Here is a 72,089-nt window from a genome sequence, read left to right as displayed (position 1 = left end):
GAGTGAACGAATGGATAAATAAAAAAGCAGGATCTTTCAATACTCTGCATTCAAGAGACTCATATCAGATTCAAAGACAAATAAAGGCTCAAACTGAAAGGCTGGAACAAGGTGTTCCAATCCACTGATGGAAAGAAAGGGAAAGAAATGCCATTCTCATCCTAATAAAATAGATTTTCAACTAAAAATGTAATAATGACAAAGTTGGATATTAGATATACTTAAAGGGCCATTATTATCACGATCATGATCACGATCACCCTGTTGTTTGTCAATTGCCTCCAGTAGGCACCAGTAACGTCTCCTTCCTAGCCCTGAGATTTTAAAAGAGCCATATTCAATGCTCTTTCAGGGTTAGGAGAATCAGACCCATCATTGTTACTGGTATTTGGTATATTGAGTACGACATAGGAAGTTTGCCAGACTCTGCTGTGCAGGCAGGATACTTTCGGTAGCCTGCCGGGTTCTCCAAAGGAAAAAATGAGATAATAAGATGTCACACACTTCTGGGAGCTAGGTTTTATAGTCTCTGTGTCTTGACCATTGATGGGACCAACCTGGCGCTGGCGGCAGCTGGTGGGTGTGATGTCTACCTACTGGAAAATGGGGGATCTGGGTGGAGAAGGCCCAGTCCCAATCCGAGCAGGCTTGGAGATCTCAGCCCCAGGACCCGCATGCCTGGGTTCCTCTGCTGGTTCCTTTATGCATGAGGCTTGTTCGGACATGTGGAGAGTGGTCTCTGCATGGCTGTGACTGGTTCTGGAGGTCTTCGGCTGCTGGGGCTCTGCTTGGGGCGGGGGGAGGGGGGCGCGGGACTCAACCCGCCTCCCTCCAAGGGGTCTCAGTGAGGACAGCCACGTGTGGGGGCAGGAGACTCTGTTGGCCATTATTATGCCATTAAAAAATATAAAGTTGGGCCATTAGTTATGAAATGACTGTAACTTTAGGTGATTACTTCTTAAACACAGAAATAAAAGACAATTCCCCAGTGATTTAACTAATATGTATCCACGTAGTACCCTTTATAGTTGAAAGCACATATTTGGGGAGGGGAATACTGGGCCACACCAGTGTTGTGCAGGGCTAACTCCTGCCTCTGTCCTCAGGGATCCTCCCGGCACTACTCAGGGTTTAGAGTGCCAGGAACTGAACTGAGTTAGCCCCCACAAGGCTAGCAGAATATTCCCTGAGCTATCTCTTCAGCTATAAAAGTCTATTCTTAACAGATAACAGAGTAGTATTTCTGTCCTTCTCTCTGCATTATTAGATTTGAATATCTTGCTCCAGCCTTTTACTGAAAGCCTATGCTGTCTTAGTATTTAATGTGAGACTCTAGAATGCATAATATTAAAAAACAGTGCTTTGCTCTTTATCTACTCACTCTGTGTCCTCTCATTGGTGAGTTCAGATCATTCCTCTTCAGGATGATTGTTGATATAGGGAATTGAGCTTCTATCATTCTGTCCTCCTGTTTTGTTTCTTTCTTTTTGGAGAGGCCATACCCAATGGTTCTCAGGGCTTCCTTCTGACAGTTCAGGATTCACTCATAGTGGGACTTAAGGAACTATAGGAGATGCTGTGGATTGAACCTAGGTATGCTGCATGCAAGATAAGCAAGCATCTTTCTGGTTGTACTATCTGTTTTTTTCATTTTACCCCTCTTTTTCATTTTCGAGTATTTTACATTCCTGTTGTTTCTTTTTTCATTTGTTTCTATTGCCTTTTCTTTTGGATAGTTTTCCCTGCTGTGGAATGTTATACTTTTGGAAATAATATCAAATTGCCATGATGAAATGAAACAGACATTTAATAGGAAGATAAAAATCCCCAAAGAAAAAATTGTTGGCTCTTTTCACAAATTGCCCTAACCTCATCCCTATTTTGGCTTGCTCTCCTATAAATGGTATGCTTTCCTGGGAATTATGTTCTTGCTTCTGGCATGACTTTATCCTATGACCCACTGTGAGGAGACCAATGGTTGCCCACTCTCTGCTCCTCGTGTTTGGAGGGAATAACCACAAAATCATGTGGCACTCAATCTTTCCCAAGTCACAATGAAAAGTAAGAATTTATGAGAAGAGGGGGCTGGAGTCATAGTACAGCAGGAAGGGCATTTGCCTTGCACACCGCTGACCATGGTTTGATTCCCAGCATCCCATATGGTTCTCTGTGCTCTGCCAGGAGAAATTCCTGAGTGCAGAGCCAGGAGTAACCGCTGTGAATTTCTGGGTGTGACCCAAAAAGCAAAAAAATAAATAAAAAATAAAGAAATAAATGAAGAGGTCTAGATAGAATATTTCACTTAAAATTATATTGGGGTAGGGGTTGGAGTGGTAGCCTAGTGAGTAGGGCATTTGCCTTGCACACAGCCAACCTGGGTTTAATCCTCAGCATCCCATAGGGCCCTCCAAGCATCTCCAGGAGTAATTCCTGAGTACATGAGCCAGGAGTAACCCCTGTGCAATGCCAGGTATGACCCAAAAGGAAATATAAAATATTGGGTTAGTGACTGAGACTCTGGGTTCAAAGGGACCAGAAATGAAGAACCTCTGCCAGTATTCCCCCCGCCCTCCTCCTGGTCTCCAGCAACTCAACAGTCGTGCCCATAAACCACCTCTGGCTGGTGCTAGTAATCTTGTCATTGGGCACCATGCAGATTGCATGTCCTTCTCTTCCAGAAGGGAGCATAACATGATGCTCATTATGGATCCCATGACACGCTGTTTCACTTGGGGTGACCCAGAGCGGGGTGGGGGAGTGAGAGCCATTCCCACTCCAAGGAACCCATCCCAGCAGCCAAAAACCTCAAGAACTCAACTGCTGCCAGGCTCATAGCCACCCTCCACACATTCGGGCCAAGCCTCACCCAAGAGTGAACCTATTCCTGGACACTTCATACCACACACCCTCCAACCACTTGTTGGCTACTGAATAATTAGATGATCTGAAGTTAAAACTAGTTCCCACAAAGGGACCCAGTTCCTTAAGTCTTTTAGATTTCTTAAACATAGGTAAGTGTGGGATCTTTATTTTAAGTACATTTTTCTATGAGCAGCAGACAAGTTTCCTTCCATAGTTTCAAAGAAGTTTGTTTTTACATAAATCCTTGAGAAATGTTGAGGTTAGAAGGATGTCTAGGGTGGATTGACTAATTCAAGTTGCTCCAGCCTTATTAAGATAAAATTAAAGACATGGCATTGTACAACATGTTAATTTAATAAAATTTCAAGTTGTGAATACCACCATTATATCTATTTTATTGTTACATTTGCTTTGTGTTGTGTGTGTGGTTAAGAATATTTAAGTTTTACAGTCTTAACAGCATTCTCATCTATGATGTAGCATTATCTATTATGTAATCACTATGTTGTACTTACTTTTATTTAGATAAATGCCCACACTTTATAAGTCTGATCTCTTAAGTCCCTAAAACTGCTTCATATCTTAGGCAAATTCTGTAAGATAATTGATGAGATTGGTATTATCTACTGTGTTTATATTTGAGACACATGACCTTAGTCACCAGCTAAGGAAGATAATATTGTCTGCATCCACCTGCTGCTCTTTATAACAAGTGTTCAATAAATACCTGTTTAAGAAATGAATCAACCAAGAATATTTAAGTTTACGTTATTTTTATTTCTGGAGATATAACATTTTTGTTGCCTTTGTAATAGTAGTGGTAGAGAGATATTTTAAATCAATATCTGTCTGTCAATTAGAAGGATTAGTTGTGTGCTTGTTAGAAGGAAACTATCACAGAAGTGAATTGGACCTTGGAAATAAATAAACGTGTTTGTGTTAAAACAAAGTATGTGGAAGCATTACGAGAACTCCATTAAGATCAGATTATAGAATAGAAAGTTGGAAGTTATCTAGAACAGTGATAGGCACATATGAAATACTCAGATGATGTAATATGGTCAAAATGGCATCTTCATCATCATCACCATCATTCTGTTCCCTGTAGGACTAAAATAATTTTAAGGGCCATTCAGAAAATACATAAAAAAATCAAATTTCCACAGGTGAAGTTGTTTGCCTTGCATGAGGCAGACCAGAGGTAGAATTCAAACACTGCATACAGTCCCCTAAGTACTGCTAGGGGTCACACCTGAGCAAAGAGTCAAGAATAGTCCTTGAGGGGCTGGAGCAATAGCACAGCTGGTAGGGTGTTTGCCTTGCATGCAGCCAACCTAGGTTCGATTCCCAGCATCCCATATGGTCCCCCAAGCACCGCCAGAAGTAATTCCTGAGTGCATAAACCAGGAGTAACTCCTTGCATCACCAGGTATGACCCAAAAAGCAAAAAAAAAAAAAAAAAGTTGAAAAATAAAAAAAATAGTCTTTGATCACCTCCCATTGTGGCTCAAATGGAACCAAAAAAAAAAAAAATGAAAGAAATCTGCAAACTTTAGAGACTGGTGCTGTTGTGGAGATCCCCATAGCCCTCAGATCACCAGTAATCCACAGTTTATTCAGTGGTCAACACCTATTTGTTGAATCGTAGGCATGGGGTCACTATGGTGAATAAAACAGATGTAGTTTCTTCTCTCAGATGGAGTCACAGACTGCCCTGTCTCTGTGCATATAGGATTGCTGACCCCTCTTTTCTTCTATAGGCAGCAATCTTCACGAACCAATTCTAACCCCTTGAAAGACCATTGCTTCAGGGGTTAAAGGGAACCTGATCATTATCTCACCTGCCTGAGGGTCCTGTCCCTAATCACCTCATACAGATTCTCTCTCTCTCTCTCTCTCTCTCTCTCTCTCTCTCTCTCTCTCTCTCTCTCTCTGTGTTCTTTCTCTCCTGTGTGTCTGTGTTTGTGTGTAAAATCTCTCTATTCCTTCTTACTCATTTTACTAGGTTTTATAGTTGAAGAAACTAGTCCAGATGAAAACTAGTCAAGACAAAAGGAGAACGTTTCCTTTAGTACCATAACTCATCATGGAACAAAATTTCTTCTTTTATTTAGTAGCTTTAGTCTAAACACTGGAAAAATATTGATGAAGTTATATATGGCTAGAGTGCCAATTTACCTTGGTTTTCCTATTCTATCACCATCACTAGTGGTCTGTGTGACCTCAGGCTACTAAACATCCCCAAACCATCTTTCTCCAGCTGAAAATAAAGTTGGCTCATGTGACTGATGACTATCTTCCATTTGAACTGTGAAGTGCCAAGATACTAAAATTCTACTTCCTGGGGATTTAAAATTATACCAGATCATGATCACGACCATCCTGTTGTTCATCCATTGCCTCGAGCAGGCCCCAGTAAAGTCTCCTTCGTCCTAGCCCTGAGATTTTTTTAAAAAGTGCCCTATTCAAGGCTCTTTCAGGGGTAGGAGAATGAGACCCATCATTGTTACTGGTGTTCGGACTGTTGGGTATGCCACGGGGAGTTTGCCAGACTCTGCTGTGTGGGCAGGTTACATTCAGTAGCCTGCCAGTTTGTCCAAAGTAGGAATGGGATAATAAGATGTCACAATAAGATGTCGCGCGCTTCCGGGAGCTGGGTTTTACAGTCTCTGAGTCTTGGCCGTTGATGGGATTACATGGCACCAGGGGGCCAGTTGGTAGGTGTGACCCCTGCCTACTAGAATTTGGAGGATCTAGGTGGAGGATGCTCAGCCCCTATCCCAGCAGGCTTGGAGAGCTCAGCCCCAGGACCCGCATGCCTTTGTTCCTCAGCTGGTACCTTCATGCGTGTGGAGAGTGGTCTCAGCATGGTGATGGAACCAGCCACCTAAAATTATATAATATAATCTAATACCTTAGTAATTGGAAAATAAATATAATGCCTATCTAATTTTCATTGACATTCTTCAAAGATATAGGACAAATGTTATATAAGTTCATATGAAGCTACAAATCACTTCAAATATCTTAAGCCCTGGCAACCATCCCCACCTCCCCCAGCTACCACAATGTTGACTCACGCCCCAGCCCTGTTCTACTGCTTCCCTACTAAATCTTCCAAGACACACAGGTCACAAAGCTAAAATTAATGGAAAAACCAATCCTCATGGATGAAAACTCTGCGACCACACTTGGATGTGGCTCCATCGGCACCCCATCAGCTCTACTGCTTTACAAATATTCTCTGCAGAGATGCCAAACTCCAATAAAATAAAATAAAATAAAATAAAAAACACCAAAAAAATTCAGTTAAAAATAATTTCTAGCCTGGTGTCCAGGATAGAACTCTGGGTCTTTGTGGAGTTGGGGTGGTAGCCTCCCTCCATTCTTATATTTCTAGAAGCCCTGGCAGCCACACCAACCTCCCACAGTCACTGTCTCATTGGCCAAGGCCATATATACTAATGTCTCTGGGCGGTGCCAATTCCTTCTAACTAATTCATCAATACTGAAATTCCAGTAGGAGCACACCAAATTAGATGGGAAAGCAACATAGAAACCAGCTAAACTCAACCAACAACAAAAAAAAAGAATACAGAAGGCTCAACTAGCAACAAGCAACTTAATAAATTCTCAGCCAAGGACCTTGTGAACAGCTATGGATGAGAACTGAAAGTTGAAAGTAGGGAAAGGGATATACCTTCCCTACAGATAGCCTGTCAGTACCTGTATCGCATGCAAACTGTAATACCCAGAAGGGAGGGAGGGAGGGAGGGAGGGGGGGGGGGGAGAGAGAGAGAGAGAGAGAGAGAGAGAGAGAGAGAGAGAGAGAGAGAGAGAGAACCTGCCATAGAGACTTCCGGGTGGGGGTGGGGGATGGGTTTGGTGGCCAGAGGGAAACTGGGGACATTGGTGAGTAGGAAATATACACTGGTGGATAAATAGATATTAGAACAGTCTATGACTGAAACCCAATCATGAACAACTTAGCAACGATGTATCTCAAGGTTATTCAATAATAAAACATTTTAAAAGAACCCTGTGATGAGATATAATCATTTTCATATACGAATTTACTTTTTATACTTAACAATTTTAATATTGATGCTTTGTTCTCTGACCAATAGCAACTCTAGAATTGTATCAACAGTTGTGGCTTTTGTCTACATTAAATTAGGTCACAGTCCTCCCATTATTCATCGATTTGCTCGAGCGGGCCCAGTAACATCTCCACCGTGAGACTTGTTGTTACTGTGTCTGGCATATCGAATATGTCATGGGGAGCTTGCCAGGCTCTGCCGTGCGGGCGAGATACTCTCGGTAGCTTGCCGGGCTCTCCGAGAGGGGCGGAGGAATCGAACTCAGGTCGGCCATATTGGACGCTTGCAAGGCAAACGCCTTACCCACTGTGCTATCACTCCAGCCCTACATTAAATTAAAATATTTAAAACAGATTTTATGTAAATACTTTTTAAAAAGCATATCACCTTATGGAGGATGGGGTAGGAGACATTGGGACAGTGGTGGCGTGAAGCTGACACTCTGGTAATGGGTATGGTGATGGGATGTCAAATGCATAAAGTTCTGCCATTATAAATATTGTAAACAACAGCACCTAAAATAAAATTTAAAAATTCAGGCATATAAATGTGAATGATCACAACACTATGCAGCATCCTCCCGGGAACAGAGAGATTTGGGTATCATGACAAAGATCTGATAAAATTATAATCATCCTAAGAGATGAGAAGATGATTCTTTTTGTATTTCTTTGGCTTACAGCTAAAACAGTCTAGCAGACAACTAAAAAAATTAGGGTGATTTAGGTTACTGCTCTTGTTGTATGTCAAGATAGACTAATTCTGTCTGTAATGACAGAATTTGTGACACCCAACTCCTAATTTCTTGATAACTACTGTCATTCACTGCCCTCTAGTGTTAATCAAACTCATTTTACAAGTAATATTTTTCTAAATTCCTTTCCCAGCCCTATGTACTCAGAATAAATTGGAGAATTAGAGTATGCAAGTCCTATCTCTTGAACATGCAGCTTGATGTGGTGACACCTGAGTCCTGAAATGCCCAGTTGTGTTTCCTGCACACTCAGCCAGAACACAGAGCTCTGTTCATCAGCGCCATCTCTGTTCTGTAATTGCTACTCTCCTTTTTTCCCTGAACTTTTTCAAGGGCCATAACCTGGTAATTCTGCTGACAGAAAGTATGCAGATGAAAGAGAACATTTAAAACTTACAAATAAAGCGGGCAGATGACAAGGAAGAATATTTCTTCATTGCATATGAATATAAACTTTCACTTTAGTGGAATTTAAATCAAGAGAAACTTCAACTTTATATGAAATACTTAAGTTTCGGGACTAGAACGATAGCACAGCAGGTAGGACATTTGCCTTGCATGCTGCTGACCTGGGTTCGATCCCCAGCATCCTATATGGTCCCCGAGCACCACCAGGAGTAATTTCTGAGTGCAGAGCCAGGAGCATTCCCGGGTGTGACCTCCCCCACAAAAATTTTTCAACAGTTCTGAAAGATTTTCTAAGAACCAACTAAAAATTATTAAGGTAACAAGTATTCTTTTATGTTTGTCTTACAACTATAGAAATTTTACCTCTGGGCATGTACATAAACAATATATATATATATATATATATGTCTAGTTATACATGCAGGCTGTAAGTATATTTCTGGACCTTTACTTCATATGTATCCATGTATTTGTTCATATCTCCACTTAATCATATAAAACTCTGATTATAATTATTTTTATGAATTTGTTAAAAAGCAAAAAATATGCAACTGAATACTAAATAGACTATTCAGAAATAAAATGCAAAGAAGATGATTCATAATTTATATCATCTTCATTTATTAAAGACCATATTAAAGATTCTAATTTTATCAAGGTGTTTTTGATAAACACCTTGCAGGACTCTTAATGAAATGAAGATGAAGCAAGTTTCAAATCACATTTAACAAAGGATAAAATATATTGCAGGAGGATGAATTAATTTCCGTATGTAGTGATAGAAGAAGGAATTCAACATTTGGTAGAGAGGTTTGTCACATTGCTAAGGGAAACTCCCTAATCTGGTCACTTTATTCAATCATTCTTATCTTCCCACTTTCAGTTTCCTGGTGATGCTTATTTCTACTTTGCATCCAAACTCTTTTATGGCGAGGTTAGCATTTCTTTGAACTTCTGACATATCTGAAAGGCTGTTTTGAATCTAACTGCTTGAGAGTGGAATTTGATTTTGAACACTAGTGATAATATTTTATAAAGTTTTTTTTGAGGGGGAATGGTCTGCGGGGTGCAAATTGAACAATCCTCAAGTCTTAAAACTGGTCCTGTGCTCAGAGAATACCCCTGGTGGTGCTCTGGGGATCATACACCGTGATGGGGCTATAACTTTGAAAGGAATTTGCAAGACAAGTGCTCTACCCACTGTCCTCTCTCTCCTGCTCATCAATGATATTTTTAATGAAGAACCTAGCTAGCATACCACGTAAAGTTGCTGACAAGCAAAAACAAAGATACTGTACTTTGAGCTAAATAAAACACATGGGTTTTGGGAAATCATAATCTTAAAAATATAAAGAATAACACAAAAATGTTGAAAATACATATGAAAAAGAAGACTCAAACTCAACCAGTTTCATGAATCTGATTCTTCTACTTGGTGATGGAGAGTTTTCAAAAATTCTGCACGTCCTGCATCCCTTCACTTCGCTATTGTTGCCATTGTGGGTGTTGGTCAGGCTGCTTTTAGTGTTCTAACACTTTGATTGCAGGGATTACATACTGCTGTGGAGCTGAGAACTCCAAATGGAGGCATCACGAGGATCAACTTGGCATGTGGGGTGACTGACGGAACTCACTGCAGCTGCTTCATGCCCACTAAAGAGAAACTCTATTGTTATACCTGGGTTTGAGGTTTCCTTATGCAGAGAGCTCAGTTCCACACGAGAGAATGCAAAAGCAAAGGGATCTTGATTGCTAGCTCTAGCTAGGGTCCAAGTCTCATCCAACACAGTGGAGCAATGGAGTGATTTATTTATTTATTTATTTATTTTTTTATTTTTTTGCATTTTGGGTCACACCTGATGATGCACAGGGGTTACTCCTGGCTCTGCACTCAGGAATTACTCCTGGCAGTGCTCAGGGGACCATATGGGATTCTGGTGGCCACGTGCAAGGCAAACACCCTACCTGCTGAGCTATCCCTCCAGCCCCCACAGCAGAGTCTTGACAAGGACCCTGACTCTAATTCTCAGGCGGTTTATATATGTTTTGGTTACATGAACATTACAATGTCTGTTACAGCACAGTTTTTCCAATAACTAATAGTTTTTTCTTAATATGGCTGGGTGCTGGGTGCGGGGTGCTTGCTGATTAGTCCCAACCACCTACTAGGCTTGGAAACTTTCTATTTAGGTTGCAGTAGGTTGCCCCTGCCTGTGGTCTCAGGGTGTTACTTTCGTTTGTACCATGCCCATCCTCCAGGAAATGGAAACTTGGGCCTGGCTGGTTTCTTAGTTTAGCAAAGACCTGATCTGGCATTTCTCTTATCCTCACATCTATCACTGAGTTATTTCCACGTTAAAACTTACTCTTACGTTGTACCAGACTGATGATAGTACAACACTTGCCTTGCATAGCTGACCTGGATTCCATCTGAGGCAGCCCATATGCTCCCCCCATTCTGCCGGGAGTGATGACAAGGTGCAGAAACAGAAGCAGGCCCTAAGTACAGCCAAATGTGGCTGGGAAAGAACCAAAAATCAAAACAGATACCACCACCCTCCCATTTTTTGATTTGGGGGCCACCCTCTGTGGTCCTCAGGACTTACTTATGGTAGACTTGAGGAATCCCATGAGATGCACTCAAAGGTCACTCTCGATGGGCTCAGGGAGCCATATGCCGTGCCAGGGATTGACCCCTGCCCTGCCGTGTGCAAGGCAAGCGTCTTACCTGCTTTACTCTTGCTCCAGCCCACACCATCCCTTTGGGGCTGTGGAATCCTGGCTAGGAACTAGGGTTTTGCTGATAAATATTTGACAGCTAGCCGTCCAGGAGGGGGAAAACAACCTTGATGGGTGTTACATCCCCAAGCCCCAAGAAAAACACATTACAATACTTTGTTTCAACTAAGTTCTGGTTTCCTCATGTAGGATCTGCATCTGTTTTTCTCTTAGCTGTAACCCCAATCCCCAGGACAGGCCTAGAGAGGAGTAGGTGATCATAAACGTGTGTCAATTGAATCCAGAAGAATGCATATGACACAAACACGTGTGTTTATCATAGACTTCCACATTTATTTCACCTTTTCTTCCAAACTATCCCTTAACACTGATTAGTCAAGTTTTATCCCCAATGAATACATAGGTGAGGAAACAGAAATTCAAAAATGTGCTTCATTAAGGATCTGCTTTTCTTTATCTTAATAAGCCTATTTGCCCAGCATGTTAGCCCAAAATGTTTTTCTTAGATGGCAAATTCTGAAAGATGTTAATATTATGTGGCAAAAAAAAAATCCTTTGAAAAATGTATTGAAAGTAGTAAATATAATTTTTTAAAAAGTGAATTGACTTATTCACTATAGGCTTTATCAATATTCATCTAATGTGTGTATGTGTACCTGGAATGGTGGTAAAATTTTTAATATTTCTCATATTCGATCATCTTTTCCAAAATTATATATGCACGGGTAAAGTAGGTACAAACCAATGCTTGACTCTGAGCGGTGCTCACAGTTTGTAAAGTGCTTAAAATGCAGATTCTGCTCTAGTGAGGTCTAAGATGAGGTCTTAGATTTTGCAATTCTAATGAGTTCCCTGGAGGTACTTTACCACACTTAAACTAGAAAGATCTTAGATCATCCTAGAGTCGAGAAGAAATAGTTGGCATGGCAGCCAGAGAGTTAATGAAAGCACTGAAGCATATCCTGGTCACCACTGGGGCCAGTTGTTGAAACTGTTTAAAATGTGCCTCTTGGAAGGTGTTTGGTAAAGTATGTTGAAACAGCTTAAACAGAGAGGGTCTTGGAGATAAGACACAGAGACAGTTCAATAGCTCTTCGGCTGCTAAGGAAGCTTCATTTTGTTATTAAGCTCCAGATAAAAGAGGAAGGAAGGAAGTCAGGCCAGTATTTTTTTTTCAGGATACAGAACACCTTTATTACTAAAAAGAAACATTACTATAATTTATCAGGAGATGTTTGATATTAGTTTTATTCAGTAACCAAATTGCTTTGTATATCAAAATGTCAGTTCTTGTTACATATAAGTAACATTCTTCTACCCTGGTACAATTTACATTTCTTTTTTTTTAATTTATTTTAATTTTTATTAGTGAGACACCATGAGGTACAGTTGTAGACTTACAAATTTTTGTGTTTGGGTTTCAATTATACAATGACTTAGTACCCATCCCTCCACCAGTGCCCATTTTCCACCACCACTGATCCCAGTATCCCTCCCACCCATCCCCCCCACACCACCCTGCCTCTGTGGCAGGGCATTCCCTTTTGTTCTCTCTCTCCTTTTGGGTGCTGTGGTTTGCAAAAGAGGCATTGAGTGGCAATCATGTTCAGTCTATAGTCCACTTTCAGCATGCTTCTCCCATCCTGGGAGGATCCTTCCAGCAGCCTTTATTTGGTGTTCCCTTCTCTATCTGAGCTGTCAGGCCAGTATTTATTTCGATTAATCTTCTGTTTTCTCCCTCCACCTCACAAACTCAAATTCCATGGGTTAGGAATTTTAAAAAATTGTTAATTAACACAAATTGGACAGAAATATAAAAAATTGAATGGGAAAAAGGTGGACTGATATTTGAAAAAAACAAAACAAAGAGGTTAGTCGTGTGCCAGATGAGGCAGTTACACTGCAATCAATATTTTAAAGGTGTTATAATGCCCTCATCTCACAAAGACTCAGTTTCTGATCAAGACCTGCTCTATTTGAGAGCTTTATTTTAGCACCTGTGAGACTGGCAGCTACTATCTCTACTGGCTGACCTGGGTCACAGACTCTTCTCTCCTGGCAACTGTTTAATGACCTTTGTGGGTCACACGATTCATAAATGTAGGGCAGGGATTAGGCTAATGGAGGTCTGATAAGATTCTCTTGCAATATTTCTATCAATAATTCATTTCTACCAATTATAGCTTGACACATTTAGATAACTTATTTGAAACAAAAAGGGTTTGTAATACGTGACTTCCTCGTAGATCAAAACCTTATCAGTGCAAGGCAATAGTTTTACTCAATTTTTTAATTTTTCTTTGAGACTTTTATGTTCATTTTGTCACTTGTTTATATTTTTAGATTTATTTCTGCTCATCTTTGTGTTAGTTTAGACTCCCTAGTAATGCCTTTTTAAATCCAAATGAAATTAGTTTGCCTTTTTTGGATATTTAGACTTTCTATTAAAGTTGCGTGGTTTTATATTATTTTTAGTCTTGTTTGTCTTTATTTTTCTCTCTTTCTTGTGCTTACTTATATTGCTTTCTTATGAAGAGTATTGATTTAATTCATTCTCCTTAATTTGCAGTTAATTTTCATTTACTTATTTATTTTAAATTTATTTATTTTTCTTTTTTGGGGGGAACCATAACCACCATGCTCAGGGCTTACTCTTGGTTCTCTGCTGAGGGATCACTTCTGGAGACCCAAGAGGATACATGGGGTTCTGAGGATCAAACCAGGGTCAACATTTGTGCAAGGCAAGAAGAGCCTTTCTTGATCTGCTATCTTGCTGGCCCTAAGTGTAAATTTTAAGAAAAAATATGTAACCTTAATCATTTAAATAATTTTTAAGAAGATACTTTCAAATATTATATACAAAATAGTTTTTTTTAATTTGGACCACACTGAGTAGCACTTGGCTTATTCCTGCCTCTGTGCTCAGGAATCACTCCTGGTAGTACTATATGGGATGCCATGGATCAACCCAGATCGGCCATGAGCAATGCAACTGTCCTACCAGCTGTACTGTCACTCTGACCCCAAGAGAGTTGACTTATTAGAGTGCTTGCATGAAAAGGTAGAGCTGAAATCATATTTTTACTTCTGTTGCCTTACACATTGTTCTTTGAAGGTAATAATGCTATGTCCCGGGAAGGGAGGTTCACACTGACCAGACCAGACGTGAGGATGCAAATGCAAGGCCCCTTTATTGCTAACTCCAACTAGAGTCCAAGCTCATCCAGAGCAGTGGAGTCTTGGCAAGAACCCCTACTCTGAATTCTGAGTGGCTTATATAGATTTTGGTTACATAACAGGAACTGACAATATGTTTCCAATTTTGGTCCCAGTCCTGTCCTGTGACTCGTCTTCATTGTCTGCCTCCACCTGGCTGGGCACCACTGCCCATTCCCTCTATTCTGATAGGCTGTTGCCAAGGGTCGATTTATCTGCCCAGGCTGATACTGTTTTCTGAGAAGTCAGGACTTTCTGATGGGGGAAATCGAAACTTAGGCCTGTTCAGTTTCGGTCTTAAAGTGGAGCCTGTCATGGCACCATTTCAAACTTACAGTAATAGCTACTGAATGACTAAGTGGTGACTTTATATTTTAAACTAAAAAAGAAATTATAATTTATCCATTTTTCTTGTGTTATTTCAATTGAATCACAGTGAGATACACAGCTACAATGATGTTAATGATTAGTTTCCATCAGACGATGTTCTAACACCCTTCTCCTCACCTGCGCACTTTCCCACTACCAATATCCTCAGTTTCCCTTCAGTCCACCGCCCCTACAGCCTGTCTGTATGGAAGACAGTTCTCTCTTCCTCACTCTTATTTTCCTTTAAGGACTGTGCTCTTGCAATATTGTTAATGAAAGGGTATCATACATATCACCTTACCTCCTTTCTCCTTTCTCCTTTCAGCACGCAGTTTTTGTCCTGAGTGATCATCTTCAACTATCATTGTAATATGGTCCCTTCGCTTTCCTTACTGCATTCCTCCTCCCCCTTTGTGGCTAGCTTTCTTTTTTTAAAGTTAATATTATTATTACTATTTATTTTATTTTATTTTATTTTTTGGGGTCACACCCAGCAATGCACAGGGGTTACTCCTGGCTCTGCACTCAGGAATTACTCCTGGCGGTGCTCAGGGGACCATATGGGATGCTGGGAATCGAATCCGGGTTGGCCGCGCGCAAGGCAAACGCCCTATCCGCTGTGCTATCAATCCAGCCCCTTTTGTGGCTAGCTTTCTACCATGGAACAGTCCTCCTGCCTCTTGTTTCAACAGTATTTTGGTTCTCACACATTACGGGTTTTGTTGTTGCTGTTGTTGTTGTTGTTGTTATTGTTGTTAGTTGGTCTAGTCCCTTTTAGAGAGCCCGGCAATCTACCTAGAGTATCCTGCCCGCATAACAGAGCCTGGCAAGCTCCCTGTGGCACATTCAATATGCCAAAAACAGTAACAAGTCTCACGATAGAGACATTACTGGTGCCCACTTGAACAAACTGATGAACAACAGGAGGACAGTGCAACAGTACTGCAGTGCTAGTTTGTTTAATGCCCTGCAAATGAGTGCAGTTATTCTGTCTGTCTGTCTGTCTGTCTGTCTGTCTGTCTGTCTCTCTCTCTCTCCCAGAATCATTTCACTCAGCATGATACATTTCTTTTTGAATCATGCATAAACAAATTCATGACTTCATTTTTCCTAGCACCTCTGTACTGTTCCATTGTGCAGATGTACCACAGTTTTCAATGAAACATTCCTGTTTAATTCCAAAGTATCTGATACCTGTCTAAATAAAATTTTGAATTAGAATGTTTTTTACCCATTTTATTTGTGTTACTTAAAATATACTGCTTTATTTTATTTTATTATTTCATCATTGGTCTGCAATGCTACAGAACTTCAGAAACACAACTTAACTCAAGTGTGCCACTTAAATAATATTTATGTTTAAAATACTATCTTCTCGTACTGAGATATAGTACAGGAGTTACAGCACTTGTTTTGCATGCTGCCTACCAATCCCTGGAACGACAATACAATCCCATAAAAGTTGTATACTTGTTATATTTAAGTCAATGATCCATATTTGATTTTTATATGCAATGTTTAGTTAATTTTTGTTATCACAATTCTGTTTTATTTTATATACATACATGAATTTTTTTCTTTCTCTTATTGTTTACTTCTATTTTCACAAGAATAAGTTTATATCTCTGTAGAACATACCAAACCCATTGTCAAGATCTCTTTCATTGTGGTATTAAAAGAGAACATAGTAGGAACCGGAGCAATAGTACAGAGGATAGGGCACTTGCCTTGAACTTGACTGAAACTGTTTCCATTCCCAGTACCCCATATGTCCCCATGAGCCCCTCCAGGACTGATTGTTGAGTGAAGAGTTAGGAGCAAACTCTGAGCACCCACTGGCAGATATTTTCCAAGATATAACCCCCTCCCCCCACAAAACTCAATAACAAAAACAGCTCCATCAAAAATATTGAGAGGAATTTAACAGACACTTCCATAAAAAATGATATACAGATACTCAATAAGCATATGATAACAGATCTCTGATTATATGGGAAGTGCAAATCAAAATGACAGTGAGATATCACTTCATACTATTAAAAATGGCCTATTTGAAAGATGAAGTCATGAAATTTGCTTATAAGTGAACAGTCATGGAGAGTATCATGCTAAGTGAAATGAGTCAGAAAGAGAGGGGCAGACATAGAATGACTGCACTCATTTGTGGAATATAAAATAACATAATATGAGACTGACAACCAAGGACAGTAGAGACAAGAGCTAGGAATATTGCTCCATAGTTGTAAATTTGTCTAATGAGCTGGAGAAGAAGGCAGCTGGAATAGAGAAGGGATCACTAAGTCAACAACGGTTGGAGGGATTGCTCGGGATGGAAGATGTGTACTGAAAGTAGATAAAGGACCAAACGTGATAGCCTTTCAGTATCTATGTTGAAAACCATATTGCCCAGAAGTAGAGAGAGAGTATGGGGGAAATATGGGAGTAATACTAGAGGAATAGAGGCAGAGGGAAGTTTAGGATGCAGGGAGGATACTAAGGGCATTGGTGGTAGAAAATGTGCACTGGTGGAGGGATGGGTGTTCGATCATTATATGACTGAACTCAAACATGAAAGCTTTGTAACTGTATCTCACAGAGATTGAGTTTAAAAAAATAAATCAATTTTTTAAAAAAGAATGGCCTAGTTGAAAAAGTCTGTAAATAAGTACTTTCAGGGTGTGGTAAAAAGGAGCTATCATTCACATTTGGTGGGTTCGTTGTCTAGTTTAGCTTTATGAAAAACAGTATGAATATGTCTCAAAAATGAACAACAGAACTTTCATATGACATAGTGATTATGCCCCTTATCCCACTGTCAAAAACAGAAAAAAATGTGCTTGAAAAGAAATATTGTACACTGATATCCATCAAAGCTCAATTCTGTATAAGTAAGCACTATTATGTGTGAATAAGGAATAGCTAGAAACAAAACAAATGCTTAAGAGTATAAAGTGGATAAAGTTGTGGTATATGTACACAATGGATTACTAATCAGCAATCAGAAAAGAAAGTCTTGAACTTTTCTGCAACTTGGAAAGGACTGGAGGGTATCATAAGATAGTGGGAGAAGGCTAAGCACTTGATGATCTCATTAACATGTTATCTACAGAGAAAAAAAAGCCAGAGAACAGCATGTAAGTGAATCTTTGGCCTCTGACAACAGAACTGAGGTTACCAAGCAGAAGGGGAGGCAGAAAAGAAGCCGGCAGCCTAAAAGTGATGTAAGGAATTGAGGGAAGGATTTGGGTTCTTTGGTGATCTTGGAATTACAGTAATTTTGTACTCCAAAATAATAAACATTAATACTATCATAAATCATGTTAAATAAAAGTAAAAGATAAACCTGAGAGTAAATCCATATAATGTGGTCAATGATGATATTTGAAAGGATAATGCTTATTTCTAGGCACCTTTTAAATCTCATTGCCTTTATTTTATTTTCCTGTTTATTGTACCTCTTAGAAAAATGTAACATTTATTTTTTTAATAGGTAGGACCATTTGACTTCAACTTTACAAACTATAGAGCTCCCATTTGCAGGTGAGTCTGCAACAAGTGAAATTACTTAATGCCTTCTTAGTGGCTAGTCATTAAGAATCCTGCCTTTAGGAAAAATAAATAGATAAACCTCTTTTACAGATGTGATCACAATATAGTGATCTAGAAGTGGGGGTACAAACTTTGGTGAACGAATCTCTCTAGGCTCATCACAAGCTAAGTAGTGATACCTATGACTATATGTAATACCTATTTCCTTTAAACAAACACACAAATCAATCTTTTGACCTATATTTGATCCCCAGTGCCAAATATGGTCCTGTGAGTACAGCCAGGAGTGATCCCTAAGCACAGAATAAAGATCAGACCTGGGCACAAACACAAAAACAAAACAAAAAGCTAAATACTTTGTGCTGGAGATCAATTGTAAAATGTCCTATGTGATAGAAATATTTTGGTAAATGGCTTTGCGCATTAAGTATTTAGTAGCATCCCTGGCCTCTGCTATGTGATGTAGCTGCCTCTTTTCTCCCATTTATGAAAACCTGAACATCTCCAGCTGTTGTGTAACGTACCTTGTGGGGAAAATCACCCACTGCCACTCCCATCTTCACTCTCTAACCCTTTTAATCATTCTCTCTCCCTTCTCATTTTCAGAGCCAGCTGAAGTAATTATGACCATCACTTGAAAAAAAAAGACTGCAAATAGAATATAGTAGGTAGTGCAAAGAAGGATCACACAACAATCACTGGGATGGCTTTTTGTGTTTATTATGATCACTGACAAACAAAAATACAGAAGTAGCATGCTATTTATATAGTAAATTCATACACATCTTAAGGTCTGTTAATTTAGGCCTCAATCCAAAGTGTCACCAGGTGTATTGGGAGCAGCAAGCAGGGTGGGGTGGGGCCACTTATTATGGTCAGGAGAGAGAACACATAGGGTTCCATCCACAGGCTCTTCCACACAAAACAGCTAACTAAATGGTGAAATCCAATCTAATGCTTTATTGTCTAATGCATCACATACAACATAAATAGGAAGCATAAATCCAGTATTGACATTTGTGCTGTAGCTTAACCGTCACATTTATTACTACTTATCAGTAAAAGTGTGTGTTCTAGCAAATTAGTTTCTATCATTTAAATAATGAGAGGTAAAGTCCAACAGGAATTATCAGTAGGGGACTTCTTAATACACAGTGACTGGAAGAAAATATGAATGGAGAGAAAGAGACAGTTTACTTTTAGACAAGATGTAAATAACATGATTTTACATGCAGTAGAATCAGAATCAGATTTTTGGGGTGCTTTCTCACTCTTCTCAAATTGGAATTTAGACCAGTAAATTATGTAACTCCCATAAGGTAGTCTTATTGCACATTAGTTAAGGCAACTATTGCTATGGTAACTGATTTTTCTCCTTTACTGCTTTCAACACTGCATTCCACTTGCTATTCCTTTGTTCTAACTGCTCCTTTTTAAACCTGTCTTGAAAAGAATTATGGTTATCATCATCCTCTGTCTCTGAGATGATTTCCATCTTCTGAATGATGAGCTTAATTAGATCATGCTGTTTTTCCACGAGAGATGTAAGATCTTTCAGCCTAGGAGGACATAAGAGATTAATTTAATAATTTTCAGTGAAGCCATTTAGCCCTCTGTGTGCACGAAGGCTGAGGTACTAAAAACATTCGACATCATGAACTGTGCTTAGGTTATTACCTAACAGTAGTCATAATGCTCCTAATAAACATATATTTTTAAAGATCTAGTCATTTCCCTATGGTTGCCCTGTTATCCTATCATGACTAATTTATTTTTATTTTATCTTAAAGATTAAAGACTGTGCACAGAAAGGTTAAGTGGCTCTTCTAAGGTAATATTTAGAAATTAAATGTTGAGTGGTTGAGAAGAGCATAAAATGTAGTTGAGGGCTTGGATGCTGACAATTGAGCCCTTAAGCCCTCATGCAGAATGACTGCACCTTACATAGCTTCCCCAAGGGTTCCTCAAAAATCTCCAAGCTTTTGATGCATGAATTCATATGGCTTGTGAAGAATATAGTATAAGATATACAATAGTAAACTGGCTGATGAATAACTGCAAATAAATTTGATGCTAAATGTCTCAAAATTCTCAACATTCTAACAGTATTATTCAACTAGAGCAGTACTTAATATAGACATCGATAAACAAAATTATGCATTATAACATTGTACTATGTCTAGTTATTTACTAGTTTTAAGTGTCTTAGGCTTGGAAATAGAGCTCCAGGGCTGGAGTATATGCTTTCCATGCAGGAATCCGTATATGATTCTGGACAAAGCATCCTTTCCTGAGCACTGCTTGGAATGACCCAAAAAGGAAAAATGTAAGTTTTAAGTTGATCAAATATTGATAAATGAAAAATTACAAACCTGTATTTCTGCTTCAATATTTCTGTTTCTAAAGCTGTGTCAACATTTGGTATTTCTAGTCTTGCTTCAGGGGCACAAAAGAGATGGCGAAATAAACACTATGGGAAAAAAAAGATTGTTACTTAAGTTGAACTTAATTTAGGAATTGTACATGAATATATACTGCAATAAGTTGTAAAACTGTTCTAACACATATCCTGGCCCCAAAGAGCTCAGTCTGTGAGAGAAATAATCATGCAAAGAGATATACAATAAATATAATATAATAGAGGAAAGTACAAGTTGTACAATTAATATAGGAGACACTGTGAACTGATGCTGATGACCCTGCTTCGATCCCCAGCACAGCATAAATTAGTTCCCTGAGCATCACCAGGAGTTATCCCTGAGCACAGGGCCAGGAGTAAGTCCTGAGCACAGATATATGTGACCACCCTTTTGTCCCCTAAATCAAAAAAAAAAATAAACTATAACCTGAAGTGGTAGATTATTTATAAATAAATTTAACAAAAATTATAGTATATTTTCTTATCAAAATATTCCACCAAAATGGTGGTATCCACACGTGTTAAGAGTTGCTAATTCTGGGGCTGGAGCAATAGCACATTGGGTAGGGCATTTGCTTTGCTCACAGCCAACCCAGGTTCAATTCCCAGCATACCATATGGTCCCCAGAGCACCACCAGGAGTAATTTCTGAGTACAGAGCCAGAGCCAGGAGTAACTCCTGAGCATAGCTGGGTTTGACCCAAAAAGGAAAAAAAAAGAGTTGCTCATTCTTTAAAATTGCTTTGTTCCTGGGGAGGATGGGGGGTGGGAGGGATACTGGGATCCGTGGTGCTGGGAAATGGGCACTGGTGGAGGGATGGGTATTTGATCATTGTATAATTGAAACCCAAACACAAAAATTTGTAAGTCTGCAACTATACCACATGATGTCTCACTAATAAAAATTTTTTAAAAAATTGCTTTGTTCCACACATGAACTCATATGGTAAGTATCTGAGACATTAATTTTTTTTAAAATATGTATTCTGTTTTACACCATTGGTTAACTAGAAAGAAGAGCAGGTGGAAAATGATGACAAATAAGATGATTCTAGTGATGGGAAAGTGCTCTTCCACAGAAACCACCAGGAAGTCAAATGGATCAAACAAGGAATTGATGGGATAGAAGGGACCTGGAAAAAGGAGGAGAAATTTCCAGGATGACTGTTGCACAGAAAGTGAAAGGTAATAAAACTATTTGAAATAAACATGTGGAGAATAATGGGGCCTCCCTATTCTTTCCCTGTAGGGGACATAGGGAATAGAACCTGGAAGGAGTGAAGGTCATGACTGTTAACATGAACTTGTTTTGTACAGACTGAATTTGATATACTTTTGAAACACACCAGTGGAGATACTAAGTAGACAGTTTCAGAAGCCTGGAACTCAAAGGAAAGGATAGACTAGAGAAATCAATTGTGTTTACAGTATTGCAGACTTGGGTATAAGGAACACTGGAGAAGGAAGTCGTCTGACGTCAGAACCAAATCTAAGCTAACAAAGATTATTTAGTTTGTTTTATAACTGCTACACAATGGAATATTGAACTATAAAGAACTCAGAAAAATATTTATAGAAATCAAATATGATAAAGGTAACATCTAGTATTTCTGACTTTTAGAGCAGTTCTCTGTTACAATATCAGATCAGTGGGTTTGCTTAGTCTTTAACATTTGGTATATTTTTCATACTTACCACGGGTAGGGCGTTTGTCTTGCACGCAGTCGACAAGGCTGAACAGGGTTTGATTCCTACGCCCCTCTCAGAGAGCCCAGCAAGCTACCAAGAGTATCTCCCCTCACAGCAAAGCCCGGCAAGCTACTCGTGGCATATTCGATATGCCAAACACAGTAACAACAAGTCTTACAATGGAGACGTTACTGGGCCCGCTCGAGCAAATCGATGAACAACGGGAGGACAGTGCTACAGTGCTACAGTGCTACCATTTACCTATGTATAGGTACATGTGTATTATATATGCACAGGCACATGTAGAATCACATATATGTGCATCAATGTAACAGGAAATAAAATTAATATTTACTTGTATTCAAAAATGATACTTGAAAAGTATGCTAGTCTCCCCACCCATCTGTCACAGAGCTACATACATATTTTACGAAGATGCTGCAGACGAGCCTATAGGAAGAAGAGAGTAAATGTCTTTCTTCCCACTGCTTATTCCTTTCACACACTGGGTTAATTCCATGCTTTGTAGAAATGCACAATTATCTCTGACACACAGATCATACCCAAAGTCTATAAAAGGACAACCTTAGGGTTAATGCAATGAATTCATCCTAAGCAGCATCACCACATTATCTATGTTGAAATTTGTTGCATATACTTACAAAGAGTCCTCGACCATATCTGGGTCTATTGGGGTATACAATGACGGATTTCTGATCTACCTTGTGTAGAAACCAAAGTGGCAGCTTCTTCTCCAAGTTGGTATGAAGTTCCACCTAAAGTGTATTTTAGATTTATGAATGAGAATCATTGATTAGCACTTGAAATTGTTTACTGAATCAAAGTAATCATTAGTCCAACAAACTGAACACTGACTCATATTTGGGCAGAAAATTTATTTAGTCCATTCTCTTAAGGTTTATCACATTCAGAGTGTACTTCAATAGAAAATATGGACGGTTATAAATGTTTTCTTAGCACAGGAGAAAAGGGAATGCTTCAGTGGACGGAGAAAAACAATGGCAAGAAATGAAAGAACAAAACCAACATGTCTAAGAGTTTATGATAAATGTTTCACTCTGTAAAATTATATGAAAATTATGACCATAAAGTTCTTAAATATATTTTTATTTAGAAATATAACATTGGTTTCACGTTTTTATTTTCAAAATAAAAACAATGTTTTTATTTTGAGTTTCTAAGTGTAAAGAGTTGCTTAAAAACAATTCAGGGGGAAATAAAAAAATAGCTTCCTGATGTATTTTAGTCCATGTTCTTCATCCATAAAAAAGGACAGATAACATGGGGGTGTTTGTTGCTTATAGTATTATTATATTTATTTTGTTTGGTACTTGGAGTCCTATGCTCTATCTTATGGATATGGTCAATTGCTATTCTCCCTCCTTCCAATAATTCCCTACAAAACCAAGATAATAACGTTTCAAAAACTACCTCATCTCATCCCATTATTTAGAAGGAAGGGTTTATGATTTCTGCTCACGAACAAAAATAACCTGAAGCAGTTGATTGTCCCTTCTTTTAAAAGCTAAGGCTTTCTTTGCTATTTTTGAACAAAGTCTTCCAACGTCTGGGGTAGTCATCCTACCTCCAGAAAACCATCAGACCTGGGGACCTGCCACGCCTCTTTTTCCATGTCTTCTTCCTCTGTTTCAGCAAATTTTACATTAATTATGTAGAAAACATGAAAATTATGTCACAAGGAATAAATTTCATAAATGTAGTAGTCAGCACTTCAGTTTAATGCACACTGTGAGAAATTGGTATTCCTATGCCCAGAACAGTACAAATAAATTCCTTCCAGAAGTTGGGTGCTGATAGTGCATCTCAGACCTCTGATGATCTTAATTCAGCAGCTAGTACATTGGCTGACATAAAAAAGAAACTTAGAGAATTTACCCATTTTTCTTTTATGTTTTTGTTTTTTGGGCCACATCTGGTGATACTCAGGGGCAACTCCTGGCCCTGTACTCAGAAATGACTCCTGATGGTGCTTGGGGGAGCATCTGAGATGCTTTGTTGCCACAGCTAGGCAAATGTCCTACCCACTATACTATTTCTCTGGACCCCATAATTTCTCCATTTTTCTTCCCAAATTATACAAGGATAATTTGTTTACGACAACCTCAGATAAACCAAAGAATTTGCATGCAAGGTACCCCTGGACCCTTCTCAGTACTATAGTCCCAGAAATCAGTGACTTTTCTTTGTGAATGATTAAGATGCTGCTAATATCAAAAGTCTTTCAATACAAACTCATTACCTGCATAGCAATCCTCTTCAGCAATGCATGTTTCTGGACCTCAGCAATGTCACCAACTGCCAAACCAATCTGCAATTTAACAGCACAGCATTAAATCACTATTGAGTCATATGTCTCACTTTAAAAATGTGCTCATGAACACCCTCTGGCTACAGCAGGGGAGTGAGCACGTGATTTATAGTAATAAAACCCGAACAACACTTTGCTGATATGCAAAATATGCAAATATGCACATATAGAATATGTATAGAATATGCAAATATGCAGACAAGTGCAAGACCTTTGTAATAGTGATGGCCACAATGGCGGGTCTAGTAATCATAGGATGATCATAAAAACTGTAGAAATCTACTTCTTCTGAAATTCACATTCATTAAAAAATACATTTAAGTTTTGGATTGAACAGCAGAAATGCAGCATCATACGGAGTGATGTAGTCAAGCAACATGTGTGCAAACTCCAGGAGTCTAGCATTTAACGTAAACAAGAGTAATCTGACAACATGGAAAAGTTAAAGCACTCAAGATAAGACATTTTTGGGATGAAGGAATTTACTTCTTCTACATGTTTGGCAGGATAATGTATACTTTGATGGTGAGTGAAGCTCTGGGAAATGGACCCAAATGGAATCAGTTTTAAGTTCCTTGTTCTTTCCTTACTGGTACCTGACTATGATTGAGGCAGCATTTTGTATACTATAGCAGAGAGTAAAAGCCTGTGCCTATTCTCAAGGACCTTGAAGCCCAGTGAACTCCATCAGGAAATGGCTCCAGGACACCACTGCATGACCAGAGCAGAACACTTAGTAGATACTCAAAACAGCTTATGGTGAATAAACTATGAGAAGATACATTCCAGCCTGTGAAAACTAACACAGATCCACACAGAATCAGTGAGCAATTTTTTTGACAAGAGAGTGGTTTTTGATTTTTATTTTACAAGATTAGACCTGAGAATTTTCTTGTTTATATCAACAATCATCAAAATCAACTACTACCTGCCACATTTTATAGTTACTGGTAACTCTAATGCTCTAAGTTGGTAACTCAAAACATTGATGCATAATTTACAATTATCAGAACATTTAATGAATGCGTATTATATGTTAAACACAGTTTGCAATGCTGTTTTAACTCAGTTCATACTTTCAGCAACTTAGGAAGCAGGATTTATTTTTCCTTTTCTTTGACTTGTGTATTCAAAATAATAACTGTACAGAAGGGGCATTCAACTCAGGTCAGGGTCGATGCGGGTCAGGAGTTTAAGAAAGTCTGGAAGGGATGATGCTAGATCTAAACATTAAACTTAAAAGATACTAACCCTAGGCTGGCCATGAAAGGGAGTCTCTGTGCATGAGACTGGAAAGAGAGCCCAGAGGACCACCGGACGTGCAGTGTGCCTGCATGCATTCTCTCAGCAGTGGGGAGTTGGGTAAGATCGTGGTCACGAGGTCTTTTGCATTTACCCTGATACTTTTAGTCTGGATTTAAGCCTTGGAAGATTTCGTGGAATATATTTGAATGACTGAGACAGGGATGCAGCTTTTCATTATTAGAAGATCATTGTGGTGATAATTGTTAGGAAGAACAAGACAGAGAAGTCAGATGCATGAGGAAGATTCTTCAGGCTATTGGATACATGAGGAACCATGATGGAAGAAGCCAGTTAGAAGTGTAAGATGAAAAGACCTTCTTATGAGAATGATTTAGGGGAAAATATTGTAAAAATCTAGACTATCTTCCAGTGATCTGAGCAAATGACTGGAAGGAGCTGCTGAAAGGTAGTGGTGAATAAGGGACAGAAGACATTGCCTATATTGGTTTTCTTGTTTGATTTTCCTATGAGATAGCCAGGAAGAGTTGCTCAATGAATATTGAGTACATGGATCTTATGCATGGGATCAGTCTATACTCCTGGCTAATCCAAACTCTCTTCTAGATAACAACTTTCCAAAACCTGGGGCTAGAACAATGGTACAACAGGTAGGGCAGTTGGGGTTCAATCACCAGCAGCACATATGGTCCCCTGATTAGTTACAGGAGCGGTCCCTGAATGTAAAGTCTGGACTAAGTCCTGAGCTTATCCAGGTGTGACTCCAAAACCCAAACAAAAGAAAAAAGAAGGAAGACCAGACCAAAACAAAACAAAGAATAACCTTTTAAAACTTAAGTGAGTCTAAGAATTTTTTATTATTAATGCCATCCTTTACTTTTCTAGATCACTAAAATAAAGCTCAGATTGGCATCAAGTGAATCAAGTAAATAAAATGAACGAAAATAAAAATAAAAATTAAGTATATTATACATATACTCACATATATAAATATGAGAAATGTGTAAATATGCAGTTTCTCCCTCTCAGAGAGCTTGGAAAGCTAGAGTATCCCACCTGCACATCAGAGCCTGGCAAACTACCAGTGACATATTCGATATGCCAAAAACAGTAACAACAATGGGTCTCATTCCCCTGACCCTGAAAGAGACCCCAATATGCCATTGGGCTATGCTAACACCTAACAGGGATGAATAGAGACATTACTGGTGCCCACTCAAGCAAACTGATGAACAATGGGACGACAAGTGATATAAGTGATATAAATATATAGATATGCATATAAATACACATATAAATACACACACATATATATGTGTATATATGTATATTTCAGAAGCACCATATAGCAGTCTTGGGTGCACAGATTCACCAAGGATGTGTATACTTTAAAAACATATGGTCCAGAGAGATAGTGCAGGGGTTAAGGCATTGATCAACTTGTTATGCTGCAGATGACCCCAGTTCTATCTCCAGCATGACTTATGGTCTCCTGAGCAACACCAAGAGTGATCCCTGAGTGAAAAGCCAGGAGTAAGGATGCAGCACAGTCAGGTGTGCCTTTCCCCCATATACTGCCCAATCTGACCCTCCAAAATAATCTCAAAGTATACAAATGTAATCATATCATCATAAGTGAATAAGAAAAAATGTTCTACAATTCCAGTTCAGGGTCTCATGGCCCTGGAGTTGGGATCTACATCTGCATTCACTGGCCAAGATGCTCATGGATAGACCATGTGCTCTTTCATGCTTTTAAAAGGTTGCCAGGCTCTGGCTTAAAGATGCCACAGTTTCCTCTACAGTGAGGCTCTGCTCTACTTGCATATGTGGTCATGAGAAATTGGAGGAAAGACATGAGATCTGAATCCATTAAGTCCATGAAGGTCTTGGCTTGACTTATCAACAAAGCAGCACGCACCATTCATCTTTACTCCTGTCTTCTACTTTGTTTTCTCGTAACATTTATAGCTCCCATGATATTATGCTATGTATTTGTTTAAAACTTAACTTCTAGACTAGCTTGTAATCATGCAAGAATTGAGTATTTCTTTTTTTTGCTCACCACTGTTTCCCAGTGTCTGTATCTATTTCTAGTATTTAGAATATTCTTCATAAGCATTTGCTAAGTGAGTGCACCTTTGCATCCTCTGAACCTCACACTGTGCCATGTACATCGTAGGTGTAATGTTAAATGAATGTATTTCTTAGCAGCGCCGTTTTTCCTTCCATGGAGAATCTATAAGTAATAATTTTAAAGTTTTGAAAAATCAACAAACAGAAAATTCCAGATAAATTACTTACAAGTAAATTCATAAGGACAATTGGGACAAACATTGTAAAGACGATAAGTTGTGTAAAGGAGAGCAGTGGATATACTAATTCATTTCTCAAATATGGCTCTAGGAAGGAGTCACGATAACTGATATCTCCTAGCATCATGCTGAAGGTCTGGAGTATAGAAAGCAGGGGAGAGCTGAATGCATCCTGAGAAAAGAGAGTAAAACACAAATGAAATAAAAAATATATACAATATATAAATGTGTTCTCAAAAGTCAAATAAAATTATGAACTATTTTTGAAAGCCATAGGACTAGGGGACGGGAAGATAGCACACAGGTTCAAAGAGCAACATCACCGGTGCCACCAGAATAGCCCAAGAGGTCACCTGGCAGCAAAGTGCCCAAGTAACTCTACATCCTCTGGCTTCAACATCAAATCAGCTGACTCAGTTCAATATATCACCATGAATCAGTGGACTTTAGGTCTCCCAAGTGCTGATGGGGAACAACCCCCAACATAAGTACATATAGTACGGCTAATTATATGGCAATAATAATACTAATGAATATTTGACAAAATCATCAAAAATATTTTATGCACATATATCAAATCATTATCAAAGTTTGTGAAAAAATAGACATTTATTATTAAGTCTTAATAAATGGCTATTTTCCAGCAATGAACACAATTTAAATGTAACTGTAGCAGATAAAAAATAAATAAATGACTGGGCTGGAGTGAAAGCAGACAGGGTGAGTGCCTTGAATGATGCCAACCTATGTTCAATCCCTGGCAGCACCTGTGATCCCCTGAACCTTGCCAGGGGTGATCCCTTAGTGCAGAGCCAGAGGTAAGGTCTGAGCACCACCAGGTATGGCCCAGAAAAGAAAGAAAAAAGTATTTAAGCATTGCTATATTATTAATTTTCTAGGTCATTTAGATTTGCATATAAATATATATTTCCAATATTCAAAGCAACAAAATCATCTACCAATGTTAACAGTCTCACCTGTAAATTCAGCAGCACATAAAAGCTGAGCCCAAAAGCCAAAAGAAGGAAGACAAATACGACTGTAGACCTCAACAAAGTTCTCATAATTACTTCCAACATAACAATGAAAATTCCACAATTTTCGAACCTAGGAGAGTTTTAAAAATGAAAATATTTATTCACCCTTCTTATCAAGTTGACTTTCATTCAGTATCTACACTTGTAAGATACTAGGTACTCAGTTTCACAGATGAGATCTTGGGGGTTTTCAGAAAGCAAATTATTTTCAAAAGGAAATTTAAGAATAGTCAATTCTGGGGCTGGAGAGATAGCACAGCGGGTAGGGCGTTTGCCTTGCACACGGCCAACCCAGGTTTGATTCCCAGCATCCCATATGGTCCCCTGAGCACCACCAGGAATAACTCCTGAGTGCAGAGCGAGGAGTAACCCCTGTGCATCACCAGGTGTGACCCCAAAAAAGCAAAAAAAATAGTCAATTCTTATCTCTATAGTTCATATTTCCATAGTCTTATTTCAAAGTTCATCAAATTGCTTTGTTGCTTTTTCCTTTGTGTCAATGTTTATCTTTAATTGCTTTGCCCCATGACTCTTAGTTCAAATTAGGAGAGAAAATGAGTTTCCTCACATTAACAATAATATGCCCTAATGCTTGGTAAAGGAATTGGGGAAAGAGGATATATGATGCGCCCCATGGAAACAGATTGAATGAAATAGTGCCCCCCAAAGGCTCTTTGCTGAGGGTATATGGATATAATTTACATTCATCATTTTTTATTTATTTATTATAACATAGGAGCACTGCTATTTATTCAGCCATTGACTAAACTGATTGAATTTGGCATGAACTCCACTACATTCATCATTCCTACAGCCCCCTGAGGCTTCCATTTTTTTTTCTCCCCCAACAACCTACATTGGAAAATGTTTGGATGTCTATTGTGCTTTATCTGGCTACAAAATGGTACATTTCCTTTGGTAAAACCACCTGTTAAAGGGCAGCCATAATCTTTTTAATGCTGCAACTTCGAAGTTAGAACAAGTTACCAGATGAGTTCAGTAACTAAGTTAGCAGACGAGTTCAGTAACTAAGGTCACTGATCTTGATGAAACCAAAATAGTGGCAGAGTTTGGACTCTCATTAAGCCTACCAACTTGCAGGCTTCGGCTCTTTCCTCCTTTCTATTTCGCTCCAAGGCACCAGACTCAACCCAACAGATTGCTCCAAGCACAACACTCCACAACCGGGTTGGAAAAGCAAGGTCCTTGGAGTTAAAAAAAACTTTGAAATGCCAATATCTTGACTTACTAAATGAAATCTGGGCAAGTTGCTCATGGAAAGAACTCATCCTCTGCTTTTCAAGTCTTCTAGCATAACACTGTATTGTTTTATTATAGAGATTATGTAAAATAAAATACTTTTCTCAATTTTAGTAACAGTGAGTGGTAAAGGATCTTAGCCTCCCTTTCTTCATGTAGATTTGGAATATCTGGATTTATTTTTTTCTCTTATATTGCTATACTTTCCTATACTTATCACTTCATTTGATTGTTCTGAAGTATCACTAAATAATATTAGGCAGAACAAGAATACTTAACACTTTTATTCCCGTTTACTGCCCACCTTTAATCTACAATTTTCTGGACCAGTAGTTTTAGACCGAGGTGATTTTACTACCCAGAGAATTCTTGGAAAATACATGGAAAAGTTTTTCACCAGATCTGGCAAGGAACGGTAGAAGTCAAGGATCTTGCTAAAATTTTGTAATACACAGTAGAGCCCCCAACAAGATGAACCTTTAATAAATTAAGAATTTCATTTAAAATCTTTAATAGTGACAAAATTGAGAAATCCTGCTCTGAATTTTAAGCACTTTTCTTTGATGGAAATATATATATTCACTAGGCCTGAGAGATGGTTTTGAGGATATGATCTGATGATATGATGGTTTTTGAGGATGTGATTTGCAATATACTGGAGGGCCTACTTAGATCCTGGGCACCAAAAGTTCCCGTGAGCACTGCTCTGAGCAGCACCTAGGCACACAGTTGGGAGTAGAGTTAGGAACAGTCCCTAGGCACTGTTGGGTGTGGCTCCCAATCCCCACACCCTCCCCCACTGCCTTGCTACTGCCTTGCCTTGCCACACAAATACACACACACACATACATCTTCACAGCATAAAACAATTGGAAAAGTTATAGGCAATGATAAATCTGTGGTACTTATAAAAGTTCTTACTTAGATATTAAAATGTACAAATGACACAGAAATCAGTGAAGCTGCTTTTACCTCTGAAGATATAACAAGAAGTTCATCCAATATAAGAATATAGCAATTGCTCCACTTTGCCATTGCACATAAGCTTGTATTCCAATAAACAAGGGAGACACAAAAATAATGCTCGTTGTGTAGATAACCCACTCAAGTGCATTGTTAACATCCGAAAAGTAATTTGCTTTCTAGGATGGGAAAGAATAAAGAATTACTCTATGTAGAATCTAAGACATGTCATTTTATGGATGATTATATGCATATAACCGGTGGCTTTATTTTTATTCTGATGAAGAAAAGTTGGGGGTACAGAGCCATTTCCTGTCATCTTGTCTGAACTCAGAGCAAGAATATGGATGGGTGTTTGCAATTGCTCCACCTCTTCCCTTGACCTGGCACACTGGAAGTTTAATGAAGGAAAATCCACTATATTTCTAATCTTATAACTGTAGAATAAATTTAATATTAAAGAATGTCCTGAGAAAACAACACGAGTGTGTAAGAATAAACAAACGGATAAAGAAACTATGGCACAATGGAATACTATGAAGCTATTAGGAAAAATGATGTCATAAAATTTGTCTATAAATGGATGGAGATGGAGAGTATCATGCTGAGTGAAATGAGTCAGAAGGAGAGGTACAGATATAACATTCATTTCTGGTCACTGTCACTGTCCTCCCATTGTTCATCGATTTGCTCGAGTGGGCCCAGTAACGTCTCCATTGTGACAATTGTTACTGTGTTTGGCATATCGAATACGACACGGTTAGCTTGCCAGGCTTTGCCATGAGGGCGAGATCCTCTCGGTAGCTTGCTGGGCTCTCCAAGAGGGGCGGAGGAATCAAACTCGGGTTGGCCTGGTTGGCCGCTTGCAAGGCAAACGTCCAACCCACTGTGCTATCGCTGCAGCCCTCATTTGTGGTAATAATATATATAAAGACCAATATCCATGGCCAGGGAAAATAGGGACTAAGAGAACTGGTCAATGGTTGGAATCAACCACAATTCTAGGTGGGGCCGAGGCTAGGTAAAATAGAGAAGATAACAGTATGACAAGGAATGATCATGCTGGACAAGATCGGAGGGTTATAAGTAGGTAAAGGTGTATTCTTGATAAACTTTTAGTATCAAAATTGCAAACCACAATGCCCATAAAGAAAGAGAGATAGTGACAGAGACAGACACAGAGACAAAGACAGATACAAAGATAGAGACAGAGACAGAAGAAAAGTGCTTGCCATAGAGGCCGGCAGACAGGGGTGGAGGGTGGCGGGTAATGGGAGGGAACCTGGGGACACTGGTCCTAGGAAATGTACACTGGTGGGGGTATGGGTTTTGGAATACTGTATGACTGGAATCCAATCATGAACAGCTTTTTAAGGTCTATCTCACAGTTATTCAATTAAAACGTTAAAATTAATTAATTAATTAATTAAAAAATGTCCTGAAATTTGAAAAATGAGCTATGGTTGATCTCTGAACAATGGTGTATGATTCCCACTTTCCTCAAAATAAAAATAAATCTTTATCAAAGCTAGGTTTTAATTCCCATAGAGTTTAACTATTATTGAACTGAAATGACATAAACTATACATAAATACATACATGCACATTGTATGATATTTGTAGATGTAGATAGATAACAATGCCAGAGAAATGAAAATGTTAAGTAAATCATAAAGTGCATTTACATTACACTATATTTATCAACATTAATTTTTAATTGTCTATGTTAAAATCTGTGTATAAGTTCAAATTACACATCTATAATCCTTACTCTGCAAAAATCAACTGTAATTCCTTTTGCTCATAAAAGGACTTTTGAGTTTGAACTCTCTAGATACAAATTAAATAAAACTGCTTCTAAAAGGACTTGTGATCTGTGTTGAATTATCATAATTATCTCATTTTTTATTTAAAAACTCCATAGTTTAGACATCAGCTGTCCTGTAGACTATCTAAATATCAATAAAAATGTAGAAACTACCTTATGCAGAAAATAGAGTTCTGTATTCTAGAGTTCAATTTGAATTCTAAAATTCCCATCTCAGGTAAATGAAAAATAATGATCGGAGGGATAAAATAATCACTCAGAGTATAATGGGATAATACAGTCCTTCAGAATTGAGACAATCAATTGTAAGAACATAGACATGTATATTTACAGATTTTTTTAATAAAAGTACTTTGATACATAAAGTACTAATATCTATTATATTACAAAAGCAAAATAGTTTTTACCGATACTTTTTAAAGTATTAAGTAAAAAAGTGCTATACAAAGTTTCCAAATTTTAATATAACTTGAGATTTTACCCAAGAATGTAAATCACTACTGTTAAAAAGAAAAATCAGAGAAAAATTAGTTTGAAATGGAATCCTGCTCAAGAAAGCTCTTCATAAGCACTTACATTCTAATATTGTGCAATTAAAATTTAGCTATTATGTTAGCAAAAAATATATGAGAAAACCAAGAAAATACATTCATAACTTCATTTCTTTCCAGACAAACCTGAATGGACTTAAAAAACTGAAACGTTTCTCCTCTAAATATGAAACATTAACACCATCCAGTGGTGTTACCGATAGGAACTCTATCTAACATTATGAGATTTCTACATACTAAGAAACTGATGCTCAGTATTTCTAATCTATGTTTTTGCCAATCTATGTCATTTTAATCTTACATTTTAATAATAGTTAAGGAATTTATCATTTACCTATGAAAATATTTTTAACTTTATAGATTTTTTAAAAAGCATAATCAGTACCTGTTGGAAAATTTGGACCACTTCCTTGCAAAATCCAAATATACTCGATAGAAAAACTAAAATCATACAAATTTTTATAAGATATGAATCCTGCAATTAAAAAGTATAAGACAGAGTTATGAAAATTATTAAAATAACACTTCAGCTTCTTTTCATTTACACCATTGTTTCATTTTGCCTCATTTCTATGTACTAGCCATATTTGCTTTAAAAACATAACTGTGATGCTAACATAATTATTCTACATACTAATTTCATAGGTTATTAAGAATTTCAAAACTTACAAACTATTTAACGGTATTTTAATCTGTAAACCTATGCAAATATTTTACTATAGCAAAATACATATAACATTTAATTTACCATTTTAAAAGTTTCATGTGTACATTTGCATTTTAAATTTCTGAATCTGTGGCACTAAGTAATTACATATGTAATTACAAACATCACAAAAATCTAGACCAGGTGTGGGGAACTTATTTCTCTACCAAGTGCATCTGGATTTTTTTATTGTTGTGGGTCATACAATATAAGCAGACAGGCCATGAGGGTCAGCTTCAGAAACATACATGTCATGTACCAGCAGAAGACTATATATTTCCTTTGGGTTGTGTAAGGCTGCAAGCCAGTTTTTCCCCATACCTGATCAAGAATTCTGTCACTTTTTCATAACCTTAAATGGAGGACCTTCAAGGAGTAAAGGATCACTGTCCTCCTATTACTAGCTTTGCCAATAGCCCTAATCTTAAGAAAGTTGTGCTTTATACTTACACATTCAAGCTATCTTGTACATATCACATCCTTATAAAATAGCTATGGTCTTATTTATTAACATCTTTTTTCTAATTTATTTTCATTCCACAAAGGGTTTTAGGAGATATTCCTATCATATATGCATTTTATAGATTATAGTAAAATTTTGGTATTTCAGATTAATCATGAGACCAGTATTTCTAAGGAAAAACAGTACACATTTTTATAATTCCTATTTAAAGAATATGAAAACAAATTTGAAATACCTTGGTGTCTAATATTTCTGAATGATCACTAGTTTCATTGATGATTCCAGTAGAGTTGAAAGCCATACCTGGCTTTATGTTGACAACAAGAAAGGTCATAGGTAAAAGACCAAGACAATAAAATCCTAGGTTCATAATATGGGCTCTAAATCCATAAGCCAACCTACAAAAAGTACGAAAACCATAACTACCTACAAAAAGTACGAAACCATAACCTTAAACAAAGTATTTACTTAGGGTATCTGTGGAAAAAAATTATAATTCTTTGCAGAATTCTACTTGGTAAACTAATTAAATTTTAGAACCACATTCAAATTATTGATCTTTTTCATTTTCAGAAAAGGAATCTCAACTTCCAGGAAAATCATGACCGAAAATTTCTTAACAGTTCATATAAGGCTGAGACTTTAACTCCCATGTTCTCATTTCAAATTCAGTGCTTCCTAAGCACCTATCATTTCATTTTCAATTAACCTGCAGGGCCCAAGAGTGCTTCTCATGACTCATATAATGAGCCACATCTACCAAACATTTCAATTAATCTCCATCACAGCACTAGAAATTTTTCCAAGCCCTATACTGAGCTGATTTCACTGAGGCACCCCACATGTGAAATATTTTAAAAGTTGATCATTATTTAAAATTTATATATTTGCCTTCATCATATATAATTTGATTCCATCATATTTCATTTTATCATATCATTTTATAAATACAAACAAAATAATAAAATTTGAAACATTGAAATATTATTAGAGTAATTATTTAGAAGATTTCAATTGAGGCATAATTAAAAAAGAAATACTATTTCACATCTACCATTTCATAAGTAAATATTCTTTGCACACTGGATGGTTGAGTAGCTCTATGCGGTTGTTCTGTACCATTACCTAAAAAAATAAGGAAAAATGATGAAAATACAGTAATTTAAATGTTGTTGAGAATAACCTAAGATTTTGATTTTGTAACAATTTTGGTTATTGTGTGAGAAAAATTTTAAAATATCAAGAAATACATAAAGAAAAGTGAGAGGACATAGAATTACTCACACATATATTTATGTATTATACACATATATTGGTTTTAGAATCACACCCACTGTGCTCAGGGATTGGTCAAGATTCTGTACTCAAGGGACATTTCTGGCAGAGTTTGTTTGGGATCAAATAGGGTCAGCTGTGTGCAAGGCAAGAACCTTACTCATTCTACTATCTCTCCAACCCAAGGGGGATATATATATGTATATATGCATATATGTATATATACATATATTCACACATATAAATATACACACATAGATGTATAAGAGGTATATATATACATAAGAGGTAATATATATATACATAAGAGGTAATACGTATATATATATACATATACATATGTACAATACAAGTTAGAAAGCTATTATCTACAGGTGCAAGTATTTTATTCACTTTGCTTCTTTTTTGGCACTTATCGAGTTCTTGTCTTGTACAAAGGTATATGTGGAAAGAAAATTAAAGACAGACACACAAGAACTACAATCTCTCTCTCTCTCTCTCTCTCTCTCTCTCTCTCTCTCTCTCTCATTTCTCTCTTGCTGGGGTTAGTGTCCTGGTGGCACCCAGGACCTTTGGGCCCAATCATTTAAAGTGCTGGCTGAGAATCATTGGAAGTAGCTCTTGGGTCAACTGAGCATTGGAAGGATCAGCCTCCCTCCCATACCACATGACCACCCCCCCCCACATGCACCTTCTCCAAAATAAACAAAAGTAAAAACCTACATTCCTGCGCACAAAAAAATTCTCCAAAGTATAACTGTAATGTAATTACTTTTAAGATGCTTGGTTATTGAATGTGAGCTATAAAAACAACTACAAAACATTACATACTACAGAGTTAAAATGCTTTGTATTGAGCAAACATGAAAATTAGCTGCTGCTGCCCATCTAAAATCTACATGGTGAGGCACCAACGGCCCAGGCCCAGAGACACAGCAGCAGCAAGTCCCAGAGGGCATCACAGCACTGGAGATTTTTCTGAGCCTTATATCAAGTTGATTTCACCAAGGCAACTTAGATGGAGCAGGTGCAGTCTCCCCAGCTACTCCAGATGAAATCCCAGCGACCATGAGCTTACACAAGCAAGGCCTAGGTATGTGGATTCCAGAACTAAGCCTCCAAACCATGGCGGCAATGGTGCCAGGCATTCCCAACTCAGCTTCCTGTCCATTTTTGAAGCCAGATGTCATGCCCACAGCCTGCCTCTGGGCACCATCTTGGTGCACCAACAGCCTGGGGCCTAGAAACTCCATTTGAATCCCAAAATGGATTAGCTCCCTACAGAGATATCTCTGAAAAGCAACCATTTACAACCTTAGAACTTCAGAAGTGTGCAGCCGCACAACCTCTCAGGATATGTAAAATGAGCAATGGAAAATAAATGATCTAGCGTCTGCCCCTGGAAGGAAGGCTTAAATCATGGTGGGAAAATTTGAGCAAAATATAATGCCCCAAAGTAGAGAGAGAGAGTATCTGAGAAATTGTCATAGAGACAGAGTGAGGGTGGAGGGATAATGGGGACATTGGTGGTAGAAAATTTGCACTGGTGGAGGGATGGGTGTTCGATCATTTTATAGCTGAATCTCAAACATGAAAACTTTGTAACTATCTCACCATGGTGGTTCAATAAAAATAAAATAAAATCTACATGGAGGGAACCAGAGTGATAGTACTGTGCGTGGGTGCTAGGTTTGCATGTAACCAACATGATTTCAGTCCCCAACAGTGCATACCCCTCCCCCCGAGTCTTCCTAAGAGATATTCCTGAGAATAGAGGCAGGATAAAGCCCTGAGCTCTGCAGGGTGTACCCATCAATCTATTAAATACTTAATGTAAAATCCACATAGTTGTACCCTTCCCACTATAAGTATTTATCAAGTCTTCTTGATTTACTTTAAATTACGGTCAGTACAAAAATTGCCCCTATATAGGGAAATGAATTCTCTACTGTGGATGGCCCAGACTAGTGTTGTCTAATAGAACTTTCTGTAATAAAGAAAATGTCCTTTATCTGCTATTCATTATGGGAGACAAGAGGTAAGTGGGCAACTGAGCATTTGAATTATGGCAATTGAAGTGAAGAAGCAAGTTCTAAAACTTCATTCAATTTTAAGTAGATCTAGAACCTTGACCACAATTTACAAATCCTCAAGTATGTTTTTTTTTTGTTTTATGCACACACAAAAATTTTAATTTATTAACTTTATAAGCCTATGTGCTGTTCTCACATGGCAACACTTTATTGAAACTAGTAGTTTCTGTTCTTTCAGATACATATTCATGGTATTTTTCTTGCAGTTATTTAAATTTGAGAACTAGATCATTTGCATTAGTGTTTGGTGCTTTATCTGTTAAAACATGAATGCACTGTTTTTTCCCTTGTTTGATTTTTGGGCCACACCTTGTGTTGGCTCAGGGCTTCCTCCTGGCTCGGTGCCCATGAATCATTCCCAACAGGGCTTGGGTGACCATATGTGGATATAACCAGGTTTGGTCACATGCAAGGCAACTGCCCTACCCACAGTACTATTACTCTAGTCCCTCTGAATGCACTCATTGGAATAAGAACTGATTTGGAGCAAGTCTGGGGTGAAGTTTGGGCACATACTGTTCATGCAAAGATGTTTTCACATTGAGTTTAATGTTCAGAAGGATTTAGTAACTTCTGAAAGGTCATGATTTACTATGTGGCCTAGTGGTTGACTGAAGTCAGAAACAATAAATTTTCACCTATTGAATTTCCTGTGACTAATAATACAGGAAACTCTTGAATAGGTATGTTTCTATGTAGGTGGATGCAGGTTGGGTAGCCAGTACTGAAGTTTAGCATTGTTGGACATTGTTTATTGGAGTCGACTTTGAGGCAGACTTAACATAACTACTCCAACTAAAGTGAACAAGAGTGTGGACCTTATAACAGGATCCTCCCCTCTCCTCCCCACCCTCCCCTTCCTTCCTGTCCCCTCTCTACTCCTCTCTTTCACCCTGTGGTGATCATAAACCATGTCTGCCTTGAGTCTTTGTGCTTGGAGGAGTGGGGAGGGGTACTCCTTGCGGTCACTGGGGGACCATGTAGTGTTGAAATCAAACTGAGCATGAAACATATGTACTCCATTCTTTTGAGCTATATCCCGGGTCTCTAGATAGCTTTCTTTTTAAAAAAATTAAGTTTGACATTGATGGAAGGAAGGTGACATTAGTGGTAGGATTGGTGTTGGAACATTGTATGCCTGAAACAGCTCTATTCTGAATCTCTAAAAACAAAGAAAAATACAGTTTTGAAGAATAATTATTTAAATAAAGCACTGAATTTATGAATCAAAAAATAAAGTTATAAAACATATAAAATTATCTTCAGATATTTTCTGAAACTATTTCTAAAACTCATGGAGAAACTACAAAAATAGCGAAGACCCTGGACTTACATTGAGGGTTGTAAGAGGTTCATATGTAACATTCTGTAGAGATGACTCTTTTTTGGTGAATTCTAATGGACACTGAAGATAAGTAAAATTATACTCGATCTGTAGAAGATATAATTTTTAAAACTTAGGAATAAAGATCCCAAGGATAGTTCTTGACAAATCAAGTAAATAAGAGACAATATTGCTGAAAATTAAGTGACTCAAATAAAACTGAAACTTTTCATGTAGAGAAAATAAAATTAAACTGCTATATATGTACTTAAATAAATATCTCAGAAGATTATTATTTGATTGCTCTATAAAGTCATGGAAAAATATAAATTCTTGAAATATCACTTAGCTTCCTTAGAAAATAAAAAACCAATAAGCAACTCTTAATAATGTTATCAGAAAAAAATTATCACATGAACTCAGAGAATCTAAAGAGTCTCTCCTCAACATTTAATACAGTTATGTATTAAATCCTCAACATTTAATACAGTTATGTATTAAATGTATAAAGATAATAACCACTATCTTTGGGAATTACAGAAAATTAGCTTCAAATTATTATAACAAAATGAGCTTACATAGTAGTCTCGGCAGGACTTGTCCTCTGTGGACGGCATCATACATAAATCTAAAAGTACCTTTGAAAGAGAAAAATGCTGATATTTGGTAGGTGGGACTAGAAATGTTGAAAAACCTCACAACCAGTAGCTTTATTCAGTTAGAGACTGCCATTGGTAGTTTCTGCTCTAGAAGCAGATTGTTTGAATTAAAAGAAAATTTATTTAATATATTTTCCTACAATGCACAAACAAACTAATAGAATTTTTTAAGTAGACCATGTTAAATACATAGCTACGAAAAACTAAAAACTTTATTTTAAATATAGGAATGAGTATCATTCATCCATTTCTATATTTATATCTATGAATATATTATTGATATATTGTGATTATCACAGTAATATTCACATTTATCCTATGTAAAATCCCAGAAGGGATTTTATTTTGAGAGCTTACTTTCATGCATTCTGGGAGGTATTCTACCAATTCCACAACGGGGCATCTGTTGCTTGGAGAAAGATGACTAAAGACCTCTAGACACTGTTCCCACCTGCAAAATAATAATAACAACAATAACAACAACAATCAGTTTTAATCCCTTTGTACTGAACAACAACAAAACTACTAGTTGAAACTTGGGATCATATCTTTAGGGGAATGAAGTTAGTTTCAATGGTACCAATATGTGAATGGTGAATCAATTCATTAATTTGGCCCTTATTCAAGAACAGAAATTAGAAATGTAGGCAAATTCCAGAATGACTTTGTTTTTAAGTTGATAAAAAGTTTTATTTATTTTTATTTAAAATTTTATTTTCTTTTAAAAAAAACTGTGATTTATAAAGTTGTTGATAGTTGAGTTTTAGAAACATAATATTTCAACACAAATCCCATTGCCAGTGTCAACTTCCCTCGACCAATGTTCCCATACTGTCTCCTTACCCCCATCCCTAACCCCATGCCCGCCTGTCAACGTGGCAGGCACATTACAAAGTTCCAGTGGTTGCAGCTTAAATCTCATGTGTTCCATGTTGTTTTTTGAGTTTGTGTTTCAGGTGCATGGCTCTACCAGTCACCCACATCACTAGTGTAACTGAAGCACTGATGCCTGTTCATTCACTATTTCCCATTCTTTTCTCCCCTCTTTATTTCCTTCCATTGCTTTCTCTAAATTACTTGATATGTTTTGAACATGAGATTCTTTTCAATCTCTGTTTCCACTACTTAGAGTTATGTCGCCCTTGTACATATCTGTTATTTTATCAAGCAGTTTATATATGCCCCAAAGTGGGAAAACTACATCCATATTCATCAGTAAAACTCTTTAAAGAATTAAAAAAGACAATCTGTGTTCAGAGATCATTCCTAGTCAGTATTTGAGGGGACCATAAGCAGTGCTGAGAATTGAAGCAGGGTAGGCTGCGTGCAAGGAAAGTGGCTTAATAGCTGTACTAATCTCTAGTCCTAATAAAGGATTGTTTGACTTAAAAGAAAAATTTTAATTTTAACACACACAAGAAACAAAAACAAAGGTCACAACCTGGGTCAGGTAGATAATACCAGAGTTCAGGTGTTAGAGGTAGCCAACCCCAAGTTTATTTTGGGCCATCACATATTGTCCCTTGAGTACTGCCAAATGTGATCCCTGAGCACAGAGCACTGTGCATCCACTGTGTGTGACCTAACCCCAACCTCCTATACCCCCCCTGCAAAAAAAAACCAGCCACAACCACAATATGACATGTGTTAAGTAAGATGGATTTCTTTAGCTAGTTCTAGTAACAATGTGGAAATTTATGGAGAATATTATTGCCAGTATTTAGTTGAGGAGTTATGTTTGTAGGAGAGTTCTGGGCAAATTCAGGGAGGATGGGTCAACATTTGGTTGACAATGATCTTAAAACTAGATACTACAAATGGATGAACCCAGAGAGCTTCGCACAAGTGCTACAAAAGTATCCTATGTTTAAAAGTTTTATGGAATCATTCTATGTCTGTCCCTCTCTTTCTGACTCATTTCACTTAACATGATACTATCCAGTCATACCATGTTCAAGTTCCCATCCCTCCACCAGCGTCCATTCTCCATGACCAATTTTCCCAGTATCCCTCCTGCACTCCAACCCCTTCTCACCCTCTGCCTCCGTGGCAGGCACATTCCCTCTTACTCTCTCTCTCTCTTTCCTTTTGGATATTATAGTTTGCAATACAGGTACTAAGCAGCCATCATGTTTGGTCCATAGTCTACTTTCAGTATTCATCTACCATCCTGTGTGAGCCCTTAAACCATTATTTACTTAGTGGTCCCTTCTCTATTATCCCAGCCGTCTTTTCCCCCAGCACATGAAACTGGCTTTCAAGCTACCTGACCCTTATCTCTACTGTCCTTAGGTGTTAGTCTCCTTTTATGTTATCTCATGGTGATTTATTAAAGTAAAGTTTTTTTAAAGTCTTATGGAAGCAGCTGATATTTAAAATGTTGATTTTCAGGTGAAATTTATTCATTTTCTTCTTCCGTTTCCTACAGTTGTCTGTATTACTTGATGCCAACAGACATTAGATGATGATTGACATGAGAACAGCATACCTTTTGCTTCTGATGGTCGTAAGAACCACATCCTTTCTCTTATTGTGAATTGCAACATGCAAAAAGGAGGCCTGCTGCTTGTTCAAGATAATGTCAGCCCCATAATTCAGGAGAAGCAGAACAGCTTTGGCATGGCCTGCCCTGGCAGCAAAGTGAAGTGCAGTGTTCTTTTAGGGAAAAAGAGCATGGAAAATATAATGACAATGGTTCATTAGCATTGGGCATTTTATGGAATTGTTTCATTGTTGAACTTCTCAAAAGAAATTATTAACACAACATCATTAATATACACACAAAATTTAAAACTAGTACTTTTTTTAGCAATTAGAAGACAAAAGACAAGATTTCAGTTTTCAGTTGTAAGGATATTCCAATGAATACAGAAGAAAATACATATGGGACATGTGCCATCCAATAGAGCAATAGTTACAGATTTGGAGTTTTCATATCTTCCTTTTAATAAAAGATGATTATGAGGTTAACAACCATCTAAATTTTAGTGACAAGGATATTCGTAAAACAATGCTATCACTTCTCTCTCGATAATTTTATTAATGGCCGCACATTTCAATCTATTCTCCTCAAAAGGGAAGACCATCAGAAAAGAATTAAGGAGTTTTTCCTATCAAATATAGTTACATTTTATGAAAACTTTATATTTTTCACAGTTCACCAGGGACTAGTGAAAACTTCATCATCATCTCACATGAGCTATGGACCCTGGTGAGCTCTGCAACACTGGAGAATTCTCTTTAACACACACCACCGGTAATGTCATCTCACTTCTGTTCCCCATGACTTTTTCTCCACTTTTAGGGTCTGCATTTTAATAACCCAGTAAAAGACTAGTCATGGGGCAAGGGAGGTAAAAGAATAGCTAAGAAGGCATTCTTGCAATTTTTTGCCAATTTCTTCTATGCTGAGACAGGCAAGGTGTGAAAAACAAGGCACATACCCCTTCTTCATCCAGCCTATCTGTGCACTTCAAATTAGTGTCAAGAATGACCTTCATGGTCTGAGTGTAGCCACCCAAGGATGCATGATGCAAAGCTGTCCAGCCATTGTGGTCGCTAATAAAGGGATAAGAAAAGAAGTTCACATTCATTTCACACAAAATGTGGGACAAGAGGGCACTTGCTTACTCATTTGAAAGGGGATTGGGTCACAAGATGACAAATGTACATCTGAGTCTAGCATCTCAATATTTATTACATTTAACAAACGAGCAAATTTCAAACCTGATAATCCTTGGTGCTATAAGTAAAGTAAAAGTAAAGGCCCTCCCGTTGATCGTCGATTTGCTCGAGCGGGCCCAGTAACGTCTCCATTGGAGACTTTGTTGTTACTGTGTCTGGCATATCGAATACTCTCGGTAGCTTGCCGGGCTCTCCGAGAGGGGCGGAGGAATCGAACTCGGGTCGGCCATGTTGGCCGCTTGTAAGGCGAACGCCCTACCCGCTGTGCTATCGCTCGGCCTTGGTGCTATGATTCCCATAATTCAGCAGATTAACATAGAAAAGTCTATAAACAGATTACAAGATCTTGGGACAGGTGGAACTACAACACACGTGTGTGTCAGACCTTTTTAATGTAAACATCACTATTTTGTTGGGGGCGGTACTTTGACAAACAGGTTTTGAACATTGTCTAACGAATTCTCACTACCATCCTACGGGAAAGGAAACTTAGCTTAGCAGACCATTTTCTTTACCAGTCACAAAACTTTCATTTCATATGACTCTTTTATTTTTTTGCCTCCCAAGTAGTGCCCTTGGTACCAGCAGGGCACTCCCATCTAGACTTGGCCTATGTTTACAGGCCAGACAGTTCATTGGTTGGGTCTATGAGGGGCTATTCAGACTCAGGGTGCTGGGTGTGGGAAGCCTGGGATCCATATGACGGAAATCATATATATATCATATAGCACATAGAGCTATCTCTCCAGCCATAATCATGTCATCTCCTAATGTTGCTTACATATTTTCATTTGGTTTTGTTCATGAAATTTAACTATAAAAAATTCAGTATTTTCTGTACAGCCTGTGAAGCCTAAAGGAATCTTTTTATGCTCATTTTACAACAGATTAAAATGAGAAGTATTCTTTGAACCTGTATAGTGTATGTGTGCATAGAGTTTTGAAACTGCATAAGCAGGTAGTAATACATAATACAATACATTTTGAGTTGAAAATAAATAAATAAATAAATTTTGAGTTGCATTGCATTAAAAGATTCAAGAGCTACCTGGCATGAGGCCATTTATTTTATTTTGTGACCTGGAAGTATCTTAAATTCGATAAACCTCTATATTTTCATTCATCAGTTGAGAGTAGTACTGACTACCTTTAAATGTTGAGGCATCACATTACATTTTACAAACTATTAGAATGGATAAAAGGATATAGGGTGGCAGACATTTAGATATCAAGATTTAATGGAAAATAAAAACAGGCTGAGTGGCTAATTTAAAAGAACATAAAATTATTTGAATCATGTCCTCACCTGAGAAATAAGGCACCTTTTTTCAGAAGAAGTTGAACTACTTTATCATGCCCATTCTTTGCAGCGAGGTGAAGCGGAGTCATTCCATGAAGGTCACCTTCATTCAAAAGCCTGGTATCACTAATGTCTTGCAGGAGCCTCTGACAGGTATTGATACGCCCATAACTTAAAATAAAATAGATTTCTTATTTCAAACTAAATATGAAATAGAAAAAGGACTTTCTCATATGTTGCTTAAACTAAACCTTACCTGGCTGCGAAATGTAGGGGTGATTTCCTATCTTTGCTTTTGGAATTAATGGACACATTATAGCAAAGTAGATTGTTTACAGAGAAAGGTATACCCTGTCTACAAGCATAATGCAGAGGAGTACAGCCTTCGAAGTCTTCATCCATTACCAGCTCCTTAATATGTTGCATCTAGGGGAGAAAAATAACATTCAACTATGGTTCTGCTAGCATAGATTTAGAATGTTCTTCAAAATATTCTGTAGGATAGTATTTTTCCACAAGATTTAAAATCTATTGAAACGCAAATAATCTAAAGGTTATAAGAGTAAAATAATTTTGTATGATGGCATAGTCTGTTTCCTTATAATGCACATTGCAATATTAGAAGGGCTGAGAAATCTTGCAAGCAGAAGAGCAATTTTAACTCCTTTATTAATATATTTTATAATGTATTTGATAGATGTCTTTTAAAAATGTATCTGATCACAGACCACACTTTTAGCCTTCCCTTCTTTTTCTTTTCCAAATAGCAACTAAGTTAAATGCTGATGTGTATTTTTTAATGAATGAAACGCTGATGAATTTTGTTAAAGACTTGGACTCACTTTATGTTTTATATGTGTATCAAACTAATGAATGATTGGAAAATAGTTCATCCAACCAATATAGAAATCTATCCTTATTTTTTAAATACTTAAATAACCATGCATTTTATTCTTCATGAAGGATTCTAATAATAGTGAAATATATTATAAAATATACAATGTATATTCAATAGTAATCAACAAATCTAAATTAGTAGAGAATATTTTAAAATTTTTAAAAGATATTGAGTAATATTTTCTTGATTGATGAATTACTCTTTTCTGTTGATATACAAATTATAATGATTAAGTTGTGAAGAAAAGATGACATATGGTAGTATGAAATATGAAAATGTTTGTTAATTAAAAAACTCAACCAAATACAATTTATTACTATTATGGTTATAACCATTAAAAGAACAGAAAAATCATAACTACAATGCTAGAAGTATTAAAATAAGGCATCTTTATTTTAAATAGTATTTAAGTTCCAGATTCAGTCTCTATAATAGTAAAAATGACAATAAACAAAATCACTTCACTTCTTTGAAGGCAACTCAATTTGCCTGGCAAGCTACCCGTGACGTATTCAATATGCCAAACACAGTAACAAGTCTCACAATGTTACTGGGCCCGCTTGAGCAAATCGATGAGCAACAGGAAGACAGTGACAGTGACAGCGATCCATTAATTACCTGCATAAACTCAGGTTGCAAGTTTTGTAATCCATGAGATTGCTGTACAATCAAATGCAAAAAGTTCCGTCCAAAATTATCTTTTATGTCTACTTGAGCACCTGAAAAACAAAGCAAAAAATAAATATAACTTCTATTCATTATTAAAACATGGCCCATAGCAGATTTTATTTTTAAATTACTTATTAACCTACTGTGGTTGATTTATGAGATTGTATATAATTTGAGGGTACATTTTTATACCTCCTCAAATGTGTACCCCCTACAACGCTCACCACCCAATAATTAAAATCCAATTTAACATAGTCTGAGGAACCCTTTCTAGTAGGATGGATTTTCAATTTAAAATATTTTTTAATTTAAATGTTAATTTGTCAATGTTCAACTTAAAAGAAACTTCATTTATGTAAGAAAACTAAAAATATAAAAAAATAATTTATCTTATAATATGTGAGTGTATAAAGGTGTGGGTCCAGAATTTGTGTTTTATTACATAATATGTAAAATCTTACCTTTTAAAGCATAATGTGAAAATAAGTGTATACTATTGAGTAAGAAAGAAGAGAACAGCATCGCTGTCCTCTTTGCTATAATTATACCTGCTTTGCATCTCAAGTGGAGATAATGAGAAAAATTACATCTCTTCAGATTGATTCACTGGGAGACTATTAGATGAAATGGTCAGAATCATACCTGGGATATTACAGTTGTTTTATAAATGTTACCTACTATCGTTTGGCAATTACCTAGGTATTGCTCCCTTACTGGAAAAAGTATTCTAGATATGGGAAATTTTCTATTTATCTTTGTACACACAGCACCTAGTTCAATGCTTGCTATGTAATAAGTAGTAAGTGTTTTATCAACCAAACTGAGTAGCTGTTTAAAAGGTTATCTTGGCCCTTCTTAGTACCTTTGGATAGTAGCAAATTGACAACATTCCAAGATGCAGAAGTAGTTGCTAACAGAAGTGGAGAACGTCCTTCAAAATCAATGGCATTTATATCTGCTCCCTAAAATAAAATAAGTCATTCAATATAGAGTTTACAGTCAAATCATTTGACATTGTGATATGTAAATAATGTGGAATCCCTGGGGTAAAATGTCCAAAAAATATATAGCTCTCAAATGTAACTATGAAATGATTTGAAATTTTGCTATAATTTCACATAACTTCAGGAGTCAAAGCATTCTTTGATAATTTCAACAGCACCAAGTTATCTTCACCACCTATGGAAGTAGCTCAAAGAGCACGTGAGGCCATGTATTTTATTCCCAGCTCTCATTGTCCCCCAAGCACTGTTAGGGGTATCTCTGATAATCCCCAAACACCTCTGAGTGTGACTCTGGTGGACCCAAACAACCCTGGGCCCGCAAAGTGCACCATCACCAGTCTTAAACACTGATCCATCCAGGCCAGACAGTAGGCCGGTAATCTCCAGAGCAATCTCAGGCTCTCTGAACACTGCTTAAGAGGCCACCACACAACGCATTATTCTCATGTTACTTTTTAAGTTGACATCTAACAATAAATTTGCTATTTTCTATATGGGCTGGAGTGATAGGTTAGCAGGTTGGACATTTGCCTTGCATGCAACCGACCTTGGTTCGATTCCTCCATCCCTCTCAGAGAGCCCGGCAAGCTACAGAGAGAATCCCACCTGCATAGCAGAGCCTGGCAAGCTCCCCGTTGCATATTCTATATGCCAAAAACAGTAACAACAAGTCTCACAATGGAGACATTACTGATGCCCGCTCTAGCAAATTGATAAACAACAGGAGGACAATGCTACAGTGCTACAGATTTTCTATACCAGAACTTTAAACCTTTGGTTCAGTGAACAGTGTTGTTCTGTAAAAATTTCCTACCAGTTCTCAAACAAAGTTATTTCCACTTAACATATAGCCTGCCTGAATCATGTGGGGGTACTATTATAGAACTTAAAAATTGGTTTTTATTCCTTTTTAAATGATTCACAAATATTTCTCTAATTTTCATGGGTCAATAGGTATAAAAAAAGATTGTAAACTACCGACCTAAATCATAAAAATAAAATGCTTTTTACCTTTAGGAATAGTTAAATTCCCTTTGTACAAAAAGAAAAAATCAATATCCATAACAAATTATCTCCAGTTTTATTAGTTATATAATTTAAAGAACACTGGAATAAAATTGTTCACTGTTTCAAAAGATCTGCTGTACTTGACAACATTATACTCACTGTGAGAGCACATGCCTTGCATGTAGGAGGCTCTAGGTTCTATACCCAGCATTTTACACACACACACACACACACACACACACACACACACACACACACACACTCAAACTCTCTGAAATTGAGAATTCCCAAATAGTTTAGAAAAATTAAATTGAAAAAATTAATAATAGGTGTTAATGAATGTTTAAATATCCACCTAGTCTTACAATAACCAAGCTAATAGATTGAAATATTTGATATGACAAGGAAAAAAATTTTTAAAGCTCAGAGGAATTATGCTTTCTTCGGGATTGGTTAATACCACTGGGGTATTTCCCTTTCTTTTAGGACCTCTAAATAGAGATGACCTGGAAGCTTTTCCCACTTTGAAAGCCTGATGGTGGTTCATCAGGTTCAGCCTCTGTTCTCTTGCCAAGTGAAGAGGCAACAACAGTTGGAGAAAATTTTTCCAGACAAGAATCCAGGGTTTTCTGATGCAAAGAGCCCAATTTTAAACCTTGCAATTGATAACACATAAATATTTGAACTATATTTGTTGATGTGTACGATAGGGTTAGATAGATAAAATACTTACCCATTTTATTTATTTATTTATTTTTTGCTTTTTTGGGTCACACCCAGCGATGCACAGGAATTACTCCTGGTTCATGCACTCAGAAATCTCTCCTGGCAGTGCTCGGGGGACCATATGGGATGCTGGGAATCGAACCTGAGTCTGCCACGTGCAAGGCAAACACCCGACCCACTGTGCTATTGTTCCAGTTCTACTTACCCATTTAGAGGGGGCAACAACTCAAAAACCAATTTCACTTCTTAGAGTGAAAAAAAGGTTTCTGGCAGTTGAAGAGGTAATACAGAGTTTAAGGTGCTTGCCTTACACACAGCCCACCTGACTTCCACCTCTTGCACCCCACATGGTCTCCTGATCCCTGCCAGGAGTGGTCCCTGAGCACTGCTGAGTATGGCTCCATCCCAAAATAAATAAAAAATAGGACATAAAAGATTTCTGGACACTCTGATGGGGATGCGGTGCTAGAATGTTCTATGCAAGAAAGCCTACTATTAACAGTATTGTAAACCACGGTGTCTAAATTAAAATGTAAACATGGAAAAGAAGATTTTACGCATTCACTTATTATAAACCTCGGATAATAGTTTTAATTTCTCAATTCTTCACTGAGAGCTCGCGCTGACCAGTGAAGGTGACAAAAGCTGTCAATTCAGCCCCAGGTTCCAAAGCCCAGTGCTTAAGAAGGTCATCCCCTACACTTTGCTCAGGCAGATTCACAGAAGAGCTTTTCTTGCTCTGAGCCCACTAGATTCCCACCTCCACAAAAATCTTGATAAGGATATCAAAATTTGGCACTGGCACTCCTAAATTCTCAGTAATTAGGTCTGACATTTATGCATTTACACACAATTTTCTCTATTTATAAAGAATCCCATTGTGCAAATATTTTTCTTTTACTTATAAGCAAGCAATTAAATTTTTCGTTTATTTTTTAAAATACATATAATATAATAAAATGATTTTTCAAATATAAAGTCATCCAAAATCTGTGAATGAAATAGTTACCATTGAAATTAAGTATTCTGCTAGTTCATGGTGATCGAATAAGGAAGCTCTGTAAAACAGAATTATAAACATAGTAAAGTACTATTGATATGTTATATTTAAGCAATATTAAAATTATAAAAATTCAACTGTTATAGTAATTTAATAACATGATAAATGCTGAAAATTAATAATCTTTCAAAAATATAACTGATTCCTACTAGGATATTTTAAAATAATAATAATAGGAATAGATCAAATACACCATGATATTTTCTACCTCATGTTTTGGTAAACCTTTTTATCTACAAAAAAATGATGAAGATGCACTGACATGAACAGTAATATCTTCCTTAAGAGTTTAAAATAAAAGAACTGGTTTTGATCGATGTTATGGGAAAAATATATTTTATGTAAGAAGTGTTTGAAATAATCTACAGGGCTCAAAATGCACCTTCTCTGACAAAGTTATCCAGATGGTATTATCACTCCTAAGAACTTACAAAGGCCCAATCCCCAAATTGGGAAAATTGAAGTAATTTACATCTCATAGACTATCTTAAAGATGATTTAATTAAAAAATCAAATGGAAAGTTTTCTATCTACATTAAAGCACTAAGATAACAAATATAAATACCACTTATTTAAAAACTTGCTTCCAATTGAAAATACCATTTCTTTGTTCGATTCAAGATTATTTCAACATTTTATAAATCTCTGTATATTAATCTTGAAATCAATTTTGTTAATTTTCACTGCAACTCACATGAGGTTGCATCATAAAGTACATTAAATATACTTAGCAATTTTATGAAAGAAACACCAACATCAAGGCCCCATTTGATTTGTTCTTATTCCTCCCCAAAGTAGATAGTGGACTTCAGACCAGCAACATTAGTATCAGTGGAAATGTATTGGAAATGAAAATCTCAACGGATGCAATATTGAGGTTTAGACATCTTAAATAACTTTCCAAAATAATCAGGTAGAACTAGAACGCCACCCTCTTTACTCCATTATTCATAACAAAATACTGTTCTGTTCTGAAATAAATCAATTATCTCAGCAATTACAATATAGAGAGGTCTTTGCACAATAGTCACAAAAGGAATTCTAGCCCAAAGAGAAAATCTTCCCTGGAAACTCAAGATAAATTCCAAACATCACTGATTATTTAAAAAGATATTCCAGGACTATAGACAAGTATAAGGTTCATCAGAACTGGCTTAAACTGGTCAGTTAAATCCTTTGTCCATCCTAAGTGAGTATTCCAGCTAGAAGAGTCAGAGATAGAATAAATTAGGTTAGGGAGACTTAAGAGGGGGCTGGATCTGGTTTTTAAAGTAATTTCTTGTTTTGCACAATTTCATAGTAATGCTGTGTTCTAGATGTACACATTTTAACTATACTCAAACAACGTGTTTGTCACTGGAATAAATATTGGAATTACTTAAAGAGTCTCTAAAAAATTTCTGAGATCTATTCCAAAGATTCTCATACAGCCTGGAATTGGTACTGGGATTTTATGATCTCAGTAGATTCTAATGTATAGAAGTTTGCAAATCTTTGGCTTAAACGTTAGTCTATCTACTGAGCTTGTTAACACTTTTTTCCAGGACTTTTTCTATTCACACATATACAGTTATTATAGAGGGTTTCCAAATCTTGTTTATATAACTGACTTTTGATTTGCAATTTGATTATTTCTTCCTTTACTGTTCCAAAAATTTAGTCTCCTTATTTCAAAATTGTTTTTGGGTTTGGAGAAATAGCTTAATGGGTTGAAACACACAGTTTGCTGTCAAGAGGTCTGAATTTGATCCCTGGGACTCTATGGTCACAAGCATCACCAGGAGCACTGAGCCAGGAGTTACTCCTCATCACTACCAGGTGTGGTCCCCAAATTAAATATATCTATAACTATCTGTATACATATTTTCATATTGTCCAATTATTTCTATTTCTTAGAAAGTCAATTATCCTTTTGCTGATCCTACTTCTGTTTTGTTCATTATTTTTTGGTTTGTGGATCTTTTTGAAGAAAATTATTATTATTATTATTATTACTATTTTAGTTTGGGGGCCACATCCAGCTGTGCTCAGGGCATACTCCATCTCTCAGCTCAGAAGTCACTCCTGGCAGTGCTCAGGGGACTGTGTGTGATGTCGGGGATTGAACATGCAAAGCAAGCACGTTCTCTGCTGTTTTATCTCTCCAACCCCTGTGGATCTTTTAAAAAAGGTTTTCTTTGAGCCATAAAATTTAATATTCATATTATTCTAATTAGGCATTCCTTAAAATTATTTTATCTTCACTCTAGTCCTATTGTATTCTGTGGCTATCAATGTGCACATTCATTCCCCACTTCCCGAGTGTTAAATTAGATCTCATATTTTGTTTGTTGTAAAAGATATTGTATATTTTTTGGTCCAGGTATTATTGGGTATAACACAGCTTTTACTGAAAAGCTATTGTATAAAAGATATTGTATATTTTTGGTCCAGGTATTATTGGGTATAACACAGCTTTTACTGACACTCTGGGCTTCTAGAACGCTCAGGGCAGTGGTGTGTGTGCGTGCATGCCTGTGTGTGTGTATGTGTGTGTGTGCGTGTGTGTAAAGACAGCAACACAGAAATAGAGATGGAAAACTAGACTCCCACCTCTTCCATTTCTTTCAACTAGTGAGCATTTTGTCTTGTGTTCGCAAAGGAATTGAAAAGAAATTAAACCCAGTGGAAACTGCCTGCTTCCAATTGTGGTGTCTAGTAAATCTACAGATTCAGATAACTTTTATCTCTTAAGTGTATTCTGTTAAACTCTGTAGAAATATTTATCGTTTTTGCTCAGCATTTCCTAAAACTATACACTTTGAATACATGTACCTGCAATTGTGAGGATGGACAGAAAAGGAAACAGGTTGGGGAAAGAGGATCATTCAAATGCACCTGCCCCACTATTGTCACTCAAAAATAGGAACGACACACACCTGTAGAGTTGCTAAAAAGGGCTTGGTAGCCATACATAATGGGAAACTGAGCAAAAGGCAATTCATCTCAGGCCTGCACCCACTGAACTAAGAACTCTTCAGGATATGCCACACGAGACCTAATTCTACAGTAAGACATCTAACAGTCACCTTTGGTCCCAGAGGAGCATGGGGTATACTTTCATACATGAAAATGAGAAGTGTGTACACATAGTCCTAAGCAGGAAACTTGCCTGTGAAGCAGCGTTTCCTGGTTTCCATCAACCGCATTAACAATATCAATGTTTCCACAGTAGGAAGAAATCATCAGTTTCACGATCTCGGTTGCTCCCTGGGTGGCAGCAAAATGAAGGGCCGTACACTTGCCAGTCTGAAAAATGTTTTATATCAGAATCAATGTGTATGTCGTCCCATTTTCAGGATATGCTGAAATCCAACTTTGCGGGTTTTGTTTTTCTCTCCAGTCCCACAAAATCAAAGAATATAGGATTTAAGATAACGAATGGCATTCCTTTCATCTACTGAAAAGCACCAGTACAATTTTGCCTCCCTTACACTGACAGCTCTTGGCCATGTGACCTGCAGTATTATTATCTTCACTGTCATTGTACTTGTATACTTCTAATTGTACATAGCTCTCAAAAATTCTTTACATAAAAAAAAATTAAATTCTTTACGTATATTGAAATTTGAGATGTTATCTTATTCTATTTCTACTTAAACTTAGATTATTTGGAAATAATCTATATTTCCATCCAATTCGACTATACAAGAGCATTTTGGAAAAGAAACATGACAGTGCTAAATATGGCATAGTCTATGAACAATTACCTCCATCATGTCCAATTTTGCCCCATTGTCCAGACACATTTTAATCATTTCCAAATCACCACCCTGAACAGCCATGTGCAGAGGACTAGACTTCCCATTATTTACAAAATTAATATGACTTTGTCTTGGATAGCCATGTTCATCACCTTTAAAGGAAAATAAATTCAAGAAAACAAATAAAAATAAAAGTTTACTTCTATATTTACAAAAGTCCATTTATATATTCTATTAGATATTTATCAAATGAATAGCAACCACTAGAAAAGAACTCTTAATAGGTTATAATACAGGGATGGAGCGATAGCACAGCGGGTAGGGCATTTGCCTTGCACGCGGCCGACCCAGGTTCGATTCCCAGCATCCCCTAAGGTCCCCTAAGCACTGAGTGCATGAGCCAGGAGGAACCCCTGTGTATCACCAGGTGTGAATCAAAAAAATAGGTTATAATACTGAAATGAATCTACTCACCATACTTTAATATTATTTCCATGCACTTTTTGGCTCCTGAAAATGCAGCCTGGTGAATAGGAAAGCATCCCCATTTATTTGATTTACATGGTTTAGCTCCGTTATTTAACTAAAGGGGAAAAATAGAATTAACAAAGTCAAATGACACATATTAACTCCCAATCATAATAAAATTTATATGTTTCTGCCAGACGATTTCACCAGTCTCCAATTTTGTGAGCTATATAGCACATGAAGGGAAGCTGGTGCATGGCAATGAGTGTGGCATTGAAACACTCTATGCACGAAACTCTATTGTGAACGGTATTTTTTTTTGCTCATTTGTTTGTTTGTTTTGTGACCAGACCTGGCTTGGTGTTTACTCTGGTTTTTCGGGACCACTCATGGTAGGGCTTAGGGGACCATATGAAGTGCCAGGGATCAAACTCATGTTAGTCACATGCAAAGAAAGTATCCAACCTGCCGTAATATTGTTCCAGACCCAATACACTATTTATTATTTATTTGGCTTGAACCCATACCTGGCCATGCCCAGGGTTTATTCCTAGATCTGTTGTGAGGGATCATTCTTCATGGGGCTCAGGGGACTATATGAGATGTGGAAATTAAACTTGTAGGTCACATACAAGACAAGCTCCCTACTCACTGTGCTATTACCCCAGACCTTTCTCGCTCTGTAACAATCTGCATTTATGTTGTTTATTTGTATGTTAAACTGATCTACATATTTTTCTTTTGAGAAGGTCGTTACATGTTGAAATTAAAAGCAAATTAGATTTGTCTTATAATACTATTCTAGATGATTACTAATTCCTGGCACTTCATATGGTGAATTGAGTCAGGAGTGAACGCTAAGGGCAGAGCCAGGAGTAAGCCCTGAGCAACCAGGTGTGGTCCAATAACAAACCAAACAAAACAAAACACCGTGGGTTTTCTCTGACATCTAATAAATATGTTAGATGTCATTTATAAATTTAAATATTAGTCAGAAAGCTTTTTATTATTTTATTTCCTGACTCTCTGAAAGAGTAGAGAGGGAAGACAAAATATAGAACCCAGTGTAAGTAGCATATCAGTGATTGTTATTTGAAAAGAAGCTCTTTCCTGGAATTGTCATGCCACACTTGGAAGGTTAGAGAAGCAAGAATAGGTTACCCCGAAGGACCACTATAGAACAGTCATCTAGAAGAGAAGTGTTTTACCAACTCTCCCTCAGCGAACCTCAACAGAGACAATGCCAGTTCTACTTTTAGGGTTGATTAACAACTTAGTTATTATATCACAATATAGTTCCTTTTCTTTTAATACACCCCCCCACACAAACCCCTACACATACACACAAAAGCAGTTTCCTCTTGTCTTAAGAACATGAATAACTACTTTCTTTTTTTGTAAACCTTTCTAATTACTTTAATTTTAATCCAAATATCCACTAAAAGACAATATTTGCTTGCAGCAAGCTAATATCTTTTTTTTTTATTAGTGAAGCACCATGAGGTACAGTTGTAGATTTACAAATCTTTGTGCTTGGGTTTCAGTCATACAATGATCAAATACCCATCCCTCCACCAGTGCCCATTTCCCCCCACCCCCCCTCCCACCCTGCCTCTGTGGCAGGGCATTCCCCTTTGTGCAAGCTAATATCTTAAGCATAAAATTAAAGTACTATATTTTTCAGTTCTCAATAATTAAACTATCTTAGCATGAATCCTAATATTTCTTTGAGCAAATAATCCATTTGTATATTTGTTTTTAGTTATTTTTTAAATTTTTATTAGTGAAACACCATGAGGTACAATTGTAGACTTACAAATTTTTGTGCTTGGGTTTCAGTTATACAATGATCGAGTACCCATCCCTCCACCAGTGCCCATTCTCCACCACCACTAATCCCGGTATCCCTCCCACCCCCATCCCCCCATCCCACCATGCCTCTGTGGCAGTGAATTCCCTTTTGAAGAACATGAATAGTTACTTTCACTTGGATTTTATGTTGTGGGTCCAACAATAGGTCTTTAATTGGCTAAATTTATCTTTTTATAGCACAGCGGGTAGGGCGTTTGCCTTACACGCGGCCAACATGGCCGACCCCAGTTCGATTCCTCCGCCCCTCTCAGCGAGCCCGGCAAGCTACCGAGAGTATTCGATATGCCAGACACAGTAACAACAAAGTCTCCAATGGAGACGTTACTGGGCCCGCTCGAGCAAATCGACGATCAACGGGAGGGCCTTTACCTTTTTTTACCTTTATTTGATATTACAGAAGCTCAGAGTCAAAAGGATGTCCAGGGCTAGGGATATACGTTAGGCCCCAAGTTCAATTCCCAGTACTCAGTGGCACCCACAGCACTGCTATATGTAGCCACTGCACCATAGTGGCCTTGGGGTCTTCAGCACTTCCAGGTCTGAGTACCCAATCTTCAGGTCCAGACCAAAGGGGAGCAAGTCTTACCAGAACTGGCACCCCAGGTTCCATATACTTCTCTGGAATCCTTCCAACTTTTATTGGTACACAGGCTATACTATTTTGTATTTCTAGTCTCATATAATTTCTGAAAATCTTTGATCATTTGATAGTAGTTTGAGCATATAAAAAGTTAAAGCAGGGTTTTGTTTGATTTTTGCTTTGGGGCCATAACCGGCAGTGCTCTGGGCTTTCTCTTGGCTTTATCCTCAAAGATCACTCCTGGAAGGCTTGGAAACCTTATGGGGTTCCAGAGATCAAATCTGGGTCAGCTGCATACATGACAAATGCTATCTCTGATATACTATCACTTTGTTCCTTAATTTGTTTCTTATGACATATTTTATGTTTTAAAAGTTTGCTAATAAGAGAAACTGATAATTTTTGTAATAATAAAATGATAATAGTAATCACTGTTGTATAAATGAAATAATAAAGGAAACAAAAAATGAATAAAGTACCAACCAAAATCTGTAGGGCTTCACTATTATCTTTTGAGCATGCAATCAGCACAGACGTGTTGCCATTTTCTCCTTCCAAGTTAACATTAGTACCACTGTGTTCTGTCAGGACCTACACAAGGAAGGAACAATTGTCAAAAAGTTAAGCTGTAGGTTTCAAAATAAGGTACTAGTCTTCCACTATGGACAAATATGCCAGCTCTTGCATGCCAGTTATCATGTCTTTATGTCTATCTTCATTCTTCTCCCAAAGAACTTAGCACAACACCTTGCAGAATGTTATTTCAGTACTGAATCGTAAAAGTAGAGGTAGAATAAGGGCTAGCATGCATAGTGCAGTTAGATATTTCTCATTTGTAATCACTATATTAATTAAAATCTTCAAGAAGGCCAATTTTTCACTTGGAGTCACTTGAAATGGTAGGGGAAGAAGAGGGGAGAAGGGAGGAAGAAAACGTTTCCCCCTTCAGTCATTCTTCTACTATTGTGATTGCAAATAGTCTAGAAAAATGTCAACTCAAATGCCACCCTCATTAGTAAACAGAGAAAAAATTTTCTTGTAACACTGATATAGTTTAACTCAGAGGTTCTCAAACTTATTTGGCATATTGCCCTTATTTCATATAAAAAAGTTACTTAGAACCCTCTTGGAAATCTACCTTCTTTAAGTGAACAAACAGAAAGCGTCTCTGCCCCAAACTGCAACCAAGATTACTGCCCCCCCTCAACCTTCCAGTGACCCCCAAGGGGATTTGTCACCCACTTTGGGAAACACTGGCTTAACTAATTCAAATAGTCCAAACAGAATCATTTTTTATTAAGACATAAGCATATTTCTCATGGAAATTAAGTATTTAAATTAATTATAATTAATTAATCAATCAAAATAAATTAATTAAAAACCCATTTCCCCCTCACCTAGTTAACTTGTAACTGATGTTGGCTAAGAATCGATAGCTCTTTAAAATGTTCTTATTTTATGTTCAACCGAACAACAGTGATCTCAGATAAATGTCTCTATCAAAACAGAAATCTTTGAATATGTACTACAGGCCATTTTTTCTTACATCATTCTTTGGGAACTATTGTGATATATTATACATATTTGATCTCCATCCACATTCCTGACTCATACTTTCCCCCAAATTCTTGGAATTCCATAATTATAGAGATATGAAATGTGTCTTTTGCTATTTTAATTAGAGAAAGCTTGAGGAATCACCCAAAAGGTGATGGCAATATGATAGATGAGTAAGTCAAGTGACTACAGTTGCAACCTCTAGTTATTTCACCCCTTTGCCCTTAAGAAGCAGAGAGGATTTGGAGGCTGAGTTGAATTGCCAAAAGCCAATGAGTTCATCCATCATACTTATGTAAAGACACCTTCAGAGAAACTCCTGGAGCACTAGGGAGAGCTTCTGATTTGGTCAACACATCTATTGTGTTCTGAATGTCAATTGATTTATGATTGATTGATTTTTAGCATGTGGTTTTATAAAAATAATTTTGCTTCTCAGTGGAAAGTTTTAAAATGATGCCCACCCTATCTGCATTTAGGATGAATTTCCCCATTGTATGCTAAAAGAACAACAGTGCAGGAAATTAAGATACCATCATGTATGTGTGCCCCTGCATTGCTTGAGCATGAAGCAAAGTAATGATGAATTTGCAATAACATCCCATATTAATGCTTGTGAGACTGCCATTTGTTGCTGATGTTTATAGACACCCTTGCAGTGTGGACTCAACCTACTGATTCTCCCTTCATGGATTGCGTCAGTGTGTTTGGTTAAGCGAAAGAAACCTGGGAGAAAGGTATATCTGGAGAGGGGCTGGAACCTCAGTGTCTTCTGCTCATAACTTGCCCTACACATGTCTTTGATGTGGCTGATTCTGCACTGTATTCACTGAGTGGCCTTCCAAAGGAGTGTTTGGGGGAACTTGCATTGCTGGGTATCAAATTCCTGGGATCAAACATGGATCCTCTACATGCTAAGCATGGATATCTCTCAGCTGCTGAGGTATATTATTTGACACAAATTGGCAGTCTGGTGTGTGTGTGTGTGTGTGTGTGTGTGTGTGTGTGTGTGTGTGTATAGGACTTCTAAGCTCTGTATACTGTTTTAACAAATAATCAAATGAGGAAGACATTCTGATGACACTTGATTTCTAGCTAACTGGACAAAAGCACACATAGGACAGCTAAAATCTGAGGAGGAGTCTAGGAAATCCCCTGACTCTGCAGGTTGGTCAGAAGCCCAGGAGGGCAATATGGTTTCTGATGTGGGAGGAATTTGGGGAAACTGAGTCTGTTACTTATGGATACAGATATTTCTGGGTAGTTTCGGAATTGATTGGAGTTCTCAGCTACCTGCTCTATAAGCAGGGCTACAGGGCACAAATAAAGTACTACAGTAAAACTGCAATGTGTCTATAATGAACTTGTTTAAAAAGAATTTATTAAGTACTCTATTTCTTAAAATCTTAAGGTTTCTTTTTCAGAAAACACACAGCCTCTCACTCAAAACCTTTCAATATAGATTGTGCCCTAAGAAGCGAGACTCTTGACTAGATGACATCAAATTCATAACTAAACTCTTTAAATTTTGTCAACTGATGAAACTCTGGGTTCATCAAAATCTATAAGAAGAAATATTTTTATTTGCTCTCTAAAAATCACAGATTTATAGGCTAGGATTTATTGGGTGTTATTGCCACACTGCTACAGGTACTGTCTTTCAAGCAACTGTAATAAATTTTTTGTGGCAGCGGTCCCAGAGAGAACAACTACTTCAACTTCAGTAATGACTGGGCAAGTCTGGGAGGTCTGCAGATGAGGTCTCCAGAGATCTCTTTGCTAAGACTCTGGGAAGCCTCAAGGAGGGTCAAACCACTGGGTTCTTGGAGGTGAATCCCCAAGGACTAAAGCCTACACAGGACATTGAGACACAAAACAACTTCAGAACTCCCTGGGCAAGGCATGCAGATTCTCTGCACAAGACCTGGAACTGATTGTTTTTCTTTGCTGGTGTAGGGCACTATGGAAGTTTCCAGGGGAGGATGGAAATCACAGATGGAGAAGCACTGGAATTGTGTTTGTGTGTGTGAGAGAGAGACAGAGAGAGAGATAGTGAGAGAGAGAAAGAGAGAGAAAGAGAGAGAGAGAGAGTCAAGGGGAACAGGCAAGACAAGATTAGTCAACTGGTATGGGAGATCACAAGGAGCAGTGACAAAGGATGACTGATAACCTGGATGACTTTGGCCCTGTAGCATCCAGATACTGGGAAATAAATTATCAACTCAGCATCCTCTCTCTATTAATGGCCAGCATTCTTGGAACATAATGAATAAATGCTGACCCACCCATCTTTCTTCAAAGGGTATCTTAAAAGGGTATAAAAGAAGAAAAGCTTCTGCATTTCTCTGGAATCTTTCTTTAAGAGACCCCAACCATAATCTTGGAGATTCCCTGCATTCTTTTCCATTACCTTTCCCTAAATAAATTATTTTCTGAAGTCAGCTCGTTGCTCTCTGGTCCCTGGTTTTCCATCGTGACTGCTTTAGGATAACATGAGTCTGTGCCCATTATGACATGTGTACAGGTCTGACGCATGAGTGAAACTGACAAAGACAGGCTGGGAGGACTGTTGCTTGCCAGCAAGATGTTCCTTGTAGTTTCTTTACCTCTGGTGAAGCACAGGGATTTGAAAATACTTTTTAGAGAAGTTTCAGATGGTAAGAGTATGGCAAGGCAATATGCAACTCTTAGAACAGCATTTCTCAACTGAGGGCCGTAAGGTCCCCCCATTTGAACCTCCAGGATATTTCAAGGAAGGCCAAGGTGAAAATTGCATAAATGAGGGGTCATGGCACCAGAAAAGGAGACTCGCCAGTAGAAGAGCTCCAGGGAAGAAATAAGGTCAGATTAGGTCATAAGCTAAAGGTTGAGAAACACTGTCTTAGATATTATATCTTTTCTTACTCAATGATTTTATTCAAAATCATTGTGACACACTATACAATTTATAAAATAGATATGGACTTAGAGCTAATTTTTCTTTTCTATTTCTGTGTAATGTCTACTGTTCTGTTTGTGTTTGTCTCAAGAGTTTTGATTTCTAATTAACAATATCCTTTTCAACCATTACCTGCCTTTGAATTCCCAGACGAAGCTCTTAGAACCAAGATTAATTAAGTCAATGGGCATTTGTTTCTGAAAAAGCCTTCAGAGAAAGCTCAAGAGTTCCGTGGGGGGAAATATGTGAAATCCCTGTTGGGGGCTGGGAGTGGTATGACTGTGGTCACTAGTGGCCCAATTCAGATAACATAAAAGTAGTTATTAGCCCGTGAATAATGCAAACATGTATGAAGCAGCATATTTGCGAAGGTATCTTCGCAATAAACTTCCTCAAAGGGCTGCTTAAGACTCTTCTTAGGTGTTATTACCTAAGCACTCTCGTTCTCCTTCAGCCTGTGCCTTCATTTATACCTTCATTCGTTCAACAGCCATCATTTATCAAAAGTGCTATGACCTGGAGCTGGAGCGATAGCACAGCGGTAGGGCGTTTGCCTTGCGCACAGCCAGCCCAGTCAGGCCGGTTCAATTCCTCCGCCACTCTCTGAGATCCCGGCAAGCTACCAAGAGTATCTTGCCCTGCTCAGCAAAGCCTGGCAAGCTACCTGTGACGTATTTGATATGCCAAACACAGTAACAAGTCCCAAAATGGAGACGTTACTGGGCCCCCTCGAGCAAATCGATGAACAATGGAAGGACAGTGGACAGTGGCAGTGTTATAAACTGGAAATATTTAACTAACTTAAGCTGCCTTTCCTTCAAGGATCCCCAAGCAGGTAAGGTAAGGTAAGGTAAGGCCCTCCCGTTGATCGTCGATTTGCTCGAGCGGGCCCAGTAACGTCTCCATTAGAGACTTTATTGTTACTGTGTCTGGCATATCGAATACTCTCGGTAGCTTGCCGGGCTCTCCGAGAGGGGCGGAGGAATCGAACTCGGGTCGGCCATGTTGGCCGCTTGTAAGGCGAACGCCCTACCACTGTGCTATCGCTCCAGCCCAAGCAGGTAGAGAGGGAGAAAAGTACATGACATTTTATTACAATACTAGAGCCTAAGAATTATGGAAAGAGCTATTTATATATAAAGCTCAGTGTGAACAGGGAAAGGGGATTGTGCTCATGGCTTCTATGTCTGATAAATGAGTCAAAGACTTAAGAGACTGAAGGAAAAGTGTTTGGATTAAAGGGAACACAGATATCAAGGATGTATCTGAAATCTCTTTGTGGAATTACAGATAGCAGTTTGTTTTTGGTGCTTATGATACACTGAATGAGTGAGCAAAATTCCTGCCTTGGAAAAGTTAGTAAGACAAGAGCTGAACAAAATATTTCTCCAAAGAAAATATACAGATGGTCAATAGAAACATAAATAAGTGTTAAACGTCACTAATTAATTTTAAAAAATGCAAGTCAAAAGGACAATGAGTATCACATCACCTGTTGAAAAAATGTAAAGCTCAACACTGTAAGGATTACATTTTGTTTGCTCTGGAAGCTTTGGTTGATCAATGGATCAGACAGGAACAGTGAGACATGGACACGGACATAGGCATTGCAAGCCTTACCTTCACCACCTCATTGTGCAAGCCCTGGACAGCAAGGTGGAGAGGCGCCATCATGTTGCTGTTTCGGAGGTTTGGATTGGCACCTTTGCTAAGAAGAAACTTAACACTTTCCACCTGGTTTTTCCCTGCAGCCCAGTGCAGAGGGGTATTTCCATAATTGTCCATCATATTAACTGCTAAAAAGAGACATGAAAATATATGTGAGAGGGTGGATATATAATACAGGGGCTAAGGCTTTTGTCTTGCATGTGGCTGAATCCATTTCAATATCTGGCATTACAAAGGGTGATCACTGAAAGGAATAACCTCTGAGCACAGAGCCAGGAGTAGCCCCTAATTACCTCCATGTGTTCCTCAACCTCAGCACCACTCCCCCATCCCCCTGCAATATCCCCCCACCAACACACACCCAAACTATATATAAATATGTGCTAGGTTTTATTTGGAGTGTTTTTAATAATTAATGCCTGTCCATTTCAAAGCTCTATGTCAAGTGCTCCTGTAAAAGGTTTTATCTTCTTAGGGCTGGAGCGATAGCACAGCGGGTAAGGCGTTTGACTTGCACACAGCTGACCCGGGTTCAATCCCCAGCATCACATATGGTCCCCTGAGCACCGCCAGGAGTAATTCCTGAGTGCAGAGCCAGGAGTAATCCCTGTGCATCGCCAGGTGTGACCCAAAAAGAAAAAAAAAAGGTTTTATCTTCTTTACAGAAAATTTAATTCTTTAATTCTCAAACATCTAAGAGGCACTTGTGGGAGATGCACAGACTTTGTCAAGTGATGGGCTGTCTACTTAAGAACATCTCTCAGAGATAAAACCTCTGTTGACACAGGTTTCTGTCCCTGGTATAAATTTGGGAATTATTATTTAATATTGAGATTACATACAAAATCAATCACTATTTTCCAGGGACTGTATAAAGTTCCAAACAATCGTTATTTCAATCAACCAACCAATAGCCTACCATGAACCATAATCTTTTACCTCAAAGTTCAAGGAGACTACTTTAGAGGCATTCAATTTTTTGTTTACTTGTCAACTGATTCTTCTAATACATCCATCACAATAATGTTTCTCTTGACTCATAATCATATAATGTTCATTGATCTTCTGTAAATCTTTCTCTCTATCCTCGTTTTGCTGGTGTTTCCTCTCTATCTCTACCTTAATGTCAGTACTCTATACTCAGCTATTTCTGTTGGCAATTTTATGAACTTCTCAAGAACTTTTATGAATTTTTATAACCTCAGTTATTGCTCATGAAACATTCTTATAAGGTGGATTCTTTCCTTTTTATTTTTATTTGTACACTGGATTATTTTTAAGAGGATGGCCCTTGAGCTTTTAAACTCAGAAAAAACAAATTCATAACAGCCTTAAACCCTTATATTAACTATTCTTCTGTTTTTTTATGACTCTAATATTTTCCTCATCTCTTAGTTAGGGATTTCAATGTTAGTTCATTTTTTCCAGTTATTCTTCACATGAAGTATTTTATCAAGTATCGTCAGTGCTACATGCAACATAACTTTTGGATTTCTCTTTTTTTCTTATTCTAACCTCAAAAACCTGGTGCACTCTTCCCTTTATTACAAAAATAATTTTTTGAAAGACTTCCAGTTCCAATCCACTTTCCACAATATCATCAGTATTTACTTAAAAATATTTTATTAGACAATATCACTGCTTAAAATTCTGTAGCATTCACATTCTAGTGTTTTAAAATTTTTTTTTGCTACAGCTGAAGTTCTCAAACATGGCGACACATACAAAGCTGAGGTTAGAAAGAGTGTTGCCTTTAATCAAAGAGGTATAAGTATAGAATGACTTAAGTGGAAGGTGAATTTAATTTTTATGATTTTTCTAAAAATTCAAATAAAACCTCAACTTCCTGAAGTGGGTCCCAGCTATCTTCATTAGCTTTGTAGTATTTCCATCAGAAAACATGAGAAGCACTCTGGGAAGATTCATATGCCAACATCAGATATACAGGCTCTATATAATCTGGAACTGATGTGTCCTTTGGAATAATTTCAAACTACTCTTTCCAGTGAAACTAATGAGATAATAGATTATTTATTTTAAAAGCACTTTTTTGCGACATGTCCTTACTTTCACAAGATGAGTCATTGATGATCATTTCCATTAGTTGAATTTGACCTTCTTCTGCAGCATAATGCAAAGGGGGAGCATTTTCATCTTCGTATTTGCAACATTTTCTTCGTCTCTTCATAAAGTTTTGTAATGGACATGCACTTCCTTCAAAGACCACCTATAGGTGTATGAAAAATTGTACCACAAACAAATACAAGCAAAACTTAACAGTATAAATTAATAGTCTAGAGGTTGTTGTCATTCACAACTATTTGTTCTGCTTATCATAGGGTAACATGGAAACATGTAGGAAAAAGGAAGGTGCACAAAATACCTAAACACTGATAAGTACAATAAGAGACTGAATCTTTTGATGAGAAATTTTTATACGTAGAAAAAGTAAAGGCATCGAGAGAAATTTTGAAGTGAATGAAAGGAAAGAGATATGAAAATAGTAAGTACAGTAAAAATAGAGTCATTCTCTTTTTCAGGTAAAAATGTACCTGGAAGACGGCTTAGATGTTTTTAGCTGTACAAATGGATGTTTCGTAAAGGTAACAATCAAATTTAACAATTTAAATTACTGGTTTCTTTTTGGCCTTCATGCTTATAGTAGAAGTCTCAACCACGGTTTTCTTAGATTCCAAAGCTAGAACTACATAGAAACATTTTCATGTTTTTTAGTCTTTGTCATTCAGTATTCTAGAATGACTGCACATTCACTTCTGAGAGCGAACAAGAACTTCCTACTAAGGGGGTTCTTAGCAAGTCAGTTTGGATTTATCTCTTCTCTGCATGCAAGATACTTAGGGCCAGATATCAGGATACTGAGAGCTCATATCACTTGGTCAAAGACACTAAGTACATGGCAAAGGGAAATTTTGAAAGAGGGTAAACTACATTTTTTGATTGAACAAAACATGGTAAATATCAACTTAAAGTGAAAACTGAAGCTAAGGTCAAAGTCTGTAGCACGGTAGCTCTGTCCTCCCATTGTTCATCGATTTGCTCAAGCGGGCCCAGTAATGTCTCCATTGTGAGACTTGTTGTTACTGTGTTTAGCATATCGAATATGTCACTGGTAGTTTGCCAGGCTTTGCCTTGAGAGCAAGATACTCTTGTAGCTTGCCAGGCTCTGATTTTGATGGTTCAATATCAGGTCAAAGTCATCGCTAATATAATGAGCTGTAGTGGATATCATAAAGGGTAAGATATCATAAAGGGTAAGACTGGACTTCATAGGTTAGGTTCAGTGTACTTCTGGCATTTTTGGCTAATGCTGTCATTAGCCCATAAGTGTGTAATTCCAAGCAGATACTAAGTTCCACAAAGGTCTGGGAATGGAGCAAAAAGCTTTTTAAAATATCCAGTTTTTTCTTCATACCCTTTATATCTTTATTATGTTAATTAATATGATTTATAATGGAATAAACTGTATCCTTCTTGTGAAATTTTAATGTGACTGGGTTGATATAGTTTTTTTAGTGTGTGTGTGTGTGTGTGTGTGTGTGTGTGTGTGTGCACACGGAGGTAGGGTGATGGTTCAAAATCAAGGCCTATCTCGTGCCAGGAATGTACTCTACTACTGAGCCACATCACTGACTGACACTCGGCTTTGGATTTATTTTCACAAGATACTACAAAATATCTCAAGTAGAATGTTTTCTTTAAAAGTTAAAAAAATATAACTTACTAAAAGTTAAGTAATTCAAATATTAGTGTTACTGTAGCAAGCAAAATTTTACAAGAACCTCTTGTCATAAATTTGCTTTTATTCTCCTGTCTTTCAATATTAATGACAAAATTCAGCTGCAAACACTTCGATAAATGCAGGTTTTGACCAGGTGCATTCAACCATTTGTAAATGTATTCAGTATTAAATTTAAAATGAGGTCTTTACAGAAATAAGTTATGACCTTATCAAGTGAAGTGTTTACCTAAATCCATTTGGAAGTGTTTTAACACTAGAATTTGATATATTCAATGATAATAAAGACATTACTAATTACCATTCCATAGTGCCAGGAAGAACAAAGTATAGGTTGGTTCAATGATAAGACTATCCACACAAACCCAATCATACACTCTTGAAATCAAGTTTGAGGTAAAGTTGCTCATTATAGCTAAATCCACAACGACTACGGAGAGTGCAAACGCTTGGTACCAGCCCCTGAGATATAACAAGGCTCTTGAATTCAGTAAAATGTTGACTCAGTTCTTTAAAGAACTTCGGAGATTTCTAAAAGTGAGCCAAGGGTATCATTTAGACACATGACTGTATGTTCACCCAGTGAAATTCTTGCCTCTCAGGGCACCACTGAAGATTCTTTTTGATTCAGACTCTAATTATGACCAGATAGAGAATGATGAGTCCAGAGCTGCTGGTTTGATCTCCACGGCACTGCCCTCTGCAGCCTTGTGAGAGCTGCATTCCAGCACCAACTCCCACTAATTCTCACCCAGATTCAGCTTTCTCTTGGTCCCTTCCTGTCTAGTCAGGCCAAAGTTCTGCTCCCTTTTTTAGGCCATTTTGTTCTTACAGCTGTGTCCATTAGTGAGAGCCCAGAGGTTGAGAGGCGTTGGCATGTCCTAGCAGAGGGAGATGAGTGGGAGAAGTGACTGTTGGGATGGGTACTTTGTAACTTCTGATGTAAGTGAAAGATCCAGAAAATTATCATCAAATCTGTGTCAGGTTATTTTTCTAAGCATTTCCAAACAAATGAACCTCTTAATGTGTTTTTTAATCCACATTCACAGGATGCATTTTTTTTCTGAAACTAAATTATATACTAACTTTGAAAAAAATGGGACCTGTAAAAAAGCTACAAGAGAGATATCAAACATATTTATTTAAGTTACTTTGTTTAAATACATTAAACAGTACTGGGGCACAAAAGAGGGAAATGAAAGTGAGATATTACAACAAATAAAAGGTCAAATGTTAAAGTATTAACTTTCTTAAAATAAAGTCGTAAGAAAAGGCAACAGGCATCACACAGAGCTTTTTCTCTACATTTATCATTTTACCTCCTCTGACTGAGGATACGTGTGTGTGCGCTTGAGCGCGTGCATGTTTGTATGTGTACATCAAACATTTTCAATCAGAAAGTCTTTAGAGCCCAGAGCTCTGCAGTGATTATCTGTTGACTATAATTAGTCTCCCCTCTGAGATTTCCACAGAAATTATCTGGAATTTCTGCAGCTAAAAACGTTATACATATATATCATATAAATATACAAATCCCTTCACCTTTCAGTTCTGCTGCAGCTTCTAAAGACTTACACAGCAAAAATAGTAGTACTAGTTAGTCACTATAAGTAAAGAGAATTGTGCAAAAATATCAGGAAAAATAAATGAGATTTCTTACTACAGAAATGCCTCATCAGTAGGGACGGGTGTTGGAACATTGTAGGACCTAAACCCAATCTTGAAAAATTTTGTAACTATGTTTCATGGTGATTCAATTTAAAAAAAAATAAAGCTCGCCACACTTGTAGAAAACAAAACATATCAGTAACTAGAAGACATAATGTTCTGGTTGATTTTCAAGATTAAACACTTTTTTCATACTTTGATATTAAAAAGTACACTCATGACTTCAATTTCCTGGGTTAAGTCAAAAGACCATGATTAACACACCCATATTAAGGAGAGGAAAAATCTTGATTCAACATGGATGTGCATGCCTCTTGGAAGTGTCTAGGAAGGTCTGGTTTGTTGGTTTGTGTTATTCTCTGCACAAGCATTGTTCATACAAGTGACCTATTAACTTTCAATTCATAAAATTGTAAATTGGAAAGGAATTGTGAATAAAAGGGAAGAAATTATGAATGAAAAGAAATTTGTAGTCACATCTATCCAAATTAAAATCCACATACCTCTTGATTCTGCTAGGGATGAGTTTTAACAATCAGAAATACCCACTAAAGTACCAAAAACCTAAAAACAGTAAAGCTACATCTACACTCACAGACAATTGTGAGTGTAACAATAAAACTCAATGAAAGTGAATATATCCTAAATGCCTATCAGAAGCAGAACAGGATAAATAAGTCAGAATTCACGTCTATACGAGAACGCCAAATATATGCTCCAACGACTGCAGTAGAATGCCAGGTGCTAATTTGAAAAGCTTCCTAACCCATACTCGAGATTAAATCACAGTGTAAATCTCTATGGCATCATACATCTGTAAATAAAAATGATCGATGAGCATTCACATGTTTGCACAAGGATTTTTCCTCTGGAAAAATACGTAAAGAAGTCCTCATCTGTGGAAAGGGATCTGTAGTGGGAGTTTGGAAGGCAGAATTAAAAAAAAAAATTTGAACATTGAAAAAAAATACCATCTTCCTCAATCTCAAGAATTTAGAGCTCTGTCCCCTGCGAACCTGGCTGTGTCTGGCTCTGGCTGCGCCATCAGGCGGTAGCGGCAGGTAGTGCTGCCTTTTGGCCAGAAGGTCCCAGGTACTGCTCGAAAAACGGAGTGAGACCTTAGCACAGCCCTTAGCAACCCAGACACCACCTAACCATCATCAAAGGTTATGCCTTATTACTCACCATTTATCCTATCGCCTTGACTCCCTGGACAAATTCTTCAGTCCAGGGAGTTGTTGTAACAGGCTAAAACAGTTACCTGGGGTGATTTCTTCTCCCAAGGTCTTCCAAGAACCTGGGTACCCGTCCCACTCCCAAAGTCATTAAGCTATTGGCTTCTAAATAAAATCTACCAAAAGAGCCAGCGCAACACCGTATATTGCCAACAGCCCTGATTTTCGGCACGCAAGCGGTCCTGCCAATTGCCCAAGGCACTTGTTTGAATGGCTTTCCCCGACCCATCACGGGGGGGCAACGCAGCCTGTGTGTGTCTGTAGGGGGCAAGAATCCCCACACCCCGAGATGCGCGCACGGTCCTCTAAGGCAGCAGCCAGCCGTCCCCTCGGAGAGGCTTCACATCCTCGCGTCCCGGGGCTGTGCGCCGGGCGGACCAGGAGGAGAAAAGGGATGCAGAGCCGACCTCCCCCCCACCCCCACCCCCACATTTACGAGCCCTTCCCGCCCGCGCCCATCGCCCCCGGGTACCTTCAGGGAGTCCTTGCAGTCGTCCATGTCGTCCTCCACGCCCTGGTAGTCAACGCTCTGGGACTCCTTCTTGTCCCCGGGGCGTAGCATCTTCCTGAGGCTGCGCCTCATTGACCCCACCCCGGACGCCACCTGCCACAGCGGCTCCCCGCGTGCGTAGATACCTGGGACGAGAGAGCGCGGGGCGCTGGGATGCGGGGTCCAGGCAGCAGCCCAGCCCCTGCGCCTGCGGTCCCCAGAGCTCGCTGCGCGCTTCCTGGGAAAGTGGGGAGAACTTCTAGAAGGAGTGGTCTGGCCCAGGGCTACTTGTAGCGCTGCAAGCAGGAGGGGCGCGCGGAGGAGGCGGCGGGCACGCAGAACTCGTGTCCCCGCGGGCGGGGGTGGTGCCTGCTGACCTTTTCACGGAGGAGCCGGGACCCGTCCCCGGCAGTCACTACACAACCTGGACCCAGGTTATATTTGTCTGCGTGCAGCGAGTATGGAATCTTTTATATGAAAAATCCTAAGAGGTCAGTCTCCTGACTGATCCCCAGGAGGGAGGGGCATAAAGGGGAGGAGGTGAAGGGAGTGAAGGCAGGAGGATGGGAAGGGGGAGATGCAGAGTAGGTTGCCATGATTTTAAAGTTTTTTCACACTTTTTTCCCCCCAGCTTAAAACCGCTGGATCTGGAATTGCCATGTCTGTTTTAAAAGTCTCTTTAATTTGGATTTTTTTTTTTAATAGGGAAAACAGTCTCTTTCCAGAAAAACAAGGGAACACGGCATGCTTAAAGTCCTAGTGCGGGTTTGACAACTAGACCAAGGTCCTGCCCCATTTGCAGTGCATATACGCACTGATCAATCCCCAACGTGATTTGAAATTTCAGTGACCTATAGAATGAGGACTAGGTTAAAGTAAAATCCTACGGACTCGTGTCTGCTTGGTTACGTTAGCATCTTCATGGGCCAGTACTGCATTTATTGGTCAGCAGCGTAGGTGTTACGTTCTGGAACACTCTATTGGAAAAGCCAAAACTGCCTTCACCAGTCTCAAAGTTGTTGCCACTGAGGACACTTTTTACAGGAGAGAGCTCAGCATTGTCTGTCTGTCTATTGAACAATCTCTGTGCAGTTGTCTTTTTGTTTTCTTCAAGCACCTGATCCTAGGACGTGACAGTAAGCGGGCACATAGTAAAAATTTGTGAATCGGCCACTTGAGACTCAAACTGGAATCTAAACGATGAAGAGTGAGGATGAGGATACTGAGAACTATGGGAATACACCTCCAAAGTCTTCCAGTACATAAGGCCGGTAGCTCTGAATGCCTCCCCTAGACAAGAATTCCCCAGAAGGACAATAGAGAAATTGCCATCAGTTGTCAACCCCTACCTGTGACTTGCTGAAAGCCAGATGAAGTACACTCCCTCCAGCCACTGTCTCCACTGTTTTATCATCAGCAGTTGTATTCAAGGACTACAGGACAGGGGTCAGCTGCATGCCTTGTAGGTATTTTGTTAAAGTAGGCAGTATATTTGGGGGGGGGGGGGGGAGAAAGAAATCCAAAGAATGGGGAAAGAGGGTCTCTTTAAGTCATTGCTGTTGACCTGGCATT

At 37.9% G+C, this 72,089-nt stretch overlaps 1 protein-coding gene across 1 annotated transcript; it reads right to left on the bottom strand.

The window, feature by feature from the left end:
- Window positions 1–19,248: 19,248 nt before the first annotated feature.
- Window positions 19,249–70,610, bottom strand: TRPA1 (transient receptor potential cation channel subfamily A member 1). The gene is made up of 27 exons (XM_056111223.1): window positions 70,500–70,610; window positions 65,435–65,594; window positions 63,320–63,495; window positions 57,688–57,795; window positions 54,759–54,867; window positions 54,291–54,436; window positions 53,693–53,829; window positions 50,491–50,539; window positions 47,606–47,705; window positions 46,693–46,793; window positions 45,433–45,602; window positions 45,183–45,347; window positions 43,636–43,750; window positions 42,681–42,847; window positions 40,550–40,643; window positions 40,112–40,171; window positions 39,543–39,641; window positions 35,896–35,966; window positions 35,077–35,239; window positions 34,058–34,147; window positions 31,303–31,472; window positions 29,011–29,140; window positions 28,023–28,205; window positions 24,387–24,455; window positions 22,768–22,881; window positions 20,370–20,467; window positions 19,249–19,556 (listed from the first exon to the last, which is right to left on the bottom strand). The coding sequence occupies exons 1-27, from the start codon at window positions 70,608–70,610 to the stop codon at window positions 19,352–19,354; spliced, it is 3,360 nt and encodes a 1,119-aa protein (XP_055967198.1). The 3' UTR covers window positions 19,249–19,351.
- Window positions 70,611–72,089: the final 1,479 nt, after the last annotated feature.

This window comes from Sorex fumeus, unplaced genomic scaffold, assembly GCF_029834395.1.
Source record: "Sorex fumeus unplaced genomic scaffold, SorFum_2.1 ptg000002l, whole genome shotgun sequence".
In the NCBI taxonomy this organism is placed as follows: Eukaryota; Metazoa; Chordata; class Mammalia; order Eulipotyphla; family Soricidae; genus Sorex; species Sorex fumeus.
Note: the sequence above shows the minus strand (reverse complement) of the source record. Positions and strands in the feature narration are given on the sequence as shown.

What these genes read in the sequence shown, in the direction of transcription:
- TRPA1 (XM_056111223.1), bottom strand. Translation starts at nt 70,610, where the DNA reads ATGAGGCGCAGCCTCAGGAAGATGCTACGCCCCGGGGACAAGAAGGAG. An exon ending in CAGAATACTTAATTTCAATG is followed by an intron (nt 47,706 to 50,490) that starts GTAACTATTTCA and finishes ATTTTATTTTAG; the next exon opens with GGAGCAGATATAAATGCCAT. An exon ending in ACCTCCCAGAATGCATGAAA is followed by an intron (nt 40,172 to 40,549) that starts GTAAGCTCTCAA and finishes TCTCTTTCAAAG; the next exon opens with GTACTTTTAGATTTATGTAT.